Here is a 72,089-nt window from a genome sequence, read left to right as displayed (position 1 = left end):
TGCCTGCCTCAAGATCTACTGTGCCCAGCCACGACTGCGTTTCTTGTTGCAAGAACTCGGACAGAACTTCCGCGGTGTGTCTGTTGTCGCCCAAACACTTCATAGCCAATACAGCCTGCTGACGCTTGGCAGTAGCTGGCCCATAATGGGACAACTGGTGTGCAACAGTGTCATCTGCCGATGGAGTGGTTGGCCGACTGCGTTCTGTGGAAGAGCTGTAGCTTCTGCAGGAGGACGAGGAGGAGGAGGAGGGGGTGCGAACGCCTACAGCCAACTGTTTCCTAGACCGTGGGCTAGGCACAACTGTCCCTAAATTGATGTCGCCTGTGGACCCTGCATCCACCACATTCACCCAGTGTGCCGTGATGGACACATAACGTCCCTGGCCATGCCTACTGGTCCATGCATCTGTAGTCAGGTGCACCTTTGTACTCACAGATTGCCTGAGTGCATGGACGATGCGCTGTTTAACATGCTGGTGCAGGGCTGGGATGGCTTTTCTGGAAAAAAAGTGTCGACTGGGTAGCTCGTATCGTGGTTCAGCGTACTCCATCAGGGCTTTGAAAGCTTCGCTTTCAACTAACCGGTAGGGCATCATCTCTAACGAGATTAGTCTAGCTATGTGGGCGTTAAAACCCTGTGTACGCGGATGCGAGGATAAGTACTTCCTTTTTCTAACCAGAGTCTCATGTAGGGTGAGCTGGACTGGAGAGCTGTAGATCGTGGAACTTTCGGGTGTGCCGGTGGACATGGCAGACTGAGAGACGGTTGGAGACGGTATTGTTTCCGCCGGTGCCCTACATGCAATATTTCCTCCTACAAAACTGGTGATTCCCTGACCCTGACTGCTTTTGGCTGGCAAAGAAACCTGCACAGATACTGCCGGTGGTGCGGAAAATGGTGGCCTTACAGTGACGGAAGGGATGTTGCGTTGCTGACTAGCTTCATTGGCCGAGGGTGCTACAACCTTGAGGGACGTTTGGTAGTTAGTCCAGGCTTGAGAATGCATGGTGGTTAAGTGTCTATGCATGCAACTAGTATTTAGACTTTTCAGATTCTGACCTCTGCTTAAGCTAGTTGAACATTTTTGACAGATGACTTTGCGCTGATCAGTTGGATGTTGTTTAAAAAAATGCCAGACTGCACTCTTCCTAGACTCTGATCCCTTTTCAGGGATTGCAGACTGAGCTTTAACCGGATGGCAACGCTGTGCTCCAACAGGTTTTGGCTTTGACACGCGTTTTGGTCCAGATACGGGCCCGGCAGATGGAACCTGTTGCGATGTTGATGCCTGCTGCGGCCCCTCCTCCACCTCCGCTTCTGAACTACTGCCGCCTGCACCCTGTTCCCCCAATGGCTGCCAATCGGGGTCAATAACTGGGTCATCTATTACCTCCTCTTCGAGCTCGTGTGCAACTTCGTCTGTGTCACTGTGTCGGTCGGTGGTATAGCGTTCGTGGCGGGGCAACATAGTCTCATCAGGGTCTGATTGTGGATCTGTACCCTGAGAGGGCAATGTGGTGGTCTGAGTCAAAGGAGCAGCATAGTACTCTGGCTGTGGCTGTGCATCAGTGCACTCCATGTCAGAATATACTTGTAATGGGCATGGCCTGTTAAATGTTTCACTTTCTAAGCCAGGGACGGTATGTGTAAAGAGCTCCATGGAGTGACCCGTTGTGTCGCCTGCTGCATCCTTCTCTCTTGTTGTAGTTTTTGCTGAGGAGGACAAGGAAGCGACTTGTCCCTGACCGTGAACATCCACAAGCGACGCGCTGCTTTTACATTTACCAGTTTCGGAAGAGGAGGCAAAAGAGCTAGAGGCTGAGTCTGCAATGTAAGCCAAAACTTGCTGTTGCTGCTCCGCCTTTAAAAGCGGTTTTCCTACTCCCAGAAAAGAGAGCGTTCGAGGCCTTGTGTAGCCTGACGACGAAACTGGCTCCACAGCTCCAGACTTAGGTGGAATATTTTTATCCCCACGACCACCTGATGCTCCACTACCACTACCATCATTACCAGCTGACAATGAACGCCCACGACGACCTCTTGCACCAGACTTCCTCATTGTTTTAAAATCTTAACCAAAGTAACTTTATTTGTTGCTATCAAACAACTTACACGGTGAGCTATAACTTCAGTATGATTTCAATATCCCTTAACAGGTTGGTGAGACCACAAGGAAAATCAGGCACAATGTTACACACTCTGTTTTCTGTGGCACAAAATCACAGAGATGACACACACGCAGGACTGTCACTCAAGCACTAATGTCAATATTAATCTCCCACCTAATTTATTTATTTTTTTTTCTCAGGGAGACTTTAGAAACCAAATAATATTAAAAAAAAAAAAAAAAAAGGCTTTCTATGGCCCACAATTAGAGAGAGAGAGGTGGCACAACCAGGAGTCAAGACTGGCGCACAAGCTGAAAGGGCAATATTACTCTCCCACTGTTTTTTATGTTTTTTTTGTTTTTTTCAGGGAGACTTTAGAAACCAAATAATATTAAAAAAACCAAAAAAAAAAAAGGCTTTCTATGGCCCACTGAATGAGAGGGAGAGAGGTGGCACACCCAGGAGTCAAGACTGGCACACAAGCTGAAAGGGCAATATTACTCTCCCACTGTTTTTTTATGTATTTTTTGTTTTTTCAGGGAGACTTTAGAAACCCAATAATATTTTAAAAAAAAAATAAATAGGCTTTCTATGGCCCACTGAATGAGAGGGAGAGAGGTGACACACCCAGGAGTCAAGACTGGCACACAAGCTGAAAGGGCAATATTACTCTCCCACTGTTTTTTTAGGTTTTTTTTTTTTTTTCAGGGAGAATTAGAAACCAAATAATATTAAAAAAAAAAAAAAAATAGGCTTTCTATGGCCCACTGAATGAAAGGGAGAGAGGTGGCACACCCAGGAGTCAAGACTGGCACACAAGCTGAAAGGGCAATATTACTCTCCCACTGTTTTTTTATGTATTTTTTGTTTTTTCAGGGAGACTTTAGAAACCCAATAATATTAAAAAAAAAAAATAAATAGGCTTTCTATGGCCCACTGAATGAGAGGGAGAGAGGTGGCACACCCAGGAGTCAAGACTGGCACACAAGCTGAAAGGGCAATATTACTCTCCCACTGTTTTTTTAGGTTTTTTTTTTTTTTTCAGGGAGAATTAGAAACCAAATAATATTAAAAAAAAAAAAATAGGCTTTCTATGGCCCACTGAATGAAAGGGAGAGAGGTGGCACACCCAGGAGTCAAGACTGGCACACAAGCTGAAAGGGCAATATTACTCTCCCACTGTTTTTTTATGTATTTTTTGTTTTTTCAGGGAGACTTTAGAAACCCAATAATATTTAAAAAAAAAAAAAAAGGCTTTCTATGGCCCACAATTAGAGAGAGAGAGGTGGCACAACCAGGAGTCAAGACTGGCGCACAAGCTGAAAGGGCAATATTACTCTCCCACTGTTTTTTATGTTTTTTTTGTTTTTTTCAGGGAGACTTTAGAAACCAAATAATATTAAAAAAACCAAAAAAAAAAAAGGCTTTCTATGGCCCACTGAATGAGAGGGAGAGAGGTGGCACACCCAGGAGTCAAGACTGGCACACAAGCTGAAAGGGCAATATTACTCTCCCACTGTTTTTTTATGTATTTTTTGTTTTTTCAGGGAGACTTTAGAAACCCAATAATATTTTAAAAAAAAAATAAATAGGCTTTCTATGGCCCACTGAATGAGAGGGAGAGAGGTGACACACCCAGGAGTCAAGACTGGCACACAAGCTGAAAGGGCAATATTACTCTCCCACTGTTTTTTTAGGTTTTTTTTTTTTTTTCAGGGAGAATTAGAAACCAAATAATATTAAAAAAAAAAAAAAAATAGGCTTTCTATGGCCCACTGAATGAAAGGGAGAGAGGTGGCACACCCAGGAGTCAAGACTGGCACACAAGCTGAAAGGGCAATATTACTCTCCCACTGTTTTTTTATGTATTTTTTGTTTTTTCAGGGAGACTTTAGAAACCCAATAATATTTAAAAAAAAAAATAAATAGGCTTTCTATGGCCCACTGAATGAGAGGGAGAGAGGTGGCACACCCAGGAGTCAAGACTGGCACACAAGCTGAAAGGGCAATATTACTCTCCCACTGTTTTTTTAGGTTTTTTTTTTTTTTTCAGGGAGAATTAGAAACCAAATAATATTAAAAAAAAAAAAATAGGCTTTCTATGGCCCACTGAATGAAAGGGAGAGAGGTGGCACACCCAGGAGTCAAGACTGGCACACAAGCTGAAAGGGCAATATTACTCTCCCACTGTTTTTTTATGTATTTTTTGTTTTTTCAGGGAGACTTTAGAAACCCAATAATATTTAAAAAAAAAAATAAATAGGCTTTCTATGGCCCACTGAATGAGAGGGAGAGAGGTGGCACACCCAGGAGTCAAGACTGGCACACAAGCTGAAAGGGCAATATTACTCTCCCACTGTTTTTTTAGGTTTTTTTTTTTTTTCAGGGAGACTTTAGAAACCAAATAATATTAAAAAAAAAAAAAAAAAAAAAAAAATAGGCTTGCTATAGCCCACTGAATGAGAGATAGCACACACAGCAGTGGCACACAAGCCCTTACTGAGGCCAATATTTTTCTCCCACTGATTGATGTAGTGTTTTTGTGTTGAGGTAGAATTTAGAACACAAATCACGGAAAAAATAAATAGGCTTTCTATGGCCCACTGAATGAAAGGGAGAGAGGTGGCACACCCAGGAGTCAAGACTGGCACACAAGCTGAAAGGGCAATATTACTCTCCCACTGTTTTTTTATGTATTTTTTGTTTTTTCAGGGAGACTTTAGAAACCCAATAATATTTTAAAAAAAAAAAAAGGCTTTCTATGGCCCACAATTAGAGAGAGAGAGGTGGCACAACCAGGAGTCAAGACTGGCGCACAAGCTGAAAGGGCAATATTACTCTCCCACTGTTTTTTATGTTTTTTTTTGTTTTTTTCAGGGAGACTTTAGAAACCAAATAATATTAAAAAAACCAAAAAAAAAAAAAAAAGGCTTTCTATGGCCCACTGAATGAGAGGGAGAGAGGTGGCACACCCAGGAGTCAAGACTGGCACACAAGCTGAAAGGGCAATATTACTCTCCCACTGTTTTTTTATGTATTTTTTGTTTTTTCAGGGAGACTTTAGAAACCCAATAATATTTTAAAAAAAAAAAAAGGCTTTCTATGGCCCACAATTAGAGAGAGAGAGGTGGCACAACCAGGAGTCAAGACTGGCGCACAAGCTGAAAGGGCAATATTACTCTCCCACTGTTTTTTATGTTTTTTTTTGTTTTTTTCAGGGAGACTTTAGAAACCAAATAATATTAAAAAAACCAAAAAAAAAAAAAAAAGGCTTTCTATGGCCCACTGAATGAGAGGGAGAGAGGTGGCACACCCAGGAGTCAAGACTGGCACACAAGCTGAAAGGGCAATATTACTCTCCCACTGTTTTTTTATGTATTTTTTGTTTTTTTCAGGGAGACTTTAGAAACCCAATAATATTTAAAAAAAAAAATAAATAGGCTTTCTATGGCCCACTGAATGAGAGGGAGAGAGGTGGCACACCCAGGAGTCAAGACTGGCACACAAGCTGAAAGGGCAATATTACTCTCCCACTGTTTTTTTAGGTTTTTTTTGTTTTTTCAGGGAGACTTTAGAAACCCAATAATATTTTAAAAAAAAAATAAATAGGCTTTCTATGGCCCACTGAATGAAAGGGAGAGAGGTGGCACACCCAGGAGTCAAGACTGGCACACAAGCTGAAAGGGCAATATTACTCTCCCACTGTTTTTTTATGTATTTTTTGTTTTTTTCAGGGAGACTTTAGAAACCCAATAATATTTAAAAAAAAAAATAAATAGGCTTTCTATGGCCCACTGAATGAGAGGGAGAGAGGTGGCACACCCAGGAGTCAAGACTGGCACACAAGCTGAAAGGGCAATATTACTCTCCCACTGTTTTTTTAGGTTTTTTTTTTTTTTCAGGGAGACTTTTGAAACCAAATAATATTAAAAAAAAAAAAAAAAAAAAAATATAGGATTGCTATAGCCCACTGAATGAGAGATAGCGCACACACAGCAGTGGCACACAAGCCCTGACTGAGGCCAATATTTTTCTCCCACTGATTGATGTAGTGTTTCTGTGTTGAGGTAGATTTTAGAACACAAATCACGGAAAAAATAAATAGGCTTTCTATGGCCCACTCAGTGAGAGATGGCACACACAGGGATGGCACTGTAGCAGAAATGCCAATCTTAATCTCCCACAAAAAAAAAACAAAAAAAAAAAAAAAACTGTCCTACAATTACTATCTCCCTGCAGTAATGTAAGCCAGGTATGGCAGGCAGCAATAGGAGTGGACTGATGCACAAATTAAATAAAAAGTGTGGACAAACAAAAAAGATAGCTGTGCAGAAAGGAAGGAACAAGAGGATATGTGCTTTGAAAAAAGCAGTTGGTTTCCACAGTGGCGTACACACAGCAATACAGCTATCACGGAGCCTTCTAGGGCAGCCCAATGAGCTACAGCGCTGAGGGGAAAAAAAAAAAAAAATAGCTTCCACTGTTCCTGCACACCGAAGGTGGTGTTGGACAGTGGAAATCGCTGCAGCACAAGCGGTTTGGTGGTTAGTGGACCCTGCCTAACGCTCTCCCTGCTTCTGATGAAGCGGCAGCAACCTGTCCCTAAGCTCAGATCAGCAGCAGTAAGATGGCGGTCGGCGGGAACGCCCCTTTATAGCCCCTGTGACGCCGCAGACAGCAAGCCAATCACTGCAATGCCCTTCTCTAAGATGGTGGGGACCAGGATCTATGTCATCACGCTGCCCACACTCTGCGTTCACCTTCATTGGCTGAGAAATGGCGCTTTTCGCGTCATTGAAACGCGACTTTGGCGCGAAAGTCGCGTACCGCATGGCCGACAAGCACAGGGGTCGGATCGGGTTTCATGAGACGCCGACTTAGCCAAAAGTCGGCGACTTTTGAAAATGATCGACCCGTTTCGCTCAACCCTAGTAGTTTTATCTAATATTTGTTAGGGTACAAGGTTTTTTGTTTGGTTTCTCTTGATTTTGAACCTTGGTTATTTATCTAAACTTTCTCGTTTGAACCTATCTACAACCACCAAAACCACAGTCTTGCCTGCAGACACCGGTAGGTCAGTAATAAAATCCATGGACAAGTGTGTGTGCTTTAGCCGATTGAAGATATGATAATTTCTTATGGTCAGTGATAACAGTAATAGGATGGACAGTCCCCTCCAACCAATGTCGCCATTCTTCAAATGCCAACTTGATTGCCAAAAGCTCCCTATTATGCATGTCATAATTTCTCTTAGCCAATGAAAATTTTTAAGAAAAGAAGGTGCATGGGCATATGCCATTTACCAGGGGACGGACCTGGAGACAACATAGCCCCAACTACCACCTCCGATGCATCAACCTCTACAACAAAGGGTTGAGAGACTTTGGGTTGACTAAGTATAGGTGCTGTGGTGAAACAGCTCTTTCGGGAGTTAAAAGCCTGCAGGGCAGAGTTCGACTATTTGGAAACGTCAGACCCTGTCTTTGTCATGTCAGTAAGGGGTTTCACAATTACTAAATAATTTGGGTTGAATTTACGGTAAAAATTAGTAAAACCAAGAAAATTTTGTAGGGCTTTCAGGTTCTTGGGACGGTCCCAATCAAGGACAGCACAGATCTTCTCCAGATCCATCCGAAAACCTGAAGAGGCAACAGGTACCCAAAAAAATGTACCTCTTGGACAGCGAAAACACATTTTTCCAGTTTGCCATACAATTTGTTATCTCTTAATATTTGCAGCACCTGTCTAACATGTCCCTGATGTGTCTCCAAATCAGGTGACTAAACCAAAATATCATCTAGATAGACCACAAACTTATCCACCAAATGATGGAAAATATCGTTGATGAAATACTGGAATACCTCAGGTGCATTGGTCAGACTGAAAGGCATGACCAGACTCTCAAAATGACCCTCAGGGGTATTGAATGCCATTTTCCATTTATCCCCTTCTCTGATGCTAACCAGGTTGTAGGTCCCTCTTAAATCCAACTTGGAGAACACCTTAGCTTCCACAACCTGGCTGAACAGATCAGGAATCAGAGGAAGGGGGTATGGATCTTGGATGGCAATTTGATTTAATTCCCGGAAATCTAAACAGGGACATAGACCACCATCTTTCCTCTTCACGAAGAAGAATCCTGCCACCATGGGTGAAGATGAGGGTCTGATGTGTCCCTTCTCCAGACTTTCCACAATGAAATCCTTCTCCTGGCAGTAATCCCCCCACTCACTGACCTCCTAGGCTTGCCAATCCACCAACGGATTAGGTTTCACCAAACAATTGGAGTGGGGAGACCATCCAGGACATAGCAAGGAACTATCTCACAATGAACTGACCCCACCCTTAGTCTTACATTATGTACAATATGTGTGAAAGCTTTCTGCACAAGTGGATTGCACAGTAAGTACAGAAGATCTTGGTATACTCCATATCAGGCTGAGTAGAAGCAAAACGCTCCACTATATTCCCCAGAAGTGTTTATGAAATAATAGTCCTTGATTCTGCTACATTAAGCTAATCACTTTTGTCAGGGCTAATTCAAATAGATTCTATTCTATTATAATAATACTGTAATACTATTGTAGGAACTCAAGGATTCTGATAGCATGGGGCAATGAACAGACAGAGACGGGTTTCTTTAGTGCAAATAGTGTATTTGTACAACAGCAATAACACCCAAAACAATATACTGATAACCCACAGTGTCCTGAAATTAAACGAGTCCTTGAAACATATACAGCAAATCGGCAGAGTTCTTAAGGCAAAGTCCTCAGCAAGGTGAATGTGATAGGTGACGTGGTGCAGATCCAAACACTGTCGGCACAGAAAGAGTCAAATCCAGGTATGAAGTAAACACAGGGAAGTCCAAAACAAGTCCACAAGTTCATCCCAGGTGTAGCATGAACGCGGGTAAGTCCAGAAACTAGTTCACAAGTTGATCCCAGATGTGGCATAAACACGGGTAAGTTCAGAAACAGGTTCACCTTAAAGTATTATAATGGTGTTGTTTCCAACAGCTTCCACCAGGGGGGAGTAAATGAAGGATTAAGTAGCAACACACAGTCCCGAAACAAAGTTCCAAAAACACAGTACTTACCAGAAGGAGTGAACCGAGGGTTAAGTTCCAAGTCAGCAGACTAATGATAACATAGAGAGTGTAGCTTACAAATGCAGGAAATTTCCAGAGCCAGAGGTAGAGACACACTCAGAACCAGCAGCTGAGCTGAAGGAGAACATAATCAGAATACTCCAGCAAAGAGGCTGACACCTGACCCGGGTTTTAAACAAATGAACAGGAAGTAGGGCAGACAAAAACAGCAAACTCCATCTTAACAAAAGGCAAAATCATTCACAAGGTGACTTAGAAAACCCGAAATACTGACAAATACTGCTCTTATCTGCAATTTCTCTATGGTGAGTTGTTGCAGTAGGTATAGTGTATGACAGGCATCTAGTCAGGGATTATTGCCTATAAATTCCCAGCTTTGCTGTTGCTTTTTTTCATAGTCTGATTGACCATGCTTTTTATGGTAGTCTGTACTCAAAATTCACCAAAGCTGCCAGTATTATTTGTGTTCCTCCAGACTTAGTTGTTGCCACGTACAATAAAAAATCTTTTCAGGGCCAGTTAAAATCCCTTCTATATTCTACAAAAATACTGCTCTTATCTGCAATTCATGTAGGGTGAGATGTGGCAGTAGGTATAGCGTATGATAGGGATCTAGTCAGGGATTATTGCCTCACAAATTGTAAGCCTTCCTGATGCTGTTTTTTTCATGTTCTAATTGACCGATTCAAGTTTTTTACAGTGTTCTTTACTCAGAAATTCATCAAAGCAGGCAAAATTAACTGATTCACAGTTTCTCTGTAGAATCTGCATGTGTGAGGTAGTGGTAGGACAATTTACTGGAGCTGGAATTACCACTTCTGAATTCTCAAGTGTTTTGTTTCCATCTATTTCTGGGTGCTTCTTTAACCCTGCTGTTTTGTTCGCATTTACTATACACTTGTAGTGTTCCGGGTCACTATGACCCGGCTTATTAAACCTTGATTTTAGACACTCTAACTCCATTTTTTTTTATACTTTTTGCTTACTAGACTGTTTGTGAACATGTTTGGTAGTAAAAAAAAAAGAAAAATGAACTAGAAATCTTTTTTTTTTGTTTTTATTCTGAAAAAACAGATCAATTAGCAAAACGAAAATAGAAAACTACACATATTTTGTAAAAAAACAAAAACAAAACATGTGTACTGATAAGAGCAGAGAAGATAAGAACCCTTCTAAAAACAAGCAGATAAGCCAGGAAGACAGACTAAAGGCCCCGTCTCACATAGCGAGATCGCTAGCGAGATCGCTGCTGAGTCACTAGTTTTGTGACGCAACAGCGACCTCCATAGCGATCTCGCTATGTGTGACACGTACCAGCGATCAGGCCCCTGCTGCGAGATCGCTGGTCGTGTCGGAATGGCCTGGACCTTTTTTTGGTCGTTGAGGCCCCGCTGACATCGCTGAATCGGTGTGTGTGACACCGATCCAGCGATGTCTTCACTGGTAACCAGGGTAAACATCGGGTTACTAAGCGCAGGGCCGCGCTTAGTAACCCGATGTTTACCCTGGTTACCAGCATAAATGTAAAAAAAAAAAAACAGTACATACTCGCCTTCTGATGTCCGTCAGGTCCCTTGCCGTCTGCTTCCTGCTCTCACTGACTGCCGGCCGTACAGTGAGAAGTGAGAGCACAGCAGTGACGTCACCGCTGCGCTCTGCTCTCACTGTACGGCGGCTCAGTCAGAGCAGGAAGCAGACGGCAAGGGACCTGACGGACACCGAAAGGCGAGTATGTAGTGTTTGTTTTTTTTGGTAACCAGGGTAAACATCGGGTTACTAAGCGCGGCCCTGCGCTTAGTAACCCGATGTTTACCCTGGTTACCCGGGTGCTGCAGGGGGACTTCGGCATAGTTGAAGACAGTTTCAACGATGCCGAAGTCGTTCCCCTGATCGTTGGTCGCTGGAGAGAGCTGTCTGTGTGACAGCTCCCCAGCGACCACACAGCGACTTACCAACGATCACGGCCAGGTCGTATCGCTGGTCGTGATCGTTGGTAAATCGCTTAGTGAGACGGGGCCTTTACTTAGCAAAAAAAAATTATTTGCAAGACTTTACAGCTCAGCTTTACAAAAAAAAACGTCTTAGACAGCGCGTTCTGAGCAGTCCGCTCTGTGCATAATATACACGTGTAGTGCACACCTAGTGATCTCTCCGGATGCACTCTACTTTTTAGAATAGACTGCGCACCAAAAATAATCAATATAAAGCCATTTTTATGGTGCGCAGATCTCAATGCATACCCCCGGTAGAGCGCATGTACGACCCCATTAAAATAATTTAGGAAATAAATCAATTGATATACAATAGTATATGCAATAAATAGACCCAACTGAGGTTATAACTCCTTTATTTCACTGAAAATATGGCCTCACAGCTGTAAAAAAACGATGTCGGGTCACTATGACCCGAACACAACAAGTGTAACTTTTTGCGTGTAACAAAAAGTAAACGAAAAAAAAAAATAAAAAAAAATACTCATAGGTAGGTCCCCCCAAATGAGGAAAAGTCAAGGAGTCTCAAGTTTTATAGACTTACAGAAAAAAATCTACAGGGCCGCAAAAGTCTGTTCGGGTCACTATGACCCGAACAGAACATTAGGGTTAAGTATGTTTGGGGTCATTGTCTTGCTGGAAGACCCATGAGCTAGGGTGCAAACCCAGCTTTCAGATCCCGAGCACTATAGTGCAACCAAAAATCCTTTGGGAATCTTCACATGTAAGTAGAAGTGGTGTAATTTTCTGACATTGTTCCCAGCGGCGACCGGGGACCTGGGATTCAGAGATGCTTCCAGGGGTCTTCCTTATCCTGTGCCATTTCAGCACCATTTCCATCTGCAATTTTTAGACCCCCTCCAGAAAAATGATTGAGTTTCCCATTGACTTCTATTATACTTATTACACGGTTTGAGCACCCGAGCATTATGCTTTGCTCGACTCGAGTAATGAGTACCCTAGCATTTTAATGCTCGCTCATTACTAGTTATCAGTCATCATCAGATCACACATGATCCACAATATTGATGAAAGTTAGTCAGTAGTATCACAAATAAACATTTACATACAGGTTACTTATAGGTGGCCTCTAGTCTGAATGGAGTAATTCTATTATCTTTTTCATCTTGTTCAGACACCATGTTGACTTTTCACATCCACTGTTCATCTCTGGAGACTTCCATCTTCTCTGGTCTTGTGCAGCACATCTCGACCTGATGATCTTGATAATAACAGTGTGATTATAAGGGTATGTGCACACGTCAGGATTTCTTGCAGAAATTTCCTGAAGAAAACCAGAAATTTTCTGCAAGAAATCCGCATTTTTTTTTGTGTTTTTTCCCCGTTTTTTTCGCGGTTTTTTTAGCATTTTGCAAGCGTAATTAGCTTGCAGAATGCTAAAGTTTTCCAAGCGATCTGTAGCATCACTTGGAAAACTGATTGACAGGTTGGTCACACTTGTCAAAGATAGTGTTTGACAAGTGTGACCAACTTTTTACTATAGATGCAGCCTATGCAGCATCAATAGTAAAAGATAGAATGTTTAAAAATAATAAAAAAAATTAAAAAAATGGTTATACTCACCTGCAGACAGCCGATCTCCTCAGCGGCTTCCGTTCCTATAGATGGTGTGTGTGTGCAAGACCTTCGATGACGTCGCGGTCACGTGACCGCGATGTCATCGCGGTCATGTGACCGCGACATCATCGCAGGTCCTTCACACACACCATCTATAGGAACAGAAGCGGCAGCATGCACCGCTGTGAGGCAGGAAGACTCCGGGGGCCATCGAAGGTGAGTATATATATATACGCCGAGGTGCTGGGGAGCCGGTGTAGCCAGAAGCCAAAGCTGGCGGCTTCTGGCTACACCGGCTCCCCAGCACCTCGGCGTCCCGAACCTGGACATATTAGCGCCAGTTCCTTGCAGCGAGTTCTCGCTTTCTCCGTGCGCCCTTCCTCTAGTACACCCTCCAGGATCCCCGAGGTGTATGTGCCCAATTACATTTGTGCGCAGGCCCCTTGGGCCAATGCATCGCGCTGTCTTATTTCCAGTTTCATAAGAGATATTTCTGATGAAGGTCGTGTGACCGAAAGCGTTTAAATCTTTGAAATCTTTGAACTGGATACACAAATAAACGAAACATTCACTTTCATCTTGCAAAAGAACTTTTGAGTGCCAAGTGATTTATTATTTGACTGACAGGTTGGAAACCTTACTTGTGCACCACCAAGGAGCCTTGAGTGCCGTGTGCAACTCGTATATTTTTTATTTTAATTCTTTTTTTTTAACAATTATATGGTGCCCAGTCTGTGGAGGAGAGTCTCCTCTCCTCCACCCTGGGTACCAACCGCACATGATCTGCTTACTTCCCGCATGGTGGGCACAGCCACATGCGGAAAGTAAGCAGATCAATGCATTACTAGGTGTGCGGAATCCCCGCAATTCCGCAAATTTAATGAACATGTTGCTTTTTTTTCCGCGATGCGATTTTTTTGAGGAAAAAAATGCAATATTTGCACAAGAAATGCGGAATACACTGAAAATAATGGGAGGCATATGTAAGCGTTTTTTTCGCGTTTTTTTCGAGTTTTTATCATGTTTTTATAGCAAAAAAACGCGAAAAAAAACGCGAAAAATACTGTACGTGTGCACATGGCCTCATGCTTCTGAATGATAATATCTACCCTACACTATGCTCCTAAATAAATAATTGCCCCTCACTGTTTTCCCTGCACAAAATGTGATGACACACTGTGCACTCTCATCATACTCCTCCTTCCTTGGCATACTGTTCCCTCCTAGCTGTGCCCTCGCACTGTCCCACTATGCTGCTCCTTCTCTATAGTGCCCCCACACTACTCAGTTACTGTGCCCCTTCACACTATTCTACTCCCATAATGTCTCCTTACACTATTCCACTCAATAGTATCCTCAAATATTTCCCCACTCCCTCCTCATACTGTGTCTGCTCACATATTCCCCCTTGCTTTCCATACTATGTCATCATACAGCCCCATACAGTTTGTGCACTCATTCATTCCCACCACTCATACTGTTTCTTCACATATTCCACACACCCCAATCTGTATCATCGCAGATCCCCCTAGCTCCCCAAACTGCCATACTGTCTCTTTACAGATCCCCCTTGTTCTCCAAAAAGCTATACTGTCTCCTAACAAATCTCACTCCCTAGCCACATGGCCATAGCATGTCCTGCTTGCTCCCACTTTCTGTCTCCTCACAGGTCCTCCTCACTGCCAAAACTGAGATATTGTCTCTTCTCAGGTCCCCTTCACTCCCCATACTGACATACTGTTTTCTTACGAGTCTCTTTCCCTCACCACACTGACATGCAGTCTCCTCACAGGTACCCCTCACTCATCATACTGTATCTGCACCAATCCCCCAACCATGTTCTTCATACTCTGTCTGCACCAATTCCCCTCATCTCAAACTGTGTCTACACCAATCCCACCCCTCCTTATTCTGTTCCACACCAATATCTGCTCCTTCTCATGCTAGGTCAGCACTAATCTCCCCCCACTCCTCATGATGTGTCCTCATGATTTGTCCTCAGCACCAATATTCCCCTCTCCTCATACTTTGTCTACAGCACTAATCCCTTCACTCCTGATATTGTGTCTGCAGTACCAATCTTTCCGGCTCTTCAATCTGTGTCCATAGCACCAATCTCTCAACACCTCATACTGTGTCCACAGAACCAATCCCCTGCTCTTCATAGTGTGTCCGCAGCACCAATCCCCAGCTCTTCATAGTGTGTCCCCAGAACCAATCCCCCCACCATTCCTCTTGCTGTGTCCACACCAACCCACTGTTCCTCATACTGTGTCTGCAGTGCCAATATTCCACGCTCCTCATTCTTTGTCCGCAGCACCAATGTTCCATGCTTCTCATACTTTGTCCGCACAAATCCCCCACTCCTTATGCTGTGTTCGCACCAATCCTCCCCATACCTCATATTGTTTTCACACCAGTTACATCCCATCCTTGTTCCCTATATTGTCTCTTCTCTTCTCCCCCAACAATAAATCTTCAGTCTCTTCAGCTCCAGGGGAGCACTTACCTGACTGACATTCACCGTGCCTATGCAGCACAGGAGAGTGATGTCAGCAGAAATTAGCTGACCTGATCATTCTGTTGATGTTACCCTGACTCAGAAGTGCCAGCAGTCAGGGCTTCAACTTGTTTAACACAAACTGACATCTCCAGAACACATACACTCATTCCAAATACGAAAAAAGTGCTGGAGTACAAAATAAGCACAGAACAACTCCCATTATAAATAGATCCTACAGAGAACTGTGGAGTATAACGTCCCAAAAATCAGAAACTGTAAACTTAATTAGAAAATACAAATTTTTATTGAACAAATATAGACAAAACAAATACAAAATTCAGTGTTTGGAAAGAAAGAATGGTGATGACACAATGACAAAAAACAGCGCACCTAAAAACCACGTGTTGCCAAAGATGGCATCACACCAAGGCGGCACAATCAGAGGTGTGGGTACTGATAATAATACAGAGGCACTATAAACTAAATCAGGGAGACACAGGTGTGATTACCCGAATGAACTATGCATGAAAAACTGGCCTAAGTTCAATAGGGAGTATGGTACCTGCGATACTCAGAGTGAAAGGACGAAATTACATGTGCCTGACCTTAAATCAGTCTAAATAAAGTGCCACATGCCTACAGAAAGTGCCATATATAGTGCTTACCCATGTGGGACATGGAGAAGATGCGTACGCTGTCAAGAACCCCAACGCACATTTCGCGCTGATGGCTTCCTCGGGCGGCCTTGTGTGTGTTGCTGTGCATTGATGGGCCATAAATACTCCATACACACCTGATGAAAATGACCAACCGCTCTGTCGAGCACATGGGGGGCGGATCCCAAGCAGCACTGACATCACTTCTGGCTGTCCTAGCATTGGAGCAGGTCAAGGTAAAGCTTCCTGTGACATCAGATGACCTGCACCAAGCCGATTTGACACCTTCTGAGATGCAGGCATGGTCAGGACCCACAGCACATGCGCACACCGCGACGGCCATCTTGGATACTGGAACAAGTGTGGGCAAAAACGCAAATGCTAAGTAAGGCTGCCAACCTAAATTACAATGTGCGAAGCAGTGAAATAGTGATATATACATTAGCATACAAAGCATTACAATCAAGCCAGATTGAAAAACATCAATTAATAATAGATCTAGTCTGTTCACCGCAGATTCCCATGTATGTGATCAAGAACAATGGTGTTTCAGGGGGATCCAGGCGTACTCCTCAATGTACAAAGCAGACTATTGATGAGGATCCAACTGTACATACTGAATTTAAATGACAAATTAAAAATTAATTAATATAAAATGAACATGAAAACAGCAACAGACTAAAAACAAGAGAGATAGAGAAGGACATAATGCACGAGACAATGTATAACAATTGCGATAGTGGGGTGCCTGTAACCCCAAATTACATGCCAGTTGTTATAAAAAGGGCACAAATGAAAGTTGCTCGTTTAGCCCATGGGGTGACATAGTTCCAAGGGAGACTATCCAGTGGCATTCCAGCTGTGCCAAGATTTTCTTAAAATTACCGCCTCTGGTGCCACAATGCACCCTGTCGATGCCCCTGATCATGAGAGCATCTGGGTCGCAATTGTGGCACAGCTTGAAGTGTCATGAGATCGTCTTTAAGTCAGAGACATCAATGGAGTCCTTGGCCGCCCTGATGTCTCTGACATGTTCCCTGACCCTCACTCGAAGCTCACGCGAGGTCAGACTGACATAGATCAAATTACATGTACAAACCGCATAATAAACCACATAACTGGTACTACATGATATGTAGCACGTTCCCAGAACCAATCCCACCACTATTCCTCATGCTGTGTCCACACCAACCCACTACTGCTCATACTGTGTCTACAGCACCAATGTTCCACGCTCCTCATTCTGTGTCCGCAGCAACAATGTTCCATGCTCCTCATACTTTGTCCGCATAAATCCCCCACTCCTCATGCTGTGTTCGCACCATTCCTCATACTGTTTTCACACCAGTTCCATCCCATCCCTGCTCCATATATTGTCTCTTCTCCCCCAACAATAAATCTTCAGTCTCTTCAGCTCCAGGGGAGCGCTTACCTGACTGACGTTCACCATGCCTATGCAGCGCAGGAGAGTGATGACTGCAGAAATTAGCTGACCTGATCATTCTGTTGACGTTACCCTGACCCAGAAGTGCCAGCAGTCAGGGCTTCAACTTGTGTCTGAATGAGACAAATACAATTAATTGCTGGGAGGTGGTGTGCAGCACCTTCTCTGAGCTGGCTATCAGCTTGACAGCCGCCAGAGAGAATGGCTGAATCCCATTATGGGGGGCGGCAAAATGCAGCCACTGGAGAGACACCTTGGACCACCGCATGAGGTGGCTACCTGGCAGTGCCCCCCCTACCAGCTGATCCCACGTGCTCCCCGCATAGATACGCCCCTGCACTTGTAGCCTTATGGTTCAATTTTCTAGGTCACATCATAAACATAATGGTAAATTTTGTTACCCCCCTTGCACAATACATATTCCCTCCTACTCTACATTAATTACTGCTGCCAACCACCCGAGTATGTTAAAAGGATCTTTCTGCCCTGACAGTCTAACATTTGTGAAGACCACCTTCAAGGACCCACACTAATCCTAAGATTTGAGGGGCCACAGCACTTGTTTTGTACTGTATCTCTTTTTTAGTATTTCCAGGCAATGAGGCTGTGCAGAGAACTGCAGGTGACCCAATTTAATAAATTATATTAGCACTCTGGGTTTATTCTCAGAATCGGCAAGGGCCTCAGACATTGAACCTCAACCAATTATGAAAAAATGTTATGTTCAAGTTATGTGCCAGTCTTTATAAAACACAACTAACCCATAAACGTAATAATAATTTCATTATGCATTATACTCACAGTAGTTGTTATAACTTCAAGAAACAACAAGTAATAATGCATTTTTTTAATTTTACTTTTAGTATTTAAAGGACAAAGTAGCAAAACTTGCTGCCAAAGATGAAAATGATTTTATCTGCTAAGCATTATTAATAATTAAATACAACTAAAATAGATGACTATCAACCTCACTAAATCTTCCCAGTGAAGAATAAAGCCACAGTAAAACACATAGACATTATAACACATGAATAAAATGTTTTACATCCTATTGAAATGAATGTGATGGGAGCTAACCATAATACCAGTACATTGCGCCTCTAAAAGAAATAGTTACAGCCTTTTGCCTTTGCTTGCTGAAAATGACAAGGGTGACATAGAAATCCTATTGATAATTGTTGCATCCTTTATTCAGCTGTCTGTGAGTCATTTTGAAGAGAGAGAAGAGAATGAGCATGGCTGGAACAATCATTACATGATTGTACTTGTGATTTGATTGATTTTATCTTTTGCATTACTGCACTTACTGTAGTTGTGTGAATCACAATGGCCCTTCAAGCTGTGCTCTCGCTGCCATACTTCTCGGAAACAGCTGAATACTTTAATTACTACTTAGAATCAAAAGTTTAAAAATTGTGATTATAAAAGTACTTGCCTATTCCTTTATTTTCTTACATTTGGAAAATTCAAAAATATTCAACCTTTGCTTTCAATGAGCATTCTAAACCTACACAAGTATCCCAGGCTGTCTTCTGGGTAGGATGGATATGCAATAAACTAGAGGTGAATCTAGGTTTTCTTGCACCTGGGGCAAAAATTCTGCTGGAATCCCCTTTTATACAACAGATTAAACAGATTGAATAGTCATCAATTATATGCGATTTTCATACTAACAGTTGATTGTTAACTAGTTGCTCGTCCTCAATGTTCAGTGAAAAACTACAGCCCCTGCTTCACTGAGAAAAGCGGGAAGAGAAGCTAGTTGGCACTAGACTGTAAGTGTGAAAATCACAAATGAGTGGTCGTGTGATGACCGTAGAACCAGTAAGCAGAATCGAATCACGACAGTGAGTATATCATACATTGTTAGGATATGCTACAGTGCTACATTTTATATTGGAAGATCAGAAATACAGATGTTGTAATCCTTAGGCTACTTTCACACTAGCGTCGTCTTGCGGCCGTCACAGTGCGTCGTCGCAACGTAGCGACGGATGCGTCTCAAAAAGTGAAAAACGGTTGCAACGCATCCAGTATTTCGACGTTTCCGTCGAAAAACTGCATTCGTTGCATCCATTTTTACCATCCGTTTATCCGTTTTTACGACGGATCCGTTTTCCCTGTGGGATTCTCCCAAATGTGATTGGCTACTGGAAAATAGGGAAAACTATATACTGACTGTTTTTACATCCCATCTTTGAAAGGGTTTAGAGAAAGTGGCAGAGATGGAGGGAGTGCTTATGCGGATTGCGAACGTGGTTACTGATGTGATTTTTGAGACAAATCCGCTGGATATTATAGTTCGGGAGAAGGAGAAAGCGGCAAAACGGAGGATGCTTCTGCAGAGACGTCGCCGATTATGGATTCATCCAATCAATGCACTGCGGATGACCCGGGGTGTCTATTCTACTTTGTACATGGAGCTTTGTCAAAACCCCGACAAATTTTTTTATTATGTCCGGATGAGGCAGGAGCATTTCGATTTGTTGCTGGTAAAGGTTGGGGATGTCATCAGAAGGCAGGACACATGCATGAGGTCTTCCATCGCACCGGCGGAGCGGCTGATTACCCTGCGGTAAGTTTTTTTATTTTTATTTGTTTTTTGGGGGGGGGTTTATATCATTGCTCAAATGTAATGTCATGTACACATGTTTTTACCTATAGAAAACAACATCAGCAGTGAACATGCTTCAGCAAATACTGCGCTGAAACATTGCGTTGCATTTTCTGCAGCATGTTAATTTTTTTATTGCTTGCGGCCTTTCCAGTCTTTAACATCTGCTCCACAATAGGAATGCACAGATGTTAAAATGCTGGCTGTAATGTGCATCACAACAGAACAAAAATGTCCTCTGCGCCATTTTTTGTAACCCCCCCAAAAAAAAATAGATATTTATGTAAATTGCTTACAAATTTATTGTTGGTCTTTGAGATTTTTACTAACATTTTTATTTGTTTTTCAGATTCCTGGCTACAGGAGAATCCCTGACGTCATTACATTACCAGTTCTGGCTTGGAATATCTACCATTTCCAGAATTGTGAAAGAGACCTGTTTGGCTATCTGGGATAACTTGCACCAGGAGTACCTTCCACCACCAACAAGGGACATCTGGCTGCAGAGTGCAGAACTTTTTGAGAAACTTTGCCATTTTCCAAATTGTGTGGGGGTTGTCGACGGGAAACACATCAGAATAACAAATCCAGCATGCTCAGGATCAGAGTACTACAACTATAAGAAGTACTTTTCTATCGTTCTCATGGCCATTGCAGATGCCAACTTGAAATTCCTGGCAGTGGACATTGGAGCCTATGGCCGGTCCAACGACTCCCAAGTGTTCAAAACGTCTCCGATGGGACTTTGTTTGTATGGAGATACGTACGAGTTTCCACCAGCCAGGCCACTACCGGGAACCACTGGACCAGCTATGCCTTATTAATGTGTGGGTGATGAGGCTTTCCAGTTATCACTGCACCTACTAAAACCATATGGAAGCAGAGACTTGTCCACAACAAAAAGAGTATTCAACTATCGTTTGACAAGAGCAAGAAGAGTGGTGGAGTGTGCTTTTGGAATATTAACCGCAAAGTGGCGAGTTCTGCTAACGGCCATAAGACTGCACACCCAAACAGTGGATGAGATAGTGAAGGCCTGTGTGGTCCTTCACAACTATGTACTTTCAAAAGAGCCTGTTTCCATCGATGATGAGGACTCTGAAACCACGTTGTGGGATTACCACAGCAGCTCTGTTTGCTCCACAGGTTCTGTTACCGGAATGAGGGACCACTTTGCAGAGTATTTTGTATCACCTGTAGGCAGAGTGCCCTGGCAAGATAACATAGTGTGAGATCTTTATTTCTTGTCTCTGATTTATGTTTTTGTACAAAGTGGTTTCATTGACACCAAGTTTTATTATTTAAAAAAACTGTGGTATTCTTGGTAATAAACCAAATATGTTTACACCGTGTGGTGTGTAATTTTTTTTCAATACCTTTTTTTTAGTACCATACCAGCATATTTACCTAAATGACTGCACTGAAACAAATGTTTGAACCAAAAATAATTTTATTTAACATTTTTGCAAATTTTTTTTTTCAAAACCTTTTTTTTTCTCATAACATTTATTGTAAAACCTTTTTTTTTTTAGGTTCTACATTTTTTAAAAGATAAACAGTTTTTTTTTTTTCCATAACGCTGTGGTTAACTTTGTTTCCATAATTTTTTTTTTTAAAAATTACATAACACTAACATTTTTTTTCAAAATATAACAAAACAGAAATCACAGGTCGGAAGAGTGTGGGGTGGAGATACTAGCGGAGGGGCTAGAAGGTTGGACCACGTCAATAGGTGGGGAAAGCCTACTGGCTTGGGGTGTAGTGGGATGGGGTGAAAAAGCAGGAGGCTGAGCAGGGGAGGGTGTTGCAGGGGTAGGTGGAATACTAAACGGGGAAGGAAAGCTTGACGAGGAAAACATTGGGGAAGACATTGTGATTTGTGGCCGGGATGGGAATTGGGACTGTGTTTGGTTTTGGGACTGGGGTTGGTATTGGGACTGGGGTTGGTATTGGGACTGGGGTTGGTATTGGGACTGTGGTGGGAATTGTGACTGGGCTGGGAAATTTGTAGTGGCTGTGTGGGGAGGTGTGGGAGATTGGGTCATGACCCGCAGTAGAGCAGCATGGCAGTCGTGCATTACCTGCATCTGCTGGTCAAGAGAAAGCTTTTCCATGCTCCTGAGCATGGATTGAAAAAAAAGGTTTGCTGGAGATTGACTTACATCTGAATGCAGCCTATCCAAGTGACTGCTGGTTTCAATGCTGGTTTCACTGATGCGTGCTTGCACCATGCTGAAAACAGCAGTCACTTGCTCTCCCAAAATTTTGAAAGAGCTTTGGAAGGATGCATTCAGATGTAAGAACTTAGGAGCATAGCTCCTTTCCTGACCCCTCTGTCGCTGCCGCAACGAACCTAATGGTGGTCTAGAGGTGGCAGGATCAGAGGGGTGGGGTAAAGGGAACGCTACGTCTTGACCAGCAGCTTCAAGTAACGCAGTCTGCGATGCTGCTCCACTGCTGGTGGCGGTGGAGGTGGATGGGGCAGAGGTACCGGAAGGGCCAGGCAATGGGTCAGAGGGGTGGAGTCTACCGACGTGGCCCTCGGTGGCGGACTCCTGAGAGATCACTCCAGAGGGATCCAAGGTCGATGCAGGCGCCGGATGGCTGCAGAGGGTGCTGTGAAATAGTAAAAAAAAAAATTTAATATCTTGAGAGGAAAAAGACCTGACTGAAACCAAAAAAGTTAGACAGGCAAACATGGTGATTTATTTAATGGGATTTTGAATACTTACGTTCTACTCAGCATGGTTTGCCTGAGGAAGGACAGGGCTGTGCTATATTTATAACGGATCCTTCTCCTTCCTGCTGAGCTACTCAGGGCCTGCATCTCTTGGTTAAACTCCCTCCTGAAGCGATCCCTGAGTGACCGCCACCGATTGCTAACCCTTTCACCTGTAAAGCAAAAAAAAGTAAAAGAATAATTACAACACATTCCGACCAGCTCCAGAAATTACTGAAATTTGACTACTTACGTTCAAGAGTCTGCTGCCTTGGATTTAGGTCCTCCCAGTTGCTGATTATATTGTGACAGACTTCCAACCAGAGCCGACGTGTAAGGTACTTGTCTGAATGCCTGCGGTCAGCCATATTCCACAGCGGCTCCCGCTCGCGGACCTCCTCGATGAAAAGGTCCACATCTATTCCCTGGTCCACATCTATTCCCTGTTCCTCATCTGACTCGGGAGCCTGCTGTGAAACCTGTGAAAAGAGTAAAAATAATTAAAAAAAAATTAGTACACTTAAACTACAAATTAGCAAGTTCCCCCCCCAAAAAAACAAAAAAAAACAAAAAAACTCACTGCTGGCTGACCGCGGCGACGATAACGACGCCGACTCTGGGACCTGCTGCTGGGAGGAACTTCTGGTGCAGCAGACTAAAAAAAAAAAAAAAAAAAAAAAAAAAAAAAAAAAAATTAGTTTTGAAGTAGGCATATGTTGTATGTGTACTGTGATGTATGATGAAGTGTTTTGGGTGCACTGTTATGTGTGAAGCGTCTGTTTCTGCACAACTTACACTCTGTGCACCCGCTCCTGACATTTCTCCACCCATCTCGTCTCCTTCTGTGAGGCCCTCGCCAGCTTCAGCTTCAGCTTCCTGTGAAAACATAAGTAATGCATATAGTTAATAACCAACATTTTAAGTATAGCACCAAAAACTTAAAAAATTGAAAATTACCGCAACACGATGTCGCTGTGGAGAAGGGCTCTCATCAGAAGAAGACATTTTTTCCCCGCTTTGGCGGCTGTGGTCCCTCTGGGAAGGCGGATGTTGTCCCTGGTAGCTCTGCAAGTATAAAAACCCTTGTAATGTAATGTACACATTGAAATTGAAGCTGTAGGGTCTGTGTGAAAGTAATACTTACATCAGCAAAGCAGCTGTGGTCCCTCTGGGAAGGCGGCTGTGGTCCCTCTGGGAAGGCGGATGTGGTCCCTCTGGGAAGGCAGATGTGGTCCCTCTGGGAAGGCGGATGTGGTCCCTGGTAGCTCTGCAAGTATAAAAACCCTTGCAATGTAATGTACACATTGAAATTGAAGCTGTAGGGTCTGTGTGAAAGTAATACTTACATCAGCAAAGCAGCTGTGGTCCCTCTGGGAAGGCGGCTGTCTGAGAAGGCAGCTATGGTTCCTCGTAGCTCTGCAAGTATAACATATTTATCATTACAACCACCCCCGAAACTCGCTAATGTAATAATTTTAATAACCACCCTGCTGAAATTATCTGAGCAAACCAGCCAAAAAAATTTACCCAATGCACACCAGTATGAGCTGGATTCCCTACTGCAATAGTATGTGCAAGCTGTAAAACCATTTCACCCTACCACCACCCAAAAAAAAACCTCTTGTAAAATTGAAAAACCTACACACCAGTTCAAAATGTATTAATAAGATATGTGATTTAGAAAAGATCCCTTTAAAAATAAGATTACATTTCCATTTTAAAAATTTAAGACTACCTTTTATCGTAAAAAATAAACCCTGAACCAACACAGTATTGCATGTGTGGCCATTTTTACATACACCACTTTGAAATTTACCTTTGTGAAATGATACTACGGACATTTTTAAGAAAAATTTTATTAATTCTTTTTTAGTTTCCTTTTTTTTAACCATCACAATAGGAGCTAAAATGCTCTTTATTTTAAATACAAGTACATCAACTGTAAAACACCAAAAAATAAAAAAATTTGAAAGGAAAATAACAAACACACACACAAGACACACGCTCACACTGAAAACATATGCTGCACAGACCACACTACTGGGTAAATACTTCACACTTTAAAAAAAAAGGAACATGCACTCACCCAGTTGCAATGACACATGCACCCGCAATTACCCAGAAGCAGGCACGCACGAAAGCACACAGGTGCATGCACAACACAGGCGCAAGCATAACGCACACACACAACAAAAACCACAGCCGTACGCAAACACACACAGATGCACACAGGCTATGCAAACACACAGATGGACAAAACCACACAGGTGGACCAAAACAAATGCACACAAACACATGCACACGCACACAAAGACATGCACCCACAGACACACGCAAACATGGCAGGAGTCCCACTGTCAGGATGCTGGCAGGTCTCAGGCTGTAGCTTGACACTGGCTTCGGGCACCACAGTCAGGCCTCTGGCTGCATAGGTTTTATAGCAGGCCTTTGGCTGCATAGGTTTTATAGCAGGCCTCTGGACGCTGCCAGGTGCAGGATGATGGCAGGCCTCAGGCTGGAGCTGGACTCTGACTTTTGCATGATGATGGCTGGCCTCTGGCTGTATTCAGGTTCAGCTCTTGCTGTATTCAATACGTCATACAGACACACACACGCACACAAACACATGCACACGCACACAAACACATGCACACACCTGCACATAGACGCACGCAAAAATGGCAATACTCACACTGGCTAGCAGGCCTCTGAGCTGGATGCTTGCTGGCTGGCTGAATGCTTGCTGGCTGGCTGGATGGATGCTTGCTGGATGGATGCTTGCTGGATGGATGCTGGCTGGATGCTTGCTGCCTGGAGTCTTGCTGGCAAATGTGGAGGTGAAGGCCCAGGCCAGGTTTATATAGATTTGGGGGTGTCTGGTGAATTGGCTACAAAATCCTACTTCTGAGCATGCTCAGTGTAAAAAAACGTATTGCAGCGCTGCATTCCATCATATGACGTGTCCCGACGGATCCTGCATCCATAGGCTTCCATTCTAGCCAACGACGTATGCCGCAGGATGCGTCGCCACACGTTTTCCCGCAGCAGACAAAAAACGTTACAATCAACGTTTTTTCCAGACGACGTGTCGCCAAATTACGACGCAACCGTCGCACGACGTACACAACGCATGACAATGCGTCACGATCCGTCGCCAATACAAGTCTATGGGAAAAAAACGCATCCTGCGGGAGATTTTGCAGGATGCGTTTTTTCGCCAAAACGACGGTTTTAGACGTCCGCAGAAAAACGCTAGTGTGAAAGTAGCCTTAGCTTGTCAGATGGCCCAATACTTAACTCACATAGTCATGTATCAGGTTATCTGACAAGTTATAGATTGCTATATGTGCACAGGATCAAAATTGTTAACATTACAGGAATACAGCACCAGAACATCAACATTACCAAAATATAACCTCACAACCACCACTAGTACATTAATATACCATCAGAAGCAACATCAGCACATGAATACATCACCACAAACACTATCAGTACAGGAATACATCAACAGAATGACCATCAATACAGGAATAAATCACCAAAACCATCTTCAATACAAGAATATGCAGCGCCCCAGGGTCCTGGTCGTTGCAGTAATGCCATTCTTCCACCAGGCGGAGTGATGTTACGTCTGAAGGCAATAAAGGAGATCTCTTTACCAGGTATCACAAACCATTGAACACACTTCACACTCCAGTCCACCAGGGGAAGCCATGCTCCTATCTATTAGTGCACTCTTCACAATTAGGTAAAACTGATGGTCTGGATAGGAAGTTAGTCAGAAGCTGATTGGGCTTCACCCAGGCCGCACCTGTCAGGCAGACAGAAAGGGAGGAAGAACACTTAATAGCTGCTGACAAGGTGGGTCCCTGACAGGGGTGGGATCCTGTCAGAGGCCTATACAGAAGGCCACGGAGCTGCATCGGCCCAACGTGTGGCAGCATCCTAAGAAAGAAACACGAACAGCGAAATGTATTGTAGAGGGTGATAAACGAAGTCATAGCAAAAGGAGAGGAATCCAGAGGGAGTTCTGCCCTGCAAAAGGCTGCCTCCTTCTGAGGTGCAGGATCCGGTAGCCGGAACACCGAGGGAGCAACAGTCTCCAAGCCTTGCTCCAGAGACCGGCAGGACAGATAATTCCACTTTATCTGCCCGACCTATACCCAGGAGGCACGATGGCAATTTGTGGGGGCTGGGGCGTGCTAGAGTCCCTGTAAAAAGCCTCAGGCCACCAGTCATACAGGTTTGTCCAATCCTTACCATCAGGGGGACAGAGAAAGAGACATAACATCTACAACAGTTGTGAGGACCTTATGAGAAGCTCAGCAGTAAGGCACTACAACACCCAGGCGCTAGAGGAAGGCTACTGATTTCCACCTGGATAAGGGGACTCTGGATTTGCCTTCAGACCGGCCAGACTCTGCCTGCCCTGTGATCTGGTGCTCTGGACTGTGGATGCTGAAGCCTTCAGTAAAAAGGTAAAGAGACTGCAACCTTGTGTCCTCGTTCTTCACTGCGCCTTTCTCCATCCACCATCTACACAATGGGAAGCCCTGGGGACATACAGTACTTCACCTGTGGGAAGGTATACCATCTAGTTGCCATAACATCACCCCAGCGGACCCCTAAGCAGCGTCGGTCACCCTGACCGAATACCACAGGTGGCGTCACGAACATATCCCTTTAAAGACGTTTCCCCCTTTTCAACGGACGTCCCTAGGGCCACGGACCGGGTCAGCCACCGTGACATCCCTCTTGAGAACCAAAGGACCCGGTACCGAGTACCCCACTGCCTTACGGGGGCTCTCCAAATGCATCCCTAGAACCACAATCAGTAGATAAGTACTGCAGAATCACCATTTGTTCAGTGCAGCAAAGCCAGGAATGCTAAGGTTAAATCCTAGCTCTACAGTTTCTGATTAGCTAGCTCTGCATATAACCAGGAGTATACTATGGGAGGCCTTGCAGAAAATGACTCTTGAGGATGACATCGAAGCTTTCCTGACTGTCTTAGCAAGAGTGGCAGACAGGGAGAATCTGCCCCCAGACCAATGAGCAGAGGTCTTAGATTCATATCTTACTGTGAAACCACCAAGGAGTATAGCAAGCTGAAGATAGAAAATATGGTATGTAACTCTGGCAGTCAGGACAAAACTGGTGCACCTTTGGCGCTACCAAATGGACAAGCCACCCTGGTCTCAGATGTTTGACTTAAACCTGGTGAAAAATGGAACATGGTCTCGTTGCCGCCAGATTGTGCCAGTCAGGTCATGTCTTGATATGCATCCTTAGTCGATCTTTTGATGATTTTGATGGAATATGTATTTTATCACACAATTATTTTGTTTTTATAGACCGGTATTATCTGCAGAAGAGGGGCGTGGGGATCAGTGCGGCCTTTTCCCCATCCCACGCCAACCTTTTTCTTGTTTTTTGGGAGCACGAATATATTCAAAATATAGACCATAGAAAAACTGCTTCAGTAGTATCATGGATGAGTTTCCTTGATGATATTCTACTTGGGCAGGGCTCCAGAATGGAACTTTAGAAATTTATTTCACATCTTAAAGCAAATACCATGATCATCAAATTACCTTACGATATCAAACAAGATGACATTGACTTCTTGGACTTTGGCATTTCAGTGAAAAATTTTGGACAACTTCATACGAAGATCTATTGCAAAAAGACCAGTGTGAATGCTTTGTTACATGCTAAATCATTACATCCAGCACATGTGATTCTGGACGTATTATAGTTTTATTATTGTATTCTCAGCTATGACTATTTTTATAATTTCTTTATACTGTATAATACATATTGTATATTTTCTATTTTGATACTACATCTGGACACAGATGTATAACCGGAACACTGTCTCTTTAAGAAAATGCTTGATTTATTGAAGACAGCATAAACCAAGCTTGGGAAAATAAAGACGACCCTCTGGGCAAAACAAAGGAACAAAAAGAAACACAGTCCTTTTCCTGGCAGGGATCAGCCCGCTCACAGGCAGCAATGTCCACGGTTCAGACTTAGCACACACTTTCCTGGAGAGCTCCCTCTCAAAGCAAACAATGAACACCGAAAGCTTTGGCAGTCAGCCATTTAAGCCCGGACCATGTGACTCCTCCATCATGTGATTGATTACATGATCTCAACAACACACAGGTCCTGTCAGGACGCTGCAGGTGGACATTCTCCCACCCACCCTATGAATGTCCACAAAAACCAGCCCGTAATGTAACTTTCATTTAACCCTCCCAACACGTAGTGTGCTGGAGGAAACTTCTGGTTTTACATCACTGACGCCATTATGCGCAGTGACGCATATCTCCCCTCTATCACTTCACCAGTGACTCTGTCACAATATATTTTTTTTTTGCACAGTACACCTTACTAACATATGATTTACTGATGTAGAATCGTTTTTGTCATCTTATATTTATATAATTATATACAGTGGCAACCAAAAGCTTTGCATTTTTTTTTAAAAGCATGATTACTTCGGTCTGTTTGTTGTGATCCCTTTTCCTGGTGATGAATTGAAAGTGCATGAAGTTCTTCTTGACTGGAACTTGTACATTCAACCCTACTGCTCTTAGCCATCGCACCACAGTTTGGTGACTAACTTCAACCCCCATATTCTTCTTTCATTTTGTGCGAAATCTGTACAGCACTTTTATGGACATCTGAGTCGCCCACCAGGGCAGTGGGGTACTCGGTATCGGGTCGGTCACAATTAAAGGGGTGGTCACGGTGGCAGGGACTCGGTCCGTGGCCCTGGGCGCCCAAGTTAATGGTAAAGTCTTAAAGGGATTATAGGAATAAAGTTTGTGTTCGTGATGCCACCTGTGGTTCTCGCCAGCGGGGAGCGACGCTGCTTAAAGGGGTCCTCTTGGGTGATGTTACTGCAGCAAAGATGGTGAGCTTCCCACAGGTGAAGCGGGGTCCCCAGGGCTTCCGGTGTGCTGGGCAGAGGTGGTGTGTATGCCAGCAAATAAATAGAGGACACAGAGTTGTAACGTCTTTACCTGGTTTACTGGTTGTAAGCAGCCGCAGTCCAGGGTACCAGGAACAGGCGGTGATATGGTCCGGCTGGCTTGGAGGCAACGGTGATCCCTCTCCCAGGTGAGGTCCGTAAGCCTCTGATGCTCACTAACATTCCAATCCTTCAGGTTATCTTCCTTTCCTGGAGCTGCAGCTCCCACGTCTGCTGCACAGCCCCACTAGTCCTCCTCACTGCTCTCTTCCACTTTCCCCCTGGAGCTGCAGACTCCCACATCTGCACAGCTACACACCTATCTTACCAGCTCCTCCTAACTGGATGATAACATTTTCTAAGGGGGACTTCTAATCAATTATGTGTGCGTTGTGCTAGGAATTTCATTTATTTTATGGAGGTACCTATTCAGATCCTAATTATGGCTTACATCGTATAGTTTTTGTTTTTTTCACCACTGCACTTTCCCTATATTGTTTTCCTACCTGCATTGAGAGGGATATTGCAGGGGAGATAGGGGCAGTCGGCGCGGAGTGGGGGCGCCAAAAAATCGTCTCTTAGGGTGCCAACCTCCACAGACAGGCAGGTGTGAGCAGTAGGTGTATTTAGGACCTTATTAGGTTATTTTGCATCTTTTGTGACTAATTATTATTTTTTCCTTTACATTGGGTTTGGGTTTTATAATGAATAATTATTAAAAGTGAAGTTTTAAGGGGTTATATGTGTGTTACACATCTGATACTGACTTTTTCTTAATATTGTGATCAACTTTGGAGGAAGTTTTCCGTGGTTGTTCACTTCTAGGTTTGTCGACTGTTCCTTAACCTTCTTTTTCTTTCTTTATTGTATATGACACTTGACTCTGGGAGCAATTGAATTCCATAGCTACCTCTTTTTGGCTTTTGCCTGACTTCACTCTCAGAATAATAAGCTTCCTGACATCTGGTGATAAATTTTACTTTATCTTTGCCATGTTTTAATTGAAAAACACATAAACAAAAAAATTACGCAAAATTCGAGTCCTCGTGACAAAATATGCAAAACATTTGGCCCAGCAAATCTTGAAAACTAACACATAAGGGGATAAAACAATGTCAAATACAATTTTCATCCTTATAGCTGACAACAATTTGCTTCTGGTTTACTAAAATCACCAGGAAAATTGCATCACAACAACCAGACAGAAGTAATCACACTTTTAATAAAAATGCAAAACTTTTGGTCGCCACTGTACATATTGATTCATGCACAGAGCACTATTTGACTCTGTTGTGAATGTATATCTTACATTATAAATTGGTCTATTTATGATGTACTAATATATCACTATAATCGTATTTTTTGTTTGAATATATTCCTTAATTATATGCACAGAGCTCTCTTGTTTTGCAGAAATTTTGTCCATGGGTTTATTTTCGATGTATTAGCATATCCATATAATCTGGCACAACCTCCTGTCTCATTTTTATCTGTCTATTTTTTAATTATCTTTTGTGCAATATATGTTTTTTAACCCCTTCATGACCGGAGCTTTTTTCGGTTTTGCATTTTCATTTTTCGCTCCCCTCCTTCAGAGAGCCATAACTTTATTGTTCCATCAATATGGCCATGTGAGGGCTTATTTTTTGTGGGACGAGTTGTACTTTTGAACAACATCATTGGTTTTACCATGTTGTGTAACAGAAAACAAGAAAAAAATTCCAAGTGTGGTGAAATTGCTAAAAAAGTGCAATCATACACTTGTTTTTTGTTTTTGGCTTTTTGCTAGTTTCATTAAATGCTAAAACTGACCTGCCATTATGATTCTCCAGGTCATTACAAGTTTATAGACACCAAACATGTCTAGGTTCTTTTTTATCTAAGTAATGAAAAAAAAATCCAAAGTTTGCTAAAAAAAAAAAATTGCGCCATTTTCCGAGACCTGTATCGTCTCCATTTTTCGCGATCTCGGGTTGGGTGAGGGCTTATTTTGGCATGCTGAGCTGACATTTTTAATGATATCATTTTTGTGCAGATACGATCATTTGATCTCCTGTTATTGCATTTTAATGCAATGTCGCGGCGACCAAGAAAAAGTAATTCTGACGTTTTGATTTTTTTTCTCGCTATGCTGTTTAGCAATCAGGTTAATCCTATTTTTATTAATAGATCTGGCGATTCTGAACGTGCCAATAGCAAATATGTGTATGTTTGATTTTATTTTTATTGTTTTATGTTGAATGGAGTGAAACCGGGGGTGATTTGAACTTTTATATATTTTTTATTTTTTCATATTATTTAAAACACATTTTTTACTTTTGGCATGCTTCAGTAGCCTCCATGGGAGGCTAGAAACTGCCACAACTTGATTGGCTCTGCTACATAGAGGTGATGCTCAGATCGCTTCTATGTAACTAAATTGCAGACTTGCTATTGGAGCGGCCCCCAGACGCAGGGCAGCGGGGTACTCGGTACCGGGTCTCTCGGTTCTGGGAATGTCACGGTGGCCCGACCCGGTCCGTGGCCCTGCTAAGGGGCGCCCAATAAAAGGTGTAGGTGATGGTGTTGGTTGCGGTAAATGACGAGGACACAGGGTTGCAGTCTCGTTACCTCTTTACTGAAGGCTTCGGCATCCACAATCCAGAGCACTGCTAACAGGGCTGGCTGAGACCGGCCGGTCCGAAGGCACATCCAGAGTTCCCTTAGCAGGTGGAAATCAGTAGCCTTCCTACTAGCGCCTGGGTGTTGTAGTACCTCCCTGATGAGCACCATGGGATAGTCCTCACAACTGTCGTGTATGTTTCTGTTCTTTCTCTCTCTCCGTCCCCCAGATGATATGGATAGGACGCACCCGTATGACGGGGTAGGCCTGGAGTTATTTTATAGGGACCCTAGAGACGCCCCTCTCCCACAATTGCCTCCATTGTCTTCATTAGGTGTAAAAGGTGAGACAGCTAACCTAAAGTTAACTGCCCTGCCTTAGTTCAAAGTAATGCGTAGAGCCTATTACTTCCTCGGCGTTCCGGCCGCCGGCTACGCGCCTCAGAAGGATGTTGCTGATCTTGGGGCACGACTCCTTCTGGTTTTATCTTCTTTGTGCTGTGATCTCGTTTCTCACTTCTCCACAATATACTTTGCTTCGTGTCCTTTCTTAGGATGCCGCCGCAGTGAAGTGCAGGCACGGCTCCGTAACGATCTGTCCTTTTGCTAGGCCTCTGTCAGGATCCCACCCCTGACAGGGACCCCCCTGAATCTTCCCAAGTAACGCTCTTCTCTCACAAGGTGCTACCTGGGCAAAACCCAGTCAGCTTCTCCCTAACTTCCTATCCAACCCCCAGTTTTACCAGAGTGTGAGGAGTGGCCTAATACATAGAACCTTTTGCTCCCCCTGGTGGCTGGAATGTGAAGTGTAATGTGTGACTGTGATACCTGGTCAGGTGAACTCTTTTAGTGCAATCAGACGTACCATCACTCCCCTTAGCGTCAGAGCGACGTTACTGCAACGACCAGGACTCTGGGGCGCTGCACTATGAGCGCTGACCACAGGGTGGCGCTCACAGCAACCCAGCATCAACAACCATAGAGGTCTCAAGGAGACCTCTGGTTGTCATGCCGACACACTGGTGACTTGTGATTACGTGACACAGGTCACCGTTGTGCGCATTTCCGGCCCATTGGCCGGAAGCACTTATTAAATGTTAAATGTCAGAGTTTGACAGCGGCATTTAAATAGTTAATAGCCATGGGCGGATCGCAATTCAGCCCGCAGCTATTGCGGTCACATGTCAGCTCTTCAAAATAGCTTACATGTCCCGACTTTGAGGTAGGCTCACCGCCGGAGCCCACATCAAAGCGGGGGATACTGCCATTGGCATAATAGTATGTCCGATGGCAGTAAGGGGTTTATATATCATGGTATTGATTTCATATTAATAAAGTTATTATATCACATTTGCCTGGTGTGAATACATTTCGCTGCAGCCTGAGACCTGCTCTCCGGCACAGATAGTGGAAAGAGTGGTAGCAGACTGATTTATCCATTCACTATCTAAATCATTGCAAAGCTTGGTTGCCCAGGGAGATCCCCAGAATGCAGATGATCTTGTGAACTTCGTGGAAAGATACCTGGTTGTGGAGAACTCTCTGAGAAATGAAGGAGCCTGAGGTCACCTTTTTTGGGATACCCAAAAGTGGGGGTTCAAGTCTACAAGTGAGGGGCACACAAAGGGTTCAGAGCAGAGTTCAAGGGGTACATCTCATACCATTGTCTATTGGAGGTATTCGGCTCCTGATCATATATCAGCCCATTGTCCATTGGTCTCAGAACCAAAGGACTGCTCCGTAGGCCAGCGCTATTCCTACTTCACCTACCCTGCCTGCAATGATGTTCCTCATCCTGGCAAGGGGCTTCAGGTGACTGTGAATGGTCTCCAAGTGATGGGATTTTTGGACTTTGATGAGTGTGTTTGCTGACTATGGTCCTGCTCACACTTCTGCATTTGCTGGTTCATGGGAAGAGGTAGAGATAAGGTGTATAAATGGAGACCCCCATGAACTAGGCCGTGTGCATCAAATGTATCGCTGGTTGCTATGGATGATAGCTGTTTTGTGGGACCGAACTAAGACTAGCACATTCTTGTCTAAAGAAGCCAGGGTCTAAATTGTTATTGTTATTGTCTATATTTTCTTTTGGTGCTGTGTAACCAGAGGAAATAAATGTCACGTTGTTTTGAAACAAGAATTGAGTGCCTGTGTGAATGCTACCTATTGCTGAACATGAATCCCTACAATAGGCATGCATCATCACAACACCAACATTACAAAAATACAGTACCACAACCACCATCAGTGCAGGAATACATTATCAGAGCAAAGATTAGTACATGAATACATAACCAAGCAATCAATTGCAATGTCAGTCAGCTCTATGTACATTTGTATGGAATGAATCGACAACTTCCAGTATGCCCTTTACAAAAGCGATACTGGGAGTTGTTTTTAACAGGCATCATCAGACCGCAGACTATACAGGAACCACAGTACTTAAGAGTTGTGGTCAGTAGCAAATATAAACATTTAAACCCAGGTACCATATAGATGACATCTTCTTTTATTGGAGTCATTCTTTCTTTTCTTCTCCATCTTGTCTAGACGCCATGATGACATTTCACATCCACAGCTCCTCTTTGCAGATTTTTACAGTATCTCCTCCAGTCTTATGCAGGAAATCACAACATGGTGCCTTTAAAAATAACATTGTTATTAAAATTATCCTGAATAAAAAATAGCCCTATCCTGTGCCCCTGAAAAAATAATTTGGCCTTACTGTACTGTACTTCCTACACAAAATATGACCACTTCATTGTCCGTCTTATGGTACATGGCCTCTACTCTCTGCTCTCCTATAAAATATTACCTCAACATTGTCCACCCTTATGAACAATAAGTGTCAGCTGCCATTATTAGCTATAACCTCCACACTATCCCTCCTTATTAGCTATACCTATTAAACTGTCAGCTTTTATTAGCTATAACCGCCTCTCTGTGCAAACAGATTAGGTATACCTACCAAACTGGTCCTAACTTAACATGATTCCCTCTATACTGTCCACCATTCATACTCCCGCCATACTGCCCCCTGAGGAAGCGACACTACGGATACGCGAAACGTGCGTTGGGGTTCTTGAAGCAGGTTGGAATATACTTGGGACCTAATTATGGGTAATTATTGCCTTTGTCATAATGTGTATGGGGAGGAACTTTGAGCACATGATATTGTTTAACATATAGGTGGCGCTGCTGCGGTAGACTAATGAACTGCAATGGCAGTCTCTTACATAGTATTTTGAACTGCGGCACTGTCACCTAGTATGGTTTGATTAATGGAGGATATGGTTTCTCTTTTTTCTTAGTCCCGTATGTTCCTTGCTTGGGTCATGTTTTAACACTTTGGGTGTGATTCACAAAACAATGTTTAAGACCCATGTAATTTAAAAATGGTTATGTTTTTTGTTACTAAATAAAAAGGATTGATTAACATATTAATGTACTGTTGGTGTTTTTTGACTCATTGTTCTCCTGTAAAATAACAAAATATGACCACTGCATTGTCCGTCTTATGGTACATGGCCTCTACTCTCTGCTCTCCTATAAAATATTACCTCAACATTGTCCACCCTTATGAATAATAAGTGTCAGCTGACATTATTTGCTATAACCTCCACACTATCCTTCCTTATTACCTATACCTATTAAACTGTCAGCTTTTATTAGCTATAACCGCCTCTCTGTGCAAACAGATTAGGTATACCTACCAAACTGGTCCTAACTTAACATGATTCCCTCTATACTGTCCACCATTCATACTCCCGCCATACTGCCCCTCACAATCCACCGCATACTATCACCTAAAAACTTACCACCCCCTTTTTGTCTCCCTCACTCTAACCCCTCATACTGTCCCTTCACATTCTCCCCATACTGTCCCTTCATATTTTTGTCACCATTTTGTTTCCTGACACTTTTCTTCCCTCCATACTGTCCCTTCACACTTTTTCCCTTAATGTCCCCTCACATTTCCACCCCCTTACTGTTCTTGCATACTATTATTCCATACAGTCCTCTCAACCTTCTCTCTCCCATACTGTCCCCTCATAGTATTCCCCCAATACAGTCCTCTCGCACATCTCTCCAATACTGTTCCCTCACACTTTTTCCTCCATACTGTCCCATCAAAGTATTCCTCTCCATTCCCACTCCCAATACTGTCACCTCACACTTTTCCCCCATTATGTCCCCTCATATTTTTCGTCCCCCTATACTGTCTTCTCATACTATTCCCCTATACTGTTGCTTCACATCATTCTCCTTATACTGTCCCAACACACTTTTCCTTTTACTGTCTCCACACACTATTCCCCCAATACTTTCACCTCACATTTTATGACCCCCATACTGTCCCCTAACATGATTCAACCTATAAGGTCCACTCACACTCCCCTTACACTATCCCCCATACTATTCACTCACATTCCCATCCCCTTTGTTCCCTCAAACTATTTTTTCATACTGTCTCCTCAAACTACTCTCCAGCATATTGTTCCTTCATACATTTCCCTCATACTGTCCCCACCCAGCATTCCCCAAAATACTGTTCCTTCACATTTCTCAATACTGATCCCTCACACTTTCAATACATACTGTGCCCTCAAAATATTCCCTCCTAATGTTGATGTCACCCTGACCCTGGATGTACCAACACTCATAACTTCAACAGTACTCGTGCCTGAAAGACACAAGGTACATTGAATACATGTAGCCGAATGGCAGATATCCATAGATCTGATGTTAATGAGCCATCCTTAGGATGACAACATTATAGTAGTCCTGGCAACCCCTTTAGGCCGGTTTCACACGTCAGTGGCTCCGGTACGCGAGGTGACAGTTTCCTCACGTACCGGAGACACTGACACACGTAGACCCATAAAAATCAATGCATCTGTGCAGATGTCATTGATTTTTTGCGGACCGTGTCTCCGTGTGCCAAACACGGAGACATGTCAGTGTTCGTGGGAGCGCACGTATTACACGGACCCATTAAAGTCAATGGGTCCGTGTAAAACACGGACCGCACACGGACGTTCTCCGTGTGGCGCGCAGGAGACAGCGCTACAGTAAGCGCTGTCCCCCCCACATGGTGCTGAAGCCGCCATTCATATCTTCTGTGCAGCAGTGTTTGCTGCATAGAAGATATGAATAATAGTGTTTAAAAGAAAGGTCTATCTGTCCGCCGCCCTCCCACCCCCTGTGCGCCCCCCCCGCTGTTCTGAAAATACTCACCCGCTTCCCTCATTGGCTGTCGATGCTTCCTGTGCTGGCCGCCCCTTCTACTGTATGCAGTCACGTGGGGCCGCCGATTAGAGTCATGAATATGTGGCTCCACCTCCCATAGGGGTGGAGCCGCCTATTCATGACTGTAAATGAGCGGCCCCACGTGACCGCATACAGTAGAAGGCGCGGCCAGCACAGGAAGCATCGACAGCCAACGAGGGAAGCGGGTGAGTATTTTCAGAACAGCGGGGGGGGCGCACAGGGGGTGGGTGGGTGGCGGACAGATAGATCTTTCTTTTAAACACTATTATTCATATCTTCTATGCAGCAAACGCTGCTGCACAGAAAATATGAATCGCGGCTTCAGCACGATGCAGGGGACAGCGCTATACTTTAGCGCTGTCTCCTGCATGCTCCGTGTGGTACCCACTCGGCACACGGGTGGCACACGTGTGCCGCACGTATGGCCTACGTGAGCTCATGGGCACACGGACACGGATAACTCCGGTACCGATTTTTTCCGGTACCGGAATTATCTGGACGTGTGGGACAGCCCTTAAAGAGGTTCTCCTGGAATGTATTATAGTGGCTGTCATCATGTAATTCAAATAGCAACCCATCCCAGTCATGTCAGGATGGGTTGCATTCTGAAGGTACATAGTTAATGAGACCTGTATCTTGAAAGATAGTTGAGCTCTATTGTAAGAACACATACCTGCATGAACAAAGGAGAAGGGCTGTGACATCAGAAGAACTAAATCTTCTCCCTTGTCTATTTGCACACAGATGCCTGAGGCCTGAGAAAAATATTTTGTACTCAGTCAGCCAAGGAGAAGATGTACATCTTCTGATGTCACAGCTCTTGTGCACAGCTCACATAGGAATGTGTGCTTATTGTACAGCTCCTTTGCCAGTTGAGACACAGGTCTGAGGAGCAGTGTATCTTTAGACTGCAGCAGGTTCTGACATGTGATAGGATAGGCTGCAGTTTGAATTATGTGACTGGGGCCATTTTATTAAATTCATGGAGAACCCCTTTAACATCAAACTTGTAAGCTCAGTGTAGACAAAGATACAGTGCCATTCTTGTTTTTTTGCTGTGTCTGGTACCGTTGCTCAGCTTTATTTATTTGTGATCAAAACAAATTGGTAGATGGGTAGAGCCAGACTGGCCATCTGGCAATTCTGGCAAACGGTAGAAGGGCCTGTCTGGTTGTGGGTCGCCTTGACTGCTGCATTGTTATCAGAATCTGCATCCTCAAGATGCCCATACTGTAAACAGTTGTGACAGAGCACAAAGTCGCTGATTCCATCACTTACCAAAGCCGTCCCTTCTGTCTGTGACCTGCTGTAGGCCAGCATTAACAGGGGACATCGGCGGTGCAATGACGTCACTGCATCATACCGCCAGCATCCACTGAGAGAATTTTCTATTTTTAGGTGATTGTAGTCACACTATGTAGGGCACTGTGAGTTGGACCATCATATTATATAAGGGGCTGTGGGGTGGACCACCATACTGTATAGTGTACTGTTGGGGGAATCATTATACTACATAGGGGTCTGTTGGGAGTACCATCATATTAAATGGGGGACTGTGAGGATGACCATCATACTATATAGGGGTCTATGAGGTAAGCCATCATGATATACTGTATGGGGGTCTGTTGGGGGGTACCATTGTAAGGTACTAGCAGGTACGCGGGATGCAGTGATGAACAGGAGACAGAGCAAGAGCTAATGGTTTTTTTCATATAGAGTAATCACAGCAGTAAATACTCCATGCAGGGAGTATGGGGGTGAGAGTATATAGAAACACAAAGTGTTAACGGTAATAGAGTAATAACAGGGGGTCAAATAACGAGTTAACTTACCGGTCTCTGGTTCCTGGACGGTGGAGGCTGGAAAATCCCAGGATGGCACCATAGGTGACGCAAGAAGTCTCTGAGATGGTCCTGGAGGAAAGTGAAGCACTGCCTCTGCACGGCTGCGAAGTATCCTGACCTTCTTACACATGGTCTTGTGATCCTAGAATGAGGTGCTGCCTGAATGTAGGTCTGAAGCACCGCAAGTGGTGTACAAAGTTCCGGAATGGAGGACACAGTCTCTCTATTACTATCATCATGCACCGTGGGGTCGGTACTGCGTTGCGTGTCTGCAGTTGTCAGCGGTACAGACCGGTTAGTACTGTTGAGGCCAGTGGGTAGCAGGAAACTGATCTCTTGAGGTACACAGTCTGTATGTGTGGGGTCTGGAAGAGTGTCACGTGGGCCTGCAGGTTGTCATCGATCAGCAGAGAGTGAGTCAACCTTCCCTTGTCGCACACACTGGGTACCCGCCAAAAGCCGTGTTCTCGCGTGCTCAGTCTTTTTTATATCAGACCCGCCCCTAACAGTCAGGTGCAAAGGCCTGCTCCAGTCAGAAAGTCTTTCCCCTGGCAATAATGGTGACAGCCCCGACAGTTCCAGCCTGGACACGCAAGAGAGACCACTAGCCCAGTCCATCTTCCTATACCATCATGCTACATATGAGCTGTGAGGTGTTCCACCATAATATATAAGGAGCTGTGGGGTGTACCATCATACTATATGGTGGGTTTTGGGGGACCATCATACTATACAGTATAGGGGGCTGTTAAAGGGACATCATACTATATGTGGACCTGTGAGATGGACCATCATACTGTATGGGGGGTCTATGTGGTGAAACATCATACTATATGGGGATTTTGTAGGTTGTACCATCACAATATATAGGGGTTGTGAGGTATACTATCATCTATGTATATAATCGCCAGTTGGGACTTCCGGCCGCTGTCCCCAAATCCCATAAGGCACCGCAGCAGTGTCACTTGTGCAGGCACAGTTCATGGCCGCAAGGCCACAAACTGCACCTGCACAAGTGACATACACGCCTCCGCTATTCCCTCGCAGGCTCAGTAACAGCCGCATCATTACTATGCATGCGCGGGAATAGAGGTGACATGTATGTCACTTGCGCAGGCTCAGTTCGTGGCCGCCTGCGCAAAAATACAAAAATGCAGAGGGATGATATAGAACAGATACGTTGGAAAGCACAAACGGTGTGAGACATGTCCGCTGCTCCTGTCAGCACCACTAAGCATACACAGATGTTAATTTCACCGCACTCCCGAAGCGATAGCATCGGGGCTATTTCTAGTAATATATAAAGAGCTGTGTGGTGTACCATCATACTGTATAGTAGGCTATGATGTGGACCATCATACTATATGGGGGGCTATGAGGTGAAACATCATACTATATGGGGATTTTATAGGTCGTACCATCATAATATATAGGGGTTGTGAGGTGTACTATCATACTACTGTATATGGGGGGTATTGTGGGGACCATCATACTGTATAGGGGGCTGTTGGAGGAACCATCATAATATATGGCAGTCTGTGTATGCCTTAAAACATTCTGTCTCATTATTCCGGCATTTGGCAAATATTAATAATTATGGTAATCCTAAATGACCTAAAACAGGGAAGGATTACTCTGAATTCATGTCAGACATTGAGAAAGACATGCATATGTGTCTGTATGTGATTTGCAGAGCACTGGTGAAACCTGCACAGTGCACCCATATATATAGTCTGCAAAGCACTGGTGCAGCTCTGATATCACCATAGCATGGTCACTGTATGTGTAATATCAGTCTTAGTACAGTGATTTTGGTTAAAGTAGTTGTCCAATTTGAAGATAAAGTTTGCAGTGACTCTATGTGACTGTGGACTTCAGAGTCCTCATAGAGCTCACACGCTGTGAGGATTCTCCAGTGCCAGTGTTGGTAGCAGGTGATTATATGCTTTGGCATATCTCCAATAGCATGGGCCCCAATGTAAAAGCTCTTATGGGGCCCCAATTTTTGCAAGTTTTTAATAGCATTGGGCTTCTAATTTAAGCCAAATGGATGTTTTGGGGCCCTCTCGGCTACAAGGCCTGGGTGCGATGGCAACCCTTGCACCTACTGTAGTTGCGCCCCTGATCATGTGATGGCAAGTATGAGATTTGAATACATACAGTCACCTGGTAACTAGACGTGCACGGCCTCACTCAATACAAGTAAATAAGTAAATTAGCAAAGTTGAGTACAATTATTTGCAATAGTGTATATGCTGGTAATATTTGGTTATGGATGGTTGGTATTTGTCTGTAATATTGCCATATTACTATTTTGATATTATAATAATTTAATCTTATATAGAAACTAGATGGTGGCCCGATTCTAACGCATCAGGTATTCTAGAATATGTATGTAGTTTATTTATGAAGATTTAACAATATTCAGTAAATGTGACTGAACTGCGTGGCACTGTGACTGACAGAACTTGTCCAGTAAACGTGACTGAACTACATCACACTGTGACTGACAGAACTTGTTGTAGACTGCGCCTGTCGCTGATTGGTCGCAGGCGGCTGGCACGACCAATCAGCGACGTGGGATTTCCGTTACAGACAAACAGACAGAATTAGACGATTATATAGTAGATATTATTGGTATTATTAGATGTAGTGTTCTTTTAGTAAATCTTGGTTTCCTCCAGGTTTCCTCCAGGCAGGATAATATTAGTAATATATCCCTACTTGGTGCTCGGGGGTGGGGACAGTATGGGCCTGTGTGATTTCAAATGCCAGAGCTAAATTTCAAAACAAATTGGTACATGGCAGAGCCAGACTGGCCATCTGGCAATTCTGGCAAATGTCAGAAGGGACGGTCTGATCGAGGGCCGCCTTGTCTGCTACATTGTTATCAGAACCTCCATCCTTAAAGAAGTTGTTATAACCTTTTTTTTTTTTTTCATAAATCTTGCTATTATGTGCCACTGAAAACATCTACTGTGTTTATTTTAGCAATATTACCTTTTATCATGCTGTAGCAGCACATCTTTAGTGCTGGATCAAGCTCTCATGGGGTTAATCGACAACTTCCTTTCTCCTGACTTACTGTGCTCTAATACTACAAGTTCCATGATGCATTGTGCAGCGCCCCAGAGTCCTGGTCGTTGCAGTACTGTGGCTCCGCCGCTAAGGGGGGCTATGGTACGTCTGATGGCACTGAAGGAGTGCATCTGACCAGGTATCACATACACCAATACATTTCACAGTCGGGCCTCCAGGGGGAGCTAAGGGTGCTATTTATTAGGCCACTCCTCACCGTGTGGGTAAACTGGGGGTCAGGCAGGAAGTTAGTGAGAAAGCTGACTGGGTTGGAACCAGGCAACACCTTGTGGCAGAGGGTGTTGTGGGGGAAGATTCGGTAGGGTCCCTGTCAGGTTTAGGACCCTGACAGAGGCCTGGCAACGAGAAAGAACGTCACGGGACCGTGCCTGCTCAGCATAGCGGCGGTGCCCTAAGAAAGGACCAGAAGCGAGATATATTGTGCTGAGTGAGAAACGAGATCAAAGCAAGAAGGAGAATCCCAGTAGGAGTCGTGCTGTAAGACCGAGGCAACATCCTACTGAGGCGCACAGCCGGCGGCGGCCGGAACGCCGAGGAAGTATTTATATATCTAGCTCTAAGCAATACTTCAAACCCACGGCAGGACAGTCAGTCACAGGCGGGCTGTCTCACATACATCACCTATGAAGACATGGGGGGCACACTAGGAGAGGGGCGACTCTAGATTTCCAGAAGAGCTCCGAGCCTAATCGTCATACGGGTGCCGTCCCAACCATAACACCGGGAGGGACGGAGGAGAAGAACATCATCCGAACGAGTTGTGAGGGAACACGAGAAACAGACACAACAGTTGTGGGGACTATCCCGTAAGCACAGCAGGGGAGGACCACAACACATAGCGCTAGCAGGAAGGCACAGATTTCCACCTGCAAAGAGAACTCTGGAGGTGCCATTGGACCGGCCGGACTTGCGCAGCCTGGTGAACCATATTCCGGACTGAGGACCCAGAGACCTTCAGTAAAGAGGTAAAGGGACTGCAACCTGGTGTCCTCGTTATTTACTGCACCGCACCACCACCACTATCCACATCTATTACTGTACGCCCCTCAGCAGGGTCACGGACTGGGTCTAGCCACCGTGACAACCCCAGGACAGAGACTCAGAGGCCCGGTACCGGGTACCCCTCGGCCCTGCGGCAGTGGGGCGCTACACATTGCACTCGCCTGTAACTCTGCACCTGGCACACCCACTCCAAAACACACCCCATCCCCTCCCTCCTCTCCCTCCTCTATCTTCAAAAAGATTTGTGATGTCATTTGTCCAACCCACACTCCATTACACACACGAATGGATGGATGGATGGATAGAGATATATCTATGTCTATTTCCATAGATATGTCCATATCCATGTTTCTAAACCCCTTCACCCCTGGAGCTTTTTTGTTTTCGTTTATCGCTCCCCTTCTATCCAGGGCCATAATTTTTCCGTCAATATGGCCATGTGAGTGCTTATCTTTTGCGGGACAAGTTCTACTTTTGAACGACACCATTGGTTTTACCATGTCGTGTAACAGAAAATGTGAAAAAAATTCAAAGTGCAATGAAATTGCAAAAAAAGTGCAATCCCACACTTGTTTTTTGCTTGGCTTTTTTGCTAGGTTCACTAAATGCTAAGGCTGTGTGCACACGTTGCGGATCTGATTGCAGATCCGCAGCGTTTTTTGCCGCACTGAATTGCATCAAATCCGCAGTGTAGTGCACAACCAATGTAAGTCTATGGGAGCCGCAGACTTGTTGTGCACATGCTGTGGAAAAATCCGCACAGAAACGCAGCTTTTTTTTCTCGCAGCATGTCACTTCTTTTTTGCGGAACTGCAGCGTTTCTGCACCTTTAGACTTTCATTGAGTTGGGCACATCCACAGCAAAACCGCAGATGTAAAAAAGATCTGCAGTTTTGCTGCGGATGTGGGTCAGAGAAACGCTGCAGCTCGGGAGGATGGAAGTGTGTGGGCGGTGACGGTGTGCGTGTATGTGTGCGGGCGGGGTCTGCGGGCTGTTCGGATGTGTGCGGCGCTGTGCGGGACTGTTCAGGTGTGTGCGGGGTCTGCGGGCTGTTCGGATGTGTGCGGGACTGTTCAGATGTGTACAGCCCTGTGCGGGACTGTTCGTGTGTGTGTGGAACTGTTCGTGTGTGTGCGGGGCTGTTCGGGTGTGTGCGGGACTGTTCAGGTGTATGCGGGGCTGTGCAGGGGGTCTTTTGGGGTGTGTGTGCAGGCATCATCCGATGGGACTACAAGTACGCAGCATCCAATCTGCAGCTAATTCGGATGTAATCCGGACAGTGGACACACACCCTACGCTATCCATACATCTATCAATAGATATATCTATCCAGACACATCTACAGATAGATATATGAATAGATAGATGTATGCATCTATAGATCTATCTATACGCAGCTCTGTCTATCCATTTCATCTATCATCTATCTTTCTATCTGTGTGTTTAATGGAGTGTGGGTTGGACAAATGTAAAAGAGGAGGTTGGACAATAATGACATCACAAATCTTTTTCTTTTGTTCAATGATACATCTTTATGTAGCTTTCAAAAACGTACCAAAACGCCTAAAAACCGTGCAAAAACCGCCCCAAAAGCGAATTAAAAAATGCATCAAAACCGTGCAAAAAACTGCATAAAAAACGCATCAAAACTGAAAAAAACACGCATCAAAACTGCACCAAAATTGCATCAACACTGCACCAAAACCGCACCAAAAACTGCATCAAAACTGCGCCAAAACCGCACCAAAAACTCCATCAAAACCGCATGAAAACCACACCAAGAACTGCATGAAAACCGCACCAAGAACTGCATAAAAACCGCTCCAAAAACTGCATCAAAACTGCAAAACTGCACCAGGTTTTGATGCAGTTTTAGGTGCAGTTTTGATGCAGTTTTTGGTGCAGTTTTGATGCTTTTTTTGGTGCGGTTTATGCGCGGTTTTAATGCCATTTTTGGAAATAAGTAAATAAATGGAAAATGTGCATGATTTGAATGGAAACATGCATGAAAAAACGGATTCCAAGGCCGGATTCATCATTTCACAGCTCAGTTTCATACTTTTTTTGCCGGATCCGTCGCTGTACGTTTTTTCGCCGGACAGAAAAAAGCTTTTTTGACGGATCTGGCAAAAAACGGATGAAACGTGTGGCCATCAGGCGCAATCCGGCACTAATACAACTCTATGAGAAAAAAAACGGATCCCGCGGGGAAAAAAAATGGGTCCGTTTTTTTCAAAACTCGCCGGATTGTGCCTCACGGCAAAAACTTGATGTGTGAAAGCAGCCAAATATATGGATAGATACATCTCTGTATCTATAGATATATCTATCTATAAATATATCTATAGATAGATATATCCATAGATATATAATAGAAAGGCCGATGTTTCTAAGGCCTCTTTCACACTAGCGTCGTGCACTGCACGTCGCAATACGTCATTGTGGAGAAAAAACGCGTCCTGCAAAGTTGTCTGCAGGATGCGTTTTTTCTCCATAGACTTTTATTAGCGACGCAGCGCGACGGCCCCTTACCGATGCTAGTGTGAAAGCAGCCTAAGGCTACTTTCACACTTGCGTTTTTAGCAATCCGTCTTTTTGGGAAAAAAACGGATCCTGCAAATGTGCTCGCAGGATGCGTTTTTTACCCATAGACTTGTATTAGTGACGGATCGTGAAGGATGGCCACACGTTGCGTCCGTCGTGCAACGGATGCGTCGTGTTTTGGCTGACCGTTGGCACGAAAAAACGTTAAAGTGAACTTTTTTTGTCCGTCACGTCCGCCATTTTCTACCGCGCATGCGCGGCCAAAACTACGCCCCCTCCTCCCTGGACTTCAGAATGGGCAGCGGATGCGTTGAAAAACTGCATCCGCTGCCCACGACGTGCCCAAATTTCACAACGTGCGTCAGTACGTAGGCCCGACGCATAGTGATGGACCCGTACCGACGCAAGTGTGAATGAGGCCTTAATGAGCGTTTAATTTAATAAAAAAAATGGAAAAAAACGGTGTGGGCTCCCGCGCAATTTTCTGCGCCAAAGGGGGAAAGCCGACGGGTGGGGGCCAATATTTGTAGCCTGCTATGAATATCAGCCAGCAGCTGTCTGCATAGCCTTTACTGGCTATTAAAATAGGGGGACACCCTAAAAAAAAAATGACGTGGGGTCCCCCTATATTTTATAGCCAGAAAGGCTACGCAGACAGCTGCGGGCTGTAATTCATAGCCTAGAGAGGGGCCATGGATATTGGTCCCCCCCCCGGCTACAAATACCAGTCCGCAGCCTCCCCAGAAATGGTGCATCTGTGAGATGCACCAATTCTGGCACTTAGCGCCTCTCTTCCCACTCCCGTGTAGCGGTGGGATATGGGGTAATAAGGGGTTAATGTCACCTTGCTATTGTAAGGTGACATTAAGCCGGGTTAATAACGGAGAGGCGTCAATAAGACGCCTATCCATTATTAATCCAATAGTAATAAAGGGTTAAGTTAATAAAACAAACACATATTAGGAAAAATGTATTTTAATATTCTTCATTTAACCATACTTACCATACTTCAGCACCTGCAAAAAACGTAAAATAATAAACCGTATACTATCTATCCGCCGTAGTCCAATTAATAACGATTGTCCCACGACGATCTCCCCTACAGAACAGTGACATCGGGTGATGTCACTGCTCTATAGGACCTTCAGTGACACACTGACAGGAGACAATGGCTCCTGCAGTGCATCACTGAGGTTACTAAAGTTCAAAGTCTTACTTTATGGCAATAAGATGCATGGGAAAATTTATCATACAGCAATGCCATAAAGTGAGACTAGGGACTATTTTCTCACAGGGGCGTAGGAATACATTGTGAGGAATACATTGTGGAAGGATACCTTCCATCATTGTGTTCCTGGAGCTCCTGGAGAGCAGTCGCATCAGCAGATGCTCCTGCTCTCCACGGGAGATCGTCGAGGGACACTCGTTTTAATTGGATTTCTGCGGATCAGGGAGTATATTGGTTGTTTATTATTTTAATATTTTTTACAGATGACAATGGCTTCGGGGATCAAGGTGACAAGTGATGTTGTATGTATGTACGTACAGTATGTGGCATGTTGCATGTCACATGTTGCATGTCGTCGCATGTTGCCTGCATGGTGCATGTCGTCGCATGGTGCATGTCGCATGTCATATGTTGCATGTCGTCGCATGGTGCATGCCGTCACATGGTGCATGTCGCATGTCATATGATGCATGTCGTCGCATGGTGCATGTCATTGCATGGTGCATGTCTGTTGTGAATTCCGTTCTCGGGCTCCCTCCTGTGGTCATGAATGGTACTTTGTTGAGTTCTGTTCGAGGGCTCCCTCTGGTGGCTTTGAGTGATACTGCTGGTCTTTAGCTGGCTCCCAGCTGCCTCGTTTTCTGCTGTGCTGGCTTCCTATTTAACTCCACCTAGATCTTTACTTGTTGCCAGCTGTCGTTGTATTCAGTATTGGTTCAGATCTCTCTGAGACTTCTCTGGTGACCTGTCTCCTCCAGGAGAAGCTAAGTTCATGCTAGTTCATTTTTGCTCATTGTTTTTGGAAAATGTTTCTCAGTATATGATAAGTTCAGTCCAGCTTGCTTATATGCTATTTTCTTGCTTGCTGGAAGTTCTGGGGTGCAGAGTTGCGCCCTCACATCGTGAGTCGGTGTGAGGGTCTTTTTGTATTCTCTGTGTGGATATTTTTGTAGCATTTTATACTGACCGCACAGTTCCCTTGCTATCTTCTTTCTATCTAGTATTAGTGGGCCTCTTTTGCTAAAACCTGTTTTCATGCCTATGTTTGTATTTTCCTCTTAACTCACTGTTATTATCTGTGGGGGGCTGACTTACTTTGGGGAAATTTCTCTGAGGCAAGTGAGGCTTTGTTTCTCTCTAGGGGTAGCTAGCTCTCAGGCTGTGAAGAGGCGTCTAGGGAGAGTCAGGTACACTCCACGGCTGCCTATAGTGTGTGTGATAGGATCAGGGTTGCGGTCAGTAAAGTTCCCACACTCCCAGAGCTTGTCCTGTATTTCTGGTTTACCTATCAGGTCATTTCAAGTGTTCCTAACCACCAGGTCCATAACACATGTCGTCGCATGGTGCATGTCGCCGCATGGTGCATGTCTGCCGCATGTCGCCGCATGGTGCATGTCACCGCATTGTGCATGTCGTCGCATGGTGCATGTCGCATGGTGCATGTCTGCCGCATGTCGTTGCATGGTGCATGTCATTGCATGGTACATGTCGCGTGTCGTCGAATGGTGCATGTCGTCGCATGGTGCATGTCGCATGTTGTCACATGGTGCATGTTGTCGCATGGTGCATGTCGTCGCATGGTGCATGTCATCGCATGGCGCATGTCGTATGTTGCATGTTTTCGCATATCTCATGGCACATGTTGTCACATGGTGTGTTGTATGTATGTATGTATGTATGTACTGTATATGTGTATGTGTTTTTTTTTTACATTCAACACATTAGCCGGATGATGGGACTACTACTGTCGCATCATTGGCTAATGTGTCACTCACTGTCACTGTAGCAGGCAAAGCCCGATGGGTCTTGTAGTCCCATCGGACGATGCCTGCACACAGAGAAACACACACACACACACACATCACACACACACACACCCCCCAGCAGACCCCAGCACATGCCGGCCCGCACAGCACTGGCACCAGCCCGCACAGCACCCGCGCCAGCCCGCACAGCATCGGCGCCAGCCCGCACAGCACCGGCCCGCACAGCACCGGCCCGCACAGCACCGGCGCCGTCCCGCAGAGCACCGGCGCCGGACCGCAGAGCACAATCATCCCTGCCTAGCCCCGCCCGCACATCCCTGCCTAGCCCCGCCCGCCTCCAGCACAGGCCTGCAGCCACCAGCCCCGCCCACAGCCCAGTCACTCTTGATGAGTGACTGCTGACTGTGAGCCTGGGGTCACGCCTGCTACTGACATCACATCAATTTCCCGAGTCTGGAAATTGACGTGACGTCGGCGGAAATAAGCGGCGGCTGCAGCCGGGGGGTCACGTGACCCGAACTCAGCCGCCGGAGTAGCGCCGCTCACAGGCGAAAACGGCAAGGCAAGGTAATTACACAATTCATCAGGGGCCCTGGGGGGATACATTGGGGGGTTAATTGAAAGTAGTGGACAACCCCTTTAAGATGCCCATATTGTTAACAGTTGTGACTGTTCACAAAATCTCCAGAGAATCCTCACAACGTGCTTCCCAGTACGTTCCTGATAGATGGAAAAAAAGGACCTGTGGCTGCACGAAAACACTTCACCCAGAGTTAATTTGTAGAAACTAACCATATAAAGAAAAGGCCTGCATAGGTGCTGTGTACACAAAATAGCAACATTTTAAAAATGACAAAATACAAATCTGTTTCTTGTTGTATTTTTAATACACTAGAGTAGCTAAAGTTAAAAAAAATGCAGGTAAACTTTTATACGGTTTTAGAAATTACAAAACATATATAAACTAATAATTAAATCATATTTTTGATGCCTCAAACTCTGTCACTAAAAATAACTAGACGGACATGGTGGCCTACTGAAACACACAGCTCACTCACTTTCATATTTATCAGCATCTGCAATTCCTCAGGAGAGATATTAGGTCACTTGTCTCCATGTTTCTCATTTTTAGTAAGATCCCAGCAGTCCTTGGATGCCAGCAGTTTTCTGCTGTCAGCTGTGAGTCCAGCAGGACCAAAATAGCTGATGGCACAGAAATGAACAGATTTTCCTATTAGTGATACATTTTGCTTGGATTTTATGCTGCTTGCAGCATGTATGGATAAAGATTCTTAAATTTGTTTATATTCTAATATTGTGCTATATACAGTTATATGAAAAAGTTTTGGCACCCCTATTAATCTTAAGCTTAATGTTTTATAAAAATTGTTTTTTTTTGCAACAGCTATTTCAGTTTCATATATCTAATAACTGTTGGACACAGTAATGTTTCTGCCTTGAAATGAGGTTTATTGTACTAACAGAAAATGTGCAATCTGCATTCAAACAAAATTTGACAGGTGCATAAGTATGGGCACCTCACCAGAAAAGTGACATTAATATTTAGTAGATCCTCCTTTTGCAAAAATAACAGCCTCTAGTCACTTCCTGTAGCTTTTAATGAGTTCCTGGATCCTGGATGAAGGTATTTTTGACCATTCCTCTTTACAAAACAATTCCAGTTCAGTTAAGTTTGATGGTCGCCGAGCATGGACAGCCCTCTTCAAATGATTCCTCAGATGTTCAATGATATTCAGGTCTGGGGACTGGGATGGCCATTCCAGAACAGTGTAATTGTTCCTCTGCATGAATGCCTGAGTAGATTTGGAGCGGTGTTTTGGATCATTGTCTTGCTGAAAGATCCATCCCCTGCGTAACTTCAACTTTGTCACTGATTCATGAACATTATTGTCAAGAATCTGCTGATACTGAGAGGAATCCATGCGTCCCTCAACTTTAACAAGATTCCCGGTGCTGGCATTGGCCACACAGCCCCAAAGCATGATGGAACCTCCACCAAATTTTACTGTGGGTAGCAAGTGTTTTTCTTGGAATGCTGTTTTTTTGCCACCATGCTTTTTGTATGACCAAACAACTCAATCTTGGTTTCATCAGTCCACAGGACCTTCTTCCAAAAAGAAATTGGCTTCTCCAAATGTGCTTTTGCATACCTCAGCCGACTCTGTTTGTGGCGTGCTTGCAGAAACGGCTTCTTTCGCATCACTCTCCCATACAGCTTCTCCTTGTGCAAAGTACATTGTATAGTTGACCGATGCACAGTGACACCATCTGCAGCAAGTTGATGCTGCAGCTCTCTGGAGGTGGTCTGAGGATTGTCCTTGACTGATCTCACCATTCTTCTTCTCTGCCTTTCTGATGTTTTTCTTGGCCTGCCACTTCTGGCCTTAACAAGAACTGTACCTGTGTTCTTCCATTTCCTTACTATGTTCCTCACAGTGGAAATTGACAGGTTAAATCTCTGAGACAGCTTTTTGTATCCTTCCCCTGAACAACTATGTTGAATAATCTTTGTTTTCAGATCATTTGACAGTTGTTTTGAGGAGCCCATGATGCCACTCTTCAGAGGAGATTCAAACAGGAGAACAACTTGCAAGTGACCACTTTAAGTAGCTTTTCTCATGATTGCATACACTTGGCTATGAAGTTCAAAGCTCAATGAGGTTACAAAACCAAAAAAAGTGCTTTAGTAAGTCAGTAAAAAGTAGGTAGGAGTATTTAAAACAGGAAAATGATAAGGGTGCCCATACTTATGCACCTGTCAAATTTTGTTTGAATGCAGATGCACATTTTCTGTTAGTACAATAAAACTCATTTCAAGGCAGAAACATTACTGGGTCCAACAGTTATTAGATATATGAAACTGAAATAGCTGTTGCAAAAAAAACAATTTTTATAAAACATTAAGCTTAAGATTAATAGGGGTGCCCAAACTTTTTCATATAACTGTATTATTTTTCTAGTTTGGTCTGTATTTGGGTGAATGATGACAGTCAATTGTTTGACCCAATGTGGGTACAATTAAAGGTCACAATCAAGTTTAAATGGATTGTCTAAAAAATAATTACCAAAGCCAGAGAATGTAATAAAATATCAAATGAACTTACTCTCACCATTTCAAAACGCCATTACTCCAGCTCCTCCATTCTGGCATTCTCTGATAGGATCGGAGGTCATACTGTACTTTTCGAGTCAGACAGGAATAAAAGAGTGACTATAATTACAGATTATTTTATAACATTTATTTTTCTTGCTTATGCCATACCAACATATTTTGCAGCAGTTTACAAACATTATTATCACAGATCCTATTGGGACTCACAATCTAAATTCCCTATATGTATGCCTTTGTGTGGTAGGAAATCTTAGTACAAGAAGAAAGGCCAAGCAAATATGGGGAGAACATACAAAACTCCATTTAGGTTTAGTTCTTGGTGGGCTTTGAATCCAGAACCTATTTCTGCAATGATGCCCACATTCCCAGGGTCTGTTCAGAATTTTCTGAAGCTCAATTCATCTGCAAAAATTCGAATTTACTAATCAACCCAGGGGCACCGCTATCATGGGGCAAGTTGAGCCCTTTGCTTCAGGCGGCAGTCATCACTGAAAGACAGGGGGCGGCAGAGCGGTGGTCAGAACACCTGGTGCCGACTCTCCATAATCCCTGACATTTGCAGTCACTAGCGCACCCCTGCTCACAACCCACCAGCCGGTCATCCCTGCACCTTGGCTGCTCTGTGCAAACAGGACCTGTGATGAGGTCACAGGAGGGGAGGAGTCAGAGGTCACATGATCGGGACCTCCATGGATTGCAGGACTCTGCTGTGCTGGTTGCCATGGTAAGTGTGTGTGCGAGGTGTATGGAGCAGAGCCGTGTGTATGAGGTGTATGGAGCAGAGCCAGGTGTGTATGAGGTGTACAGAGCAGAGCCAGGTGTGTATTCAGTGTACGGAGCAGAGCTGCGTGTGTATGAGGTGTATGGAGCGGAGCCGTGTGTGTATTCAGTGTACGGAGCTGAGCTGCATGTGTATGAGGTAAAGAGGAGCAGGTCAGAGACCCAAAAACGACCCAAAATTCACAAATACCAATATATAAAAATAGTCTTTATTAGAAGACATTTATTAAAATGAAAACAGGCAGGGGCATGGCGCTGCATGGCGCACAAAACACACCGCACAGTCATGTATAGTTACCAAGGGCGCACGGAACCGAGAAACCAAACATCCATAATCAAACTACAATTCAGCAGAGAACCATATATTCCCCGTAATGGGTAAGTTAACATGTAATGTATAGTATAACATGCTACAAAATGGATGCACTATCTCTATGTAAATACCATAATATATAAGGAGTGCTCATTACCTCTAAATAGGATGCGAGACTTCCAGGGTCCGTGCGCCCACCCCGACGCGGGTTTCGGTAACACACCTTCCTCAGGGGGCACGGTGCTTTGATTATGGATGTTTGGTTTCTCGGTTACGTGCGCCCTTGGTAACTATACATGACTGTGTGGTGTGTTTTGTGCGCCATGCGGCGCCATGCCCATACCTGTTTTCATTTTAATAAATGTTTTCTAATAAAGACTATTTTTATATATTGGAATTTGTGGGTCGTTTTTGGGTCTCTGACCCACTCCTCTTTGTTAATATAATTAGCGACTAGTTCATTCATTTAGTCCTCACGTTTATCAGCATAGCCATATTTTTCTTTATTGTATTAGGTTTTTTCTGGGGATATCTGTAGTATGCTGACTTTTGTCGTGTCCCTGTTTAAATGTGTATGAGGTGTACGGAGCGGAGTCGGGTGTGTATGAGGTGTATGGAGCAGAGCTGGGTGTGTGCGAGGTGTATGGAGCGGAGCCGCATGAGTACGGAGTGGAGCCGTGAGTGCAAGGTGTACGGAGCGCAGCCGTGTGTGTAGGAGTAACTATGTGTGGCCATTATACAGTATGGAGCATCATGTGTGGCCACTATACAGTATGGAGCACTGTGTGGCCATTATACAGTATGGAGCATCATGTGTGGCCATTATACAGTATGGAGCACTGTGTGGCCATTATATTGTATGGAGCATCATGTGGGGCTCATACTGTATGGAGCATGTTATTCTTCATGGGGCGCTGTGCGGTGCCCACAATACTGTATGGAGCAATATATGGGACTCATTATACTGTATGGAGCAATATATGGGGCTCATTATTCTGTATGGGGCGCTGTGGTGCCCAGAATACTGTATGGAGGACTATACTGTCTGATTTATGACCTATTGTAGAATGTACAATAGTTATCACTCATGTAATGTATGGGGGGACTGTATATGAGATGAGATCCTTATAGGGGGCTGTACTGTATATGTGTTTGGGGGGGGGCGCTGTTTTGAAGTTCGCCTCAGGCAGCAGTGTGGCTAGGTTCACCCCTGAATCAACCATAATTCATTTCTATGCACACTACCACCTCCTCCGTCAAGCAGGTGTCTTCCAAACCTAGCTTGGGCTAAGAGTCGTCTTCTAGAACTTTTTAATTGCCTTCCTGTCCTATCTACTATATAATTGTCTAAGGGTCACTTCCGTCTGTCTAACAAAAAAGCAAATGGCCGACAGCACATGAGATACGTGGATGCAAGTCCTAGTTCCACTGGACCCCCATGGAACATGTACATACCAGGTAAACAATGAAGGACAGCATCCAATCCAGGTGAAAGTGTTCAAAAATGGATTCCTTTATTTGCCAAACTGCAACGTTTCAACCCACATGGGTCTTTATCAAGCATAAAATACATTGGTAATGGTGGACTTTTATAGGGAGTGGATTACCAACCAATCCCCATAAAGTAACCACCTACAGTGTAAACATCTTTTAAAACAACACAACAATACATCTACATATAATACGTCTTATATACATAACAGTTATCAGGGCAGCAGCGTAAAAATAATTTCACAAAAGGCACTATAATGTATTAAATCTCCCAAAACAAACCGCCTACAGACACATCCATGTATCCATAACAACAAGGCACCAATAGCTGGGCAGGTTACAACTAGTATATTATTATCGTGCCTATCAGATCTAGTCTAGTAACACATTCAATCACATGGCTAGGATCCACCAATACATATCTTACTTGTGCTATACCAATCACGCACAACACCCAGAATGCATCATATCTTACATCCACCAATCACTGCAGATGAGTCAGTGATGTTTACAAACATCTCCATACCAATAGATGTGCTGCGCAGATCGGCCACATGTAAATCCACTCCAATCAGCTACATCGACACATCAGCCCAGATCAGGTGACCGTTACCTCATGTATGCATGTCAACGTGCGGGCCCACTAAGCTCCACCCACTATAACGTCATCACCGTTGACGTAACACAGTGAGGGAGATAGCGTACGCCCTCCGCAGCACTACTGCGCATGCACACAGGACATTTGTCACGCTACATATCTAATGATATTTACAAAACAAACCCACGCACCAATGAAAGAGCTGAGCTGCAAAAGCGCTGCCATGTGTGTAATACCTCAAATAGACCCCACCCATAAACCTGTTTCTAGGTCAGGAGGCCGGCACTTCATGCACGTGTGCCGGCGTGCAGGCCCACATAGCTCCACCCACCACATCGCCATCATCAATGACGCAACATGGTGAGGGAGACAATGCACGCCCACCGCCGCACCACCGCGCATGCGCCACAGACTTATGTCAAACTGTCCCGGGTCATTAGTTCACTCAAAGTATCCAACTCCCATTTATCACACGCAAGCACATCAATGTACACAGCCCCTCATAGCTAATACAGCATGGGCGCACAAGTATATAAGGACATATAGCAAACGTAACACTGTAAAATGACGCTTCCTCAGAGGGAGAGCGCCCCCTGGCCAATCTGACATAGGATTTGATTCATGTGGATACTCATAGCAATGAATCATAGAACACAAAGAGGCTGGTGGATCAATGTGGGTAATCCATCACATGTTAAGTCAATATTCTATAGTAGAAACAGAAAAGAGACAGATAATATACTGTACATACTATATAGTGCCCAAAGAATAACATTCCACCCACAAAGGCCATCATACTTTTAGATCTTCTTATAATATGGCCACACATGTATATAAACCTAAAAAAACAAAAAAGAAAACAATAAATATAAAACCAATTAAAAACATTCCTATACTTAGATTAGGCCATACAAACAATCCCAAAGTTAATCACTATACACAAATTTGGAGATTATATTCAATATTAAGACCCCCAGGTTGCAAAGAACCTAATCTGGAGATCCATCTCAATTCTTTTTGCTTCAACAGCATAGTACGGTCTCCACCCCTTCTGAGTGGTGGCACCCCATCGATTACCCTAAATCTCAATTGACTCACGGTATGTTTATTATCGCAGAAGTGTTTGGGGACAGGTAGTTCCAACATCTTGTTTCTAATCGTACTTTTATGTTTCCCAATACGTGTCTTAACCTCCTTTGTCGTCTCACCAACATAGACTAGCCCACAGGGGCATACTATCATATATATGACAAAACTAGACAGACACGTATACCTGCCTCTGATAGCTATCTCTTTCCCTGTATGAGGGTGATAGAAAACATCCCCTTTAATCATGTTACCACAACAGGCACATCCGAGACAGGGAAAATTTCCCTGCCTCGGCGGGCCCAGGGTTCTCTGTACAGAGGCCTATATCAGAGTGTACCAGCCTGTCCTTGAGATTACGCCCACGTTTGTACGAAAAAATAGGAGTTTGTGAGAATTCAGCTACATTAGGGAACCCCTTTCTCAATATATGCCAGTGCCTCCTCAAGATCCCATTGATTTGGCTACTGGCAGTGTTGTATGTAGAAACAAAGGGTATACGCTTATCGGCATTCTTAGTTCTCCTGTTCCTAAACTCCTGTTGTGTCCCCACTTTGACTTTATTTCTGTACACCATCACATCTTTACTAGGGTATCCCCTGTCCATAAACTTCCTACACATATCATCGAGTCTAGAATCAAGTAAAGACTCATCTGACACTATCCTTCTTACCCTAACTGTTGTGAATTCCGTTCTCAGGCTCCCTCCTGTGGTCATGAGTGGTACTGTGTGAGTTCTGTTCTTGGGCTCCCTCTTGTGGCCTTTAGCGATACGGCTGGTTTGCAGGTGGCTCAGCTGTCTCGTTTCCTGCTATTCTGGTTCCTATTTAATTCACCTGGACCTTTACTGGTTGCCTGCTGTCGTTGTATTCAGTACTGGTTCTGATCTCTCTGGACTTCGCTTGTGACCTGTCTCCTCCTGGAGAAGCTAAGTCTTGCTAGTTCATGTTTGCTCATTATTTTCTTGAAAATGTTTCTCAGTATATGATGAGTTTAGTCCAGCTTGCTTATATGTGATTTTCATGCTTGCTGGAAGTTCTGGGGTGCAGAGTTGCGGCCCTCACATCGTGAGTCGGTGTGGGGGTTCTTGTAATCTCTGCGTGGATTATTTTTGATAGCATTTTAATACTGACCGCACAGACTCCTTGCTATCTTCTGACTATTTAGAGTTAGCAGGTCTCATTTGCTAAATCTGTTTTCATTTCTACGTTTGTGGTTTCCCCTTAACTCACCGTTATTATTTGTGGGGGGCTGTCTAAACTTTGGGGTATTTTCTCTGAGGCAAGTGAGGCTTTGTTTTCTCTCTAGGGGTAGCTAGTTTCTCAGGCTGTGAAGAGGCATCTAGGATTTTAGGAAACGCTCCACGGCTGCCTATAGTGTGTGTTGATAGGATCAGGGTTGTGGTCAGTACAGCTCCCACATCCCCAGAGCTTGTCCTTTTACTTAGCAGGTTAGTTTTAGTGATCCTTGCCATCAGGATCATAACACCTAACCATCTGGCTCCACGGCAAGGATCCAACCATTCTTCTCGGATGATAGCTGTCAAAACATAGCAAACTATTCCTATCAGTCTCTTTGACGAATAAATCCGTCCTCAAAACAGACCCTTCCTTATATACCATTGTGTCCAAAAATTGAACACGCTCTGTTGAATATGTTAAAGTGAAATCCAATTCAGAGAAAGTGCCATTAAGTTCTTCCTGGAATTCAAGCAACTCATTCTTATTGCCATCCCATACAACAAAAATGTCGTCGATGTAGCACCACCAGGCCCGGACATGGCACCAAAATTTGGAACTGTACACGTGCCGGTCCTCAAGTACCGCCATGTAGATGTTAGCATAAGTGGGGGCCACATTGGACCCCATGGTGGTACCCCTACGCTGCAGGTAGTAATCATCCCCAAAGAGGAAATAATTCCTCCTGAGGATGAACTCCAGCAGCGTGAGGATCAGCCATGCACAGTCCCGTCCCAAGCCCGAGCCCGATAGCACCACACCAACGGCCTCAAGGCCTCTGGCATGCTCAATAGAAGTATAGAGCGAGACGACATCAAAAGATGCCAATATGGTACCGGAAGACACAGACATTGTTCAATCTTACCCAGGAAATCATTCGTGTCCTGCACATAGGATTTAGCAGATATAGCAAATTCACGTAGGACCCTGTCCAGGAAAATGGCCACCTTGTTGAAAATGGAGCCCCTACCATACACTATAGGGCGCCCTGGTGGATTAAAATAATCCTTATGGATCTTAGGTAATATATATTAAAGGTCTAACCGGACACTTAACCACAAGATACTCTGAAAGTTTCAAATCAATTAGACCCTCAGAAAGGGCATCATTGACCAGAGACTGCAACTCCTCCTGAAATCGGGCCGTAGGATCACTAGACAATTTGCAGTAAACTTCCTCATCAGTTAGTTGTCGCATAATCTCTGCCTTGTATTTATCACTATCCATTACTACCACTGCCCCACCTTTGTCTGCGGCCTTGACAGTAATGGCAGTGTTTTTAGAGAGGCTGTCCACTGCCCTTTTCTCCTCAATTGTCAGATTATGTCGGACACGACTGTTAAACTTCTTTTTAAGATTTCCAAAGTCCCTCTCAACCAACTGTATATATATGCCTCTACAAAATGGTTATTAATAGGCGGTTGAAACTTGCTCTTATTGTACAGGCCCACCCCCTGCAGAGAGAAACCCGTCACAGGACTATCCATGTCATTAACACCATCTTTTTAATCAGAAAAAAATGAAGTGAGGCGACACCTTCTAAAAAAAGAAAATAAATCAATTTCCAAATCAAACCAATCGGGTAGATTGGTTGGACAAAACGACAGTCCCTTCTCCAACACTCTTAATTCTAGTTCAGTCAATACAATGGATGAGATATTTACCACCAATTTCTTTTCAGCTAGTTGTTGGTCCCCCATTTCTCCTCCATACTCTTCATTTTCATTGTAGTGTTGCGTGTCTGTCTCTGATTCTGTGGTGGTCTTTTTCCTTTTGTGTTTCCTACCTCCTCTCCGGGTCCTTCGCCCAGAATAGCACTCTCGACAGGGCCTCTCCCTAAAAAATGCATCGATGTTGAAGTACCCGCATTTGAATCATCAGTCGAGTCCGATTCACCTGTAGTAAAGTCAAATTGTTGGCTCCTCTCCATTGTCCGCTTCTTCCTCCGAGTCTGAAAAAATTCCTGTTCCTTTTATTTTTAAAGGAAGATGGTTGCTGTCCCGTCTGCCATGAAAAAACCCGGCCATTCTTATAGTCCTCAGTGTCACGGAACCATTTGGTCCTCTTCGTACCCTCAATATCTTTCCGAAATTTCAACAGGGTTTCCTCCAACACCATTTTACAGGAGCTTAAATCTTGTGCCGTCAATTGCATGGCTAACTGTTGTTCTAAATCTCCAATGTTCTTCTTAATAGTCTCTGCTTCCAGTTGTAGATATTCAATATAAAGAAGCATTAAATCAAAACAAAACTTGTTGGTTATAGACTCAAATTTAGTGCAGAATTGTGCATTGTCCGCCATCAACGTGGGGCGCAGATGGGGTCGCCACCACCGGGGTATCCTCCGTGCTTTATAGTACTCAATCAATGTTGTTGCATGCAATTCAAACGAGATTAATCTCCTCTTTTCATTCTCATATTTTCTCCTTAACATATCAGTTGAAGGAGTACTCAAAAATGCAGCATTAGTCTGTGCGCCTGAGATTATCCTTATGGCATCATCTTCGGTATAGGAAAAAGTAGCGGCAACATCCAGTTCACCCATATTTGGATTTAAAAAGGTTATAGCCATGTATCCAGTGCATGCCAGCCAGAGTCCAAAATCAGTCCAACAAAAAAGCAAATGGCCGACAGCACATGAGATACGTGGATGTACGTCCTAGTTCCACTGGACCCCCATGGAACATGTACATACCAGGTAAACAATGAAGGACAGCATCCAATCCAGGTGAAAGTGTTCAAAAATGGATTCCATTATTTGCCAAACTGCAACGTTTCAACCCACATCCGTCTGTCTGTCTCTCTGTCTGTAACGGATATTCATTGGTCGCGGTTTCTGTCTGTCATGGAATCCAAGTCGCTGATTGGTCTCGCCAGCTGCCTGTCATGGCTGCCACGACCAATCAGCGACGGCCATAGTCCGATTAGTCCCTCCCTACTTCCCCGCAGTCAGTGCCCGGCGCCCGCTCCATACTCCCTGCAGTCAGTGCCCGGCGCCCGCTCCATACTCCCCTCCAGTCACCGCTCACACAGGTTTAATGCCAGCGGTAACGGACCACGTTATGCTGCGGGTAACTCACTCCGTTACCGCCTCTATTAACCCTGTGTGACCAAGTTTTTACTATTGATGCTGCCCATGCAGCATCAATAGTAAAATGATCTAATGTTATAAATAATAAAAAATAAAGAATCATTATATACGCACCTTCCGCCGCCTCTCCCGCTCCTCACGACGCTCCGGTGACCGCTCCATGCAAGAGGCAGGTTCCGGTGCCAAGGATGGTATGCTCATCTATAATATAAAGCTCTGGCAAAAATTAAGAGAACACTGCAAAATTTTCAGTTTGCCTGATTTTTCTCTATATAGGTTTATTTTTAAGTAAAATGTAAATTGTTCCTTTACTCTATAAACTACTGACAGCATGTCTCCGAAGTTCCAAGCAATTAATTTTGTCTCTATTTTCTGAAAATGAGAAATGGGCAAAGTAACAAAAAAATGCATTGCTTGCAGACCTCAAATAATGCAAAAAAAAAGTTCGTAATCATTTAGAAACAACAATACTAATGTTTTAACTCAGGAAGAGTTCAGAAATCAATATTTTGTGGAATAACCATGATTTTTAATCACAGCTTTCATGCGTCTTGGCATGCTTTCCACCAGTCTTTCACACTGCTTTTGGGTGACCTTATGCCACTCCTAGTACAAAAATTTAAGCAGTTCTTCTTTGTTTGATGGCTTGTGGCTATCCATCTTCCTCTTGACTACATTCCAGAGGTTTTCAATGGGGTTCAGGTCTGATTTGGTGGTCCTTCATCCACACTTCGATTGACCTAGCTGTGTGGCATGGCGCATTGTCCTGCTGGAAAAAAACAGTCCTCAGAGTTGGGGAACATTGCCTGAGCAGAAGTAATCAACTGTTTTTCCAGGATAGTCTTGTATGCGGCTTGATTCATATGTCCTTCAAAAAGATTAACCTGCCCAATTCCTGGCTTACTGAAGCATCACCAGATCATCACCGATCCTTCACCAAATTTCACAGTGGGTGCAAGACACTGTGCCTTGTACGCCTCTCCAGGTCTCCGTCTAACCATTAGATGACCAGGTGTTGGGCAATGCTGAAAATTAGACTCATAAGAGAAGATTACCTTACTCCAGTCCTCTATGGTCCAATCCTTATGGTCTTTGGCAAACTTCAGCCTTGTTCTCCTTTGCTTCTCATTGATGAAAGGCTTTTTTCTAGCTTTATATGACTTGAGTCCTGCCTCTAGGAACCTGTTATGAACTGTTCTTGCCATGCACTTCACCCCAGCTGCCATTTTCCATTCCTTTTGTAGGTGACTTGATGTCATCCTGCGGTTGCTGAGTGACATTTGAATAAGAAGACGGTCTTCCCGGTCACTGGAGAGTCGTTTTCACCCTCTGCCAGTCTGTAGCTTTGTTGTCCCCAATGTCTGCTGCTTGACCTTGTTGTAATGGACAACTGTCTTAGAAATGTTAAGGATGGAGGCAACATGATGCTCAGTGTGTCCCTCTGCTAGTAAAGCCAGAATTGAACCCTTCTTTTCCTCACTCAAGACTTTTCTTTTCAACTCCTTTGGCTAAAAGTTATTTTCTCATTCCTATTACTTTTGGGATATTACTAGCACTAGTTTTGCCATCCAGCTTGTCCCATTGCAAGAGGATTGTGAACACCACAGCAGTGTTTTTTATACTTTCCTTCGTTAAATAAGATTTGGTTCAGGTGACCACCTAATCAGAAGCACATTAAGTAGAATGAGGTGTACTCTGGTTGGAATTCAACTGACACTGGAATGGAATGGCTGTCAGACATGTAGAGAAGCTGATTTTTATAAAACTGTGCAGTGGTGTCATAATTTTTGATAGAACTATATACGGTATATATTTTTTTTCTTCTAAGCTTTTTGTAACATTGAGCAAATATTAGTATAATAATTAATCACCTTACATGTAATACTTGATTCCTGCAACAGTCATATAGTCATTTCCAGCCAGTCCTTTTCTCTATCACATAACATTCATACCTTCTTGTTCCTGGTTCCTGCTATGCTGACTAACCTATTGTACAGCAGTAATTCTAATCCATGATTCTCTCACTTATATTGCTAATCATTGTGTAGTATGATGATCTCATTTTGCATGGGTTGTTTCCCAATCAATACTCCAGTGTAATGAGCTCATAATCTGTTGTTACTAGAAAGGCTTTTGATGTAACCGGATCATGTTTCCATACTAGTCATAATTTTATATAGAACATTTTACTTTGTTTTTGGTTAAAGTTTTTTTCCCATCTTATAAAGTAATAGCAAATTGCTAGAAGATGCCATCACTTTATAATCAGTGGAAGTCTGACCTATGTGCCATCCAATGATCTGTAGCATTATGGGGATGAAGCTCTATTTAAGCCCCAAGGGATCAAGTAAAATTATTCACCTTCAAACTTTCTGACTGCTGGGGGTTGCAATTTGTGGGGAACATTCAGCCCAAAATTCTACAGAAAAAGTCTAGTAGCAATGACCATTATACAGATTCTAGAAGGCACCATTGGCAGAAGAGGAGTAGAAGGAACCAGAGGAATGTGGTGGGTCGGAATTGCTGAGTTTGTTATTTTTACATTTTTGTAGAAGTAATAAGAAATACATTTTCTTGTAAAATCCCTTTCATTGATCACCTGCTATAAACCTTTGGAGATGCACTCCATTTACCCTCCACTACCATAGAGTGATAGTGATATTCCCATTCATTCTCTTCATGCTTTATGCCACCAAGAAAATGAAGATTAAACCATTCACTGCCTAGGCCACAAGTGTTGTAGCCATTAACTCCTTTACCATAGAATTCTGTTTATGAAACCCATGAGATGTCTCAAATAAATGTATCCCAATGGTTCAGAATACACTTTTTTTCAGTAATCATAGACACACATATCTTAAGTCCACTGTCATGATCTCTGCAGGCAGAGATCATAGCAAGCCTATAGAGGGACAAGCTCTCGGAAGATGGAACTATACTGACCATGAACTAAGCCTGCCGCGCAACTAGAAATAGCCAGGTAGCATTTCCTATTTATCGCTAGATGCCCAGCTCTGGCCTAAGACCTAAATAGCTAGCAGAGGGAAATAAAAGACCTGGCTCACCTCTAGAGAAATATTCCACAGAAGACAGTAGCCCCCCACATATAATGACGGTGAGTTCAGATGAAACAACAAACGCAGCAGGAAAATAGTCTTAGCAAATTTGAGGTCCGCTTACTAGATAGCAGAAGACAGATAGTATACTTTCATGGTCAGCAGAAAAACACTAACAAAACACCATCCAGAGATTACCTTAAACTCTGGCATTAACTCATAACGCCAGAGTAGCAATCCCTGATCAACGAGAGCTTTCCAGACACAGTAACAAAACTTCAGCTGTGAACTGGAACAAATAGGCAAAACAAAACATGGACAAAAGTCCAACTTATCTAGTAGTAGTCTAGAAGCAGGAACAAGCACTGAGAGGCATCAGATAACATTGTTGACCGGCAAGAAACCACCAGAGAAATGAGCTTAAATAGCGACACCCACTACTGATGGAACCAGGTGAAACAGGAAAGAGGATGACAAGTCCAATTCCACAAGCGGCCACCGGGGGAGCCCAGAATCCAAATTCACAACAGTACCCCCCCCTCAAGGAGGGGGCACCGAACCCTCACCAGATCCACCAGGGCGACCAGGATGAGCCCTATGGAAGGCACGAACAAGATCAGAAGCATGAACATCAGATGCATTGACCCAAGAATTATCCTCCTGGCCGTAACCCTTCCAGTTGACCAGATACTGGAGTTTCCGTCTGGAAACACGAGAGTCCAAAATTTTCTCCACAACGTACTCCAACTCACCCTCAACCAACACCGGAGCAGGAGGCTCAACTGAAGGTACAACAGGTACCTCATACCTGCGCAATAACGACCGATGAAAAACGTTATGAATGGAAAAGGACGCAGGGAGGTCCAAACGGAAAGAAACAGGATTAAGAATCTCCAATATTCTATAAGGGCCGATGAACCGAGGCTTAAACTTAGGAGAAGAGACCCTCATAGGGACAAAACGAGAAGACAACCACACTAAATCTCCAACACAAAGCCGAGAACCAACACGACGATGACGGTTGGCAAAACGCTGAGTCTTCTCCTGGGACAACTTCAAATTGTCCATAACCTGCCCCCAGATGTGATGCAATCTCTCCACCACCGCATCCACTCCAGGACAATCCGAGGATTCCACCTGACCGGAGGAAAATCGAGGGTGAAACCCCGAATTACAGAAAAACGGGGACACCAAGGTGGAAGAGCTGGCCCGATTATTGAGGGCGAACTCTGCCAATGGCAAAAAAGCAACCCAATCATCCTGGTCAGCAGAGACAAAACACCTCAGATATGTCTCAAGGGTCTGATTAGTCCGCTCGGTCTGGCCATTAGTCTGAGGGTGAAAAGCAGATGAAAAAGACAAATCTATGCCCATCCTAGCACAGAATGCCCGCCAAAATCTAGACACAAATTGGGTACCTCTGTCAGAAACAATATTCTCAGGAATACCGTGCAATCGGACAACATTCTGAAAAAACAGAGGAACCAACTCAGAAGAAGAAGGCAACTTGGGCAGAGGAACCAAATGGACCATTTTAGAGAAACGGTCACAGACCACCCAGATGACAGACATCTTCTGGGAAACAGGCAGATCTGAAATAAAATCCATCGAGATGTGTGTCCAAGGCCTCTTGGGAATAGGCAAGGGCAACAGCAGTCCGCTAGCCCGAGAACTACAAGACTTGGCCCGAGCACAAACGTCACATGACTGCACAAAGACTCGCACATCTCGTGACAGGGAAGGCCACCAGAAGGATCTTGCCACCAAATCCCTGGTACCAAAAATTCCGGGATGACCTGCCAATGCAGAAGAATGTACCTCAGAGATGACTCTGCTGGTCCAATCATCCGGAACAAACAGTCTATCAGGCGGACAACGATCCGGTCTATCCGCCTGAAACTCTTGCAAGGACCGCCGCAGATCAGGAGAAACGGCCGACAAAATTACTCCCTCCCTAAGGATACCTGTGGGTTCAGAATTACCAGGAGAGTCCGGGTCAAAACTCCTAGAAAGGGCATCTGCCTTAACATTCTTAGAACCCGGTAGGTATGACACCACAAAATTAAAGCGAGAAAAAAATAAAGACCAGCGCGCCTGTCTAGGATTCAGGCGTCTGGCAGTCTCAAGATAAATCAAATTTTTGTGGTCAGTCAATACCACCACCTGATGCCTAGCCCCCTCGAGCCAATGGCGCCACTCCTCAAACGCCCACTTCATGGCCAAAAGCTCCCGATTCCCAACATCATAATTCCGCTCTGCGGGCGAAAATTTGCGAGAAAAGAAGGCACAAGGCCTAATGACGGAGCAGTCGGAACCTTTCTGCGACAACACTGCCCCAGCTCCGATCTCCGAAGCGTCAACCTCAACCTGAAAAGGCAGATTCACATCAGGCTGACGCAACACAGGGGCAGAGGCAAAACGGCGCTTAAGCTCCTGAAAGGCCTCTACAGCATGAGGGGACCAATTAGCAACATCAGCGCCTTGTCTGGTCAAATCAGTCAGTGGTTTAACGACATCCGAAAAACCAGCAATAAATCGGCGGTAAAAGTTGGCAAAGCCCAAAAATCTCTGAAGACCCTTAAGAGAGGAGGGCTGAGTCCAGTCACAAATAGCTTGCACCTTGACGGGATCCATCTCAATGGAAGAGGGAGAAAAAATATACCCCAAAAAGGAAATTTTCTGGACCCCAAAAACGCACTTAGACCCCTTCACACATAAAGAATTAGACCGCAGAACCTGAAAAACTCTCCTGACCTGCTGGACATGAGAGTCCCAGTCATCAGAAAAAATCAGAATATCATCCAGATATATTATCATAAATTTATCCAGAAAATCGCGGAAAATATCATGCATAAAAGACTGGAAAACTGAAGGGGCATTAGAAAGACCAAAAGGCATGACCAAATACTCAAAGTGGCCCTCGGGCGTATTAAATGCGGTCTTCCACTCATCCCCCTGCCTGATCCGCACCAAATTATACGCCCCACGAAGATCAATTTTAGAGAACCACTTAGCACCCTCTATACGAGCAAACAAATCAGTAAGCAATGGCAATGGGTATTGATACTTAACAGTGATCTTATTCAGAAGCCGATAATCAATACATGGTCTCAAAGAGCCGTCTTTTTTTGAGACAAAGAAAAACCCAGCTCCCAAGGGAGAAGAAGATGGACGAATATGTCCCTTTTCCAAAGACTCCTTTATATATTCCCGCATAGCAGCATGTTCCGGCACAGACAAATTAAACAAACGACCCTTTGGATATTTACAACCCGGTATCAAATCTATGGCACAATCGCACTCACGGTGCGGAGGTAACGACCCAAGCTTGGGTTCGTCAAAGACGTCTTGATAATCAGAGAGGAACTCAGGGACTTCAGAGGGAATGGACGACGAAATAGAAACCAAAGGTAAGTCCCCATGAATACCCTTACATCCCCAGCTCAACACAGACATTGCTCTCCAGTCCAAGACTGGGTTGTGAGACTGCAACCATGGCAATCCCAGTACCAAATCGTCATGTAAATTATACAGCACCAGGAAACGAATAATCTCCTGGTGATCCGGATTGATACGCATGGTTACTTGTGTCCAGTATTGTGGTTTATTATTAGCCAATGGGGTGGAGTCAATCCCCTTCAGAGGAATAAGAGTCTCCAAAGGCTCTAAATCAAAACCACAACGATTGGCAAAGGACCAATCCATAAGACTCAGAGCGGCGCCAGAGTCAACATAGGCGTCCGTGGCAATGGATGACAAAGAGCAAATCAGGGTTACAGACAAAATAAACTTAGACTGAATGGTGCCAATGGAAACAGACTTATCAAGCTTCTTTGTACGCCTAGAGCATGCTGATATAACATGAGTAGAATCCCCACAATAGAAACACAATCCATTCTTCCGTCTAAAATTCTGTCGCTCGCTCCTGGACAGAATTCTATCACACTGCATACTTTCTGGCGTCTTTTCCATAGACACCGCCAGATGGTGCACCGGTTTGCGCTCCCGCAGACGCCTATCAATCTGAATAGCCATTGTCATGGACTCATTCAGACCTGCAGGCACAGGGAACCCCACCATAACATCCTTAACGGCATCAGAGAGACCTTCTCTGAAAGTTGCCGCCAAGGCGCACTCATTCCACTGAGTAAGCACAGACCATTTACGGAATTTTTGGCAGAAAACTTCAGCTTCGTCTTGCCCCTGAGATAGTGCCATCAAAGTTTTTTCTGCCTGAAGTTCCAAATGAGGTTCCTCATAAAGCAAGCCCAAGGCCAGAAAAAACGCATCCACATCGCGTAACGCAGGATCCCCTGCTGGCAATGAGAAGGCCCAATCTTGAGGGTCCCCCCTGAGCAAGGAAATCACAATCCTAACCTGCTGAGCAGGGTCTCCAGCAGAACGAGACTTCAGGGACAAATAAAGCTTACAATTATTTCGGAAATTCTGGAAGCTAGCTCTATTCCCTGTGAAGAACTCCGGCAAAGGAATTCTCGGCTCAGATACCGGAGCATGTACCACAAAATCTTGTAAATTTTGTACTTTCGTGATGAGATTATTCAAACCCGCAGTTACACTCTGGAGATCCATTATTGTCAGGTGCACACAGAGCCATACAGAGATTAGGAGGAGAGAGAGAAAAAAGACTGCAGCAAGGCAGACTGGAGGAAAAAAAAAAAAAAAAAATTCCAGCAGACTTCTTATAACTCTCCTTTCTCAACCTGGGTCTTTAACACTTTATTGGCCGGTCAAAACTGTCATGATCTCTGCAGGCAGAGATCATAGCAAGCCTATAGAGGGACAAGCTCTCGGAAGATGGAACTATACTGACCATGAACTAAGCCTGCCGCGCAACTAGAAATAGCCAGGTAGCATTTCCTATTTATCGCTAGATGCCCAGCTCTGGCCTAAGACCTAAATAGCTAGCAGAGGGAAATAAAAGACCTGGCTCACCTCTAGAGAAATATTCCACAGAAGACAGTAGCCCCCCACATATAATGACGGTGAGTTCAGATGAAACAACAAACGCAGCAGGAAAATAGTCTTAGCAAATTTGAGGTCCGCTTACTAGATAGCAGAAGACAGATAGTATACTTTCATGGTCAGCAGAAAAACACTAACAAAACACCATCCAGAGATTACCTTAAACTCTGGCATTAACTCATAACGCCAGAGTAGCAATCCCTGATCAACGAGAGCTTTCCAGACACAGTAACAAAACTTCAGCTGTGAACTGGAACAAATAGGCAAAACAAAACATGGACAAAAGTCCAACTTATCTAGTAGTAGTCTAGAAGCAGGAACAAGCACTGAGAGGCATCAGATAACATTGTTGACCGGCAAGAAACCACCAGAGAAATGAGCTTAAATAGCGACACCCACTACTGATGGAACCAGGTGAAACAGGAAAGAGGATGACAAGTCCAATTCCACAAGCGGCCACCGGGGGAGCCCAGAATCCAAATTCACAACAGTCCACATAGCAGATGTTTGAAAACTTGGATATTTTTTAATTAACATTTTTTGCAAAAGTAATTATTATTTTTGTTTATTTATACACTGAGGCAAGGACTTAGACTTGTTTGCAATCTACAGTGGGATAAATAAGTATTTGATCCCTTGCTGATTTTGTAAGTTTGCCCACTGACAAAGACATGAACAGTCTATAACTTTAAGGACAGGTTAATATTTAAATTGAGAGACAGAATATCAAAAATAACATCCAGAAAATCACATTGTATAAATTATATAAATGTATTTACATTTTGCAGTGAGAAATAAGTATTTCATCCCTCTGACAAACAAGACTTAATAACTTGATGGCAAAACCCTTGTTGGCAAGCACAGCCGTCAGACGTTTTTTGTAGTTGATGATGAGGTTTGCGCACATGTCAGGAAGAATTTTGGTCCATTCCTCTTTGCAGATCATCTCTAAATCATTAAGATTTTAAGGCCGTCGCTTGGCAACTCGGAGCTTCAACTCCCTTCATAAGTCTTCTATGGGATTAAGGTCTGGAGACTGGCTAGACCACTTCATGACCTTAATGTGCTTCTTTTTGAGCCACTCCTTTGTTGCCTTGGATGTATGTTTTCGGTCATTGTCTTGCTGATAGACCCAGCCACAACCCATTTTTAATGTCCTGGTGGAGGGAAGGATGTTGTCACTCAGGATTTTACGGTACATGGCTCCATCCATTCTCCCATTGATGCGGTAAAGTAGTCCTGTGCCCTTAGCAGAGAAACACCTCCAAAACATAATGTTTTCACCTCCATGCTTCACAGTGGGGACGGTGTTCTTTGGGTCATAGGCAGCATTTCTCATCCTCCAAACACGGCGAGTTGAGATAATGCCAAAGACCTCAATTTTTGTCTCATCTGACCACAGCACCTTCTCCCAATCACTCACAGAATCATCCAGATGTCATTGGCAAACTTCACATGGGCCTGCACATGTGCCTTCTTGAGCAGGAGGACCTTGAGGGCACTGCAGGATTTTAAACATTTACGGCCTAATGTGTTACCAATGGTTTTCTTGGTGACTGTGGTCCCAGCTGCCTTGAGATCATTAACAAGTCCCCCCATGTAGTTTTAGACTGATCTCTCACCTTCCTCAAGATCAAGGATACCTCACGAGGTGAGATTTTGCATGGTGCCCCAGATCGATGTCGATTGACAGTCATTTTGTATTTCTTCCATTTTCTTACTATTGCACCAACAGTTGTCTCCTTCTCACCCAGAGTCTTACTTATGGTTTTGTAGCCCATTCCAGCTTTGTGCAGGTCTATGTTCTTGTCCCTGACATCCTTATAAAGCTCTTTGGACTTGCGCCTGTTGTAGAGGCTAGAGTCTGACTGATTAATTGAGTCTGCGGACAGGAGTCTTTTATAAAGGTGACTATGTAAGACAACTGTCTTTAATGCAGGTAACGAGTGGATTAGGAGCATCTAACTTGTCTGTAGGAGCCAGAACTCTTAATGGTTGGTAGCGGATCAAATACTTATTTCTCACTGCAAAATTCAAATAAATTTATACAAGTTTTGCAATGTGATTTTCTGGATTTTATTTTTGATACTCTATCTCTCAATGTTAAAAAATAAACTACCCATAAAATTATAGACTGTTCATGCCTTTGTCAGTGGGCAAACTTAGAAAATCAGCAAGGGTTCAAATACTTATTTCCCCCGCTGTATATGTTTCCTACATATTTTTCCAACCATTAGAGCCTGTAAATTGCTAACTGGTCATCATGACTAATGACATCCAGGAGCAGTCCAATTTTCACGGACTGTCAGAATTGAGAAGGTGGATAAACTTTTTTTTTATTTCCATGTACAAGAATAATTGATGCCACTTTGATCAAATTCTGATCAAAGTCTGATTAGAATAATCGGACCGGTTTTCTTTGGCGTTGATAAATTGGTCTTGTCCAAAAATTGCGGATGTGACTGGCTCTATATTCAGCTCCATGGACTTGTCCACTGAGCAGATGCGTGCAGAAGTTGGCTACCAATTTCATGCACTTTCCTGGGATGAGCAGACCTGTGGATGTTCAAGTTCATCGGGTTCGGTTGAACTGTAGTCTAAAGTTCCATTCGGGTATCCGAACTTGACATGAACTTGACCCCAAACCTAAACCCAATAGAAGTCAATGGGGACCCAAACTTTGGTGCTGTAAAATGGCAGTAAAATGGTCATAGTAAGGGCTATGGGGCTGTAAAATTAAGCAAACTGGTGGTAATAGCAGGAAAAAGACTAATATAACATAGAAGAAAAAAATATAAAAAATAATAATCTTGACCCAGGAGGCAAACGTGCAAGTGGAGGAGGAGGTTGAGGAGGAGATGGACATGGGGGTATAGGTGGAAGAGGCAGAGGAGGAAATAACCAACACTGTTTTTGTTGTTTTTTTTGTTTGTTTTTTTTGGAGGGAGTACTTTGCAAAACAGCCTCTGTGGGGGTATTCTACAAAACAACCACTTTGGGGGTACTATGAAAACAGCTGCTGTGACTGTACTCTGCAAAACAGCCTAGTTGGAGGAACTCTGAAAACAGGCTCTGTGGGAGCACTCTACATACAGGCAATGTAATAATCTGCTGGCCACTCTCTCTCTGTACACAGCAATACTCTGCAATCTTTGGGGTGCAAAAAATGAGGAGAGCATCAAATAGGGAACATGGCCGTTGTGCTGCTGGTGATGGTGGTGTAGCTTCTACATGGAGAGGATGTGGTTGATCT

This window comes from Ranitomeya variabilis, chromosome 6, assembly GCF_051348905.1.
Source record: "Ranitomeya variabilis isolate aRanVar5 chromosome 6, aRanVar5.hap1, whole genome shotgun sequence".
Taxonomy (NCBI): Eukaryota; Metazoa; Chordata; class Amphibia; order Anura; family Dendrobatidae; genus Ranitomeya; species Ranitomeya variabilis.
Note: the sequence above shows the minus strand (reverse complement) of the source record.